This window comes from Cavia porcellus, unplaced genomic scaffold (genome assembly GCF_034190915.1).
Source record: "Cavia porcellus strain 051 isolate PalLab524CR breed Dunkin Hartley unplaced genomic scaffold, mCavPor4.1 scaffold_2, whole genome shotgun sequence".
Classification (NCBI taxonomy): Eukaryota; Metazoa; Chordata; class Mammalia; order Rodentia; family Caviidae; genus Cavia; species Cavia porcellus.
Window position 1 is genome coordinate 115,297,562 of NW_026947485.1, and position 72,089 is coordinate 115,369,650.

Genomic DNA, 72,089 nt, shown 5'->3' on the forward strand with positions numbered 1-72,089 from the left:
CCTTTTATTTCTTCCTCTTTTCTGTTTGCTTGGCTAATATTTCCAGAACCATATTGAACAGGAGTGGTGATAGTGGACATCCTTGTCTTGTTCCTAATTTTAGAGTAAAGGCTTTCAGTTTTTGTTCATTTAGTATAATGTTGGCTATTTGTTTATCATGGATAGCCTTTATAAGATTGTAGTACGTACTGTCTATTACACATTTATGTATGATTTTTATCATGAAAAGGTGTTGGACTCTATCAAAAGCTTTTTCTGTGTCTATTGAAATGATCGTGTGATTTTTATTTTTGGCTATAATGATGTGGTGTATTACATTTATTTATTTGCATATATTGAACCATCCCTGCATTACTGGAATAAATACCACTTGGTCATGGTGTATAATCTTCTTGATGATTTTCTGCCTTCTATTTGCCAATATTTTATTGAGAATCTTTACATCAATGTTCATTAGTGAGACTGGTCCTATAGTTCTCTTTTTGTTGGGTCTTTCTCTCGTTTTGGTATCAGAGTGGTACTTGCCTCCAAGAATGACTTAGGGAGCACTGCTTCTCTTTCATTTTCATTGAAGATTTTAAAGCATGTTAGCCTCAAATATTGTCTAAATTTCTTATAGAATTCAGTCATGAATCCATCAGGATTTGGGATTTTCTTGGTTAGTAACTTTTTAATCATTTTTTTTTATTTCAGTAGCTGATATTGGGTTATTCAAAATTGTTATATCTTCTTTATTGAGCTTTGGTAGTTCATATGTTTCTAGAAATCTGTCCATTTCCTCTGTGTCTTCTACCTTATGAGAGTAGAGATTTTCAAAGTAGTTGTTCACGATCTTTTGAATTTCCATGGGATCTGTACTAATTTCTTTTTTCAGTCCTTATTGTGTAAAGTTGAGTTTTTTCTTTCTTTTCTTGAGAAGGTTGGCGAGGGGTTAATCAATTTCGTTTATTCTCTCCAAAAACCAGCTCTTTGATTCATTACTTCTTTCTATTTTTTTTTTAATTTCAATGACATTAATTTCTGCTCTAATCTTTACAATTTCCTCTCTTCTATGAATTCTGGGTTTGACCTCCTCTTCCTTTTCTTGAAGCTGGCAGTGTAGCATTAGGTTATCTATTTTTGTTCATCCCATTTCCTCGATGTGACTATTGCTACATATTTCCTTCTTAGGACTGCTTTCATTGGTTCCCATAGGTTAGAGTATGTAGTATCTGCATTTGCATTGTAGTGTAGGTATTGTTTTATTTCTTCAATTTCATCTGTAGCCCATTGATTACTCGGAAGGTTGTTATTTAATTTCCATGTATTTATGCATGTTTTGAAGGGGTTTTTGCCATTGATTTCCAATTTTAGTGTGCTATGATCAGATATTATGCATGAAATAATTTCACTCCCTTTGTGTTTAGTTAAGAATGCTTTATGAGTTAATATATGGTCTATTTTGCAGACTGTCTCATGTGCGGCTGAGAAAAATGTATATTCTGATGTGGTTGGGTGGAATACTCTGTAAATATCCACTAAGTCCATTCGCTCCCAGGTATGATTCAGTTCTTTTATGTTTTTGCTGACTCTTTGTCTATTTGATCTATCTCTTTGTGACAGTGGGTTGTTAAGTCCTCCTATTACAACTGTGTTCTTGTGTATTTGGTTTTTCATGTCCATTAGTATTTGTCTTAAATAGTTGGATGTTCCTTTATTTGGTGCAAATATATTTATATTTGTTAGTTCTTTCTCTTACAGTGTTCCACTTACAAGTATATAGTGGCCTTCTTTATCCCTTTTAATCCATTTAGGATTGAAGTTCACTTTGTCAGCAAACAGAATAGCTACCCCTTCTTTTTCAGGATTCCTGTTGGATGGAATACTGTTTTCTGCCCTCTGACTTTTAATCTATGCGTTTCATTTTTGAGTCAGATGGGTTTCTTGTACACAGCATATTGTGAGATCCTGTTTATTTATCCATTCTGTCAACCTATTTCTTTTGATAGGTGAATTGAGCCTATTTACATTTATGGATATCACTAATATGTACTGGCTTGACTTTGCCATTGTTGTGTTCCTATTGTTGGTTTCCTGGTTTTCTCCCTTGTTTAATTTGTTGTCTAGGCTGGTAGTTTCTTTCTGTTGTTGTTCTGGAGATTGTAGTCATTTTTATCTCTATCTAGCATGTCTTGCAGTATGCTTTCTAGGGTTGGTTTGGTGGATATGAATTTCTTCAATTGTTCTTTGTCATAGAAGTATATTGTTTCTCCATTAAATTTTAAAGATGGTTTTTCTGGGTACATCAGTCTGGGTTGAAAGTTGTTTTCTTTTAGGGCTTGAAATACTTCACTCCAAGCTCATCTTAACTTGAAGGTTTGTGCTGAAAAATTTTCCATGATTCTAATAGGCTTTCCTTGATAGGTGAGTTGTGTCTTTTCTCTAACAGCTTTTAGTATTCTTTTGTTGTGCTGTATGTTTGGGATCTTTATTATATGGGTGTAGATTTATGTTGGTTATGCCTGTATGTTGTTCTTTATGCCTCACTTACCTGTATATCAGATTTTCCCCATGTTTAGGAAATTTTCTTCTATTACTTCTGTGAATAGTTTGTGTCACTTGCATCGACTCCTGCATCTTCTCTGGTGCTTATTAGTTTTATATTGTTTCTCTTGGCATTATCTTGAAGCTGCTGGATTGTCACTTCATGCTACTTTGTTTTTTTTTTTTTTTAAGTTCTACCTTTATTGATTGCTAATTGCGATCCTGTCCTCAAGGTCTGAAATTCTATGCTCAGCTTCATTTAAACAGTTTTTCCAGCTTTGAATAGAATTTTTTATTTCTTGGATATTTCCTTGAATTTGTTTCATTGATTCTGCTTGTTTTCTACATTGTTCATTTAAACTTTCAATTTTCCATGCTCTTGTATTTTTTTATCTATTTTTTTTCTAGCTATGTCAAGCAACTCATTTACTAAGGTTGTTATTTCTGTCTTTATGTAAGACATTATGTCTAACTTGGGTTCTTCTAAAGGATTTGTTTCTTTGCTTTCATTTGCTATCTTTTCAGAGACTTCTGGTGCCTTTTAAGGTCCTCTGTTTCAATGTCACCTGTACTTGCTCCTGATGGACTAGATGTTTGTTATTGCATTTTGCCTTTTTATTTTTTCATTTTCACGTTTTGGGTAAATGTTTGGTCTTCCAATCTCAACAGTCTCAACTGTCTGTAGTATGAAGTTTAGGGTCCTCCTGCATGGTTGATGTTTGTCCAATTGCTGTGTACCAAAACGTAGAGGAGAGCCAGTCACCTGAATTCCTCCCACAGGGCCTGTTGGATGAGTCCTATATTCTTCCTGGGGTAACTAGTCTGTAAGTGTTGATGTAGGTCAACTCTTAGTTCCCACTGTTGCTATGTGTTCAGGTTACTGTAGGTCACCAGATCTCCCTGTCTATAGTGTTTGTATCAGCTGAGGCTCTTCTATGTCACTGGGATCTCATAAGCTCTTTTGATTTTCTCCAAGTTGGGGAAGGCCTTATTAGCACACTCCTCAACCTGTATCATGTTCTCTTTGTGGAAGAGAGGATCACTCATTGTTTTGCCAGGTTCGCCAAGATCTTAGAGTTGGAAGGAGCTTCACTTCTGCTCCTATTTACCCATTGCAGACCTCTAGTTTAGAGGCAAACTCAGCACACTGACTGGAGCCTGCTGAGGTCTTCTGTTTGGGTGAAGGGTTCCTGAATCTCCCTTCCAGCCAGCATGATAATCCACTGTAGTCAAAGGTTCTGGTAGAATGGGCTGGATCCAAAGATCAACTGCAGTACTAAGTCCAGAAGGCATGCAGGTTCCCCGAGTAGCAGGCCCGTGGGGAGGTCAGGGGTGTTCCAAGCCTGTGAGTCCAGGGGTGGGCCTGCAGTCGAGGTCTGAGGCAGCTCAGTCATGCTGGGTGTGGAGGGGTGTCCCAGGTGTTCCGGTGGAAGGGCAGGCTTATGGTGGCAGTCCCAGGAGACTCAAGCATGCCAGCCAAGGTGCAGGCCTCTGCATTTTGATCTATAAATAATGTGTTGATCTGTGCACGAAAACAGCCTGGGAAGACATGGGAAAGTCCTAGTGGAAAATGTTCCCTTGTTTTTATTTTAATGTACAGACTTTACTGAGATATGCTTCAGGTACCTAGTGATTTTAAAGCAACACTTCAGTGAATTTTACTACAGTTAGAAAGATCTACTCCATGCTGTATAAATTTAGAATTCTGTCATCACTTAGTAAATAAGCCCTCAGTATCTTGGGGGTCACTTCTCACTTGTTGCTCATCCCAGTCTTTGACAACTGCCCACACTTCCTGAGCCCATGCACTTGACAACAGCAAGAACTTGTATATAGGAACCTGTACTACACTGGACTTTGATGTCTTCCTTTTCTTCCCCAAGCATAATGTTTTAAGGTTTAAGTAAGTTACAGCATTGTTACAATACATAGGCAGGCCTTGCAGGACATAGATTTGGCTTCCTAGAGTTTAATTTTCATTCCACACATTCTGTGGTGCTTGCCTCCTTTATCTTTCTTTTCTTTTCTTTAATGGACTTAATTTAACAAGATGACATTGGTGTGGGACACGTTGCTCTTTTCTTCTCATATCATGCATTTTTTATACCTTTCAAATATCAAAGAAATGCAAACAATAAAGAAAACACTTGAAATCCACATACCATTTCCAATGAAAAATAAACTTGCCTAACTAAAAACAATATTAAATGTTTTCCAAAAACTGATCAAAGCTATAGCATATTAGTTGGTTCATTTCAGAGATCAAGTTGATAACAGTAACAATAAATCTGTTAACTTATTTCTCCACTCAATCACTGATACAATCACATCCTCACCAAATCCAGTACTTACTCTTAATTAGTCTAATAATTTATTGTTGATTTTTTTTCCAAAATTTTCAACACATGTGTGACATGGCATATTTCAAAGTAAATTGAAAAAATTAAAGTTACTATGCAGTATTGTTGCATGGTTAGAAGGAAAATATATGTGAAAAACAGGCACTTTAAACATTTGAAGAAAAGAAAACCATTCTGCGATGATTACATAAACAAAAACTGAAAATATTATAGCAATAAGATAATTCAGCACCTGTCACCCTCTCTATATTATTCAGCCAACTGTAGGAAATGCATACAGATACATGGAATTAGTGGCTGTGTCGCATGTAGTGGAAGAGCACATCTGTGACACATTACTGCATTATTAGCTAATTCTCCCTAAGTTGAATGAGATATGAATTATCCAATAACTCTCTGAGAGAAGGGGGTAGAACCTAAAAGTACTCCTGAATGGAGGAAACATGAAAGGACATGGTTTGAAGGAACACTTGAAAAGCTGTGTTAGATGCTTTCTTGAGAAGCACAATTCAAAAAATGACAGGAAAATCTTTCAAAGCAAGAGTTCAAAGCCAGCACTTAAAAAAGTGTCAAGATGAGTAGATTAATCAAAACCTTATAGGGATAAATCAATCACAAAAGATAAAAATAAAACAGCTTTATTTTTACAGTAAAAAGCACAATGTTTTATGATCTGTTTCCAAATATATAAAAATCCTAAGAAAAGTAATTCAAATCAATAAGCAGCAGTGAAAAGGTAATAACATATTTCACACATAAAATTTAATAAAAATGTTTAATACTTGTTAAAACTTGCTCAGCTTCACAGTTAAATCTATGCACATTGCAGCAAAGAGGCATTCTGACTGAGGACTCAGGAATGGTGATCCCAGGCCAGAGCTGGAATGATTTCTTCTGCAATCTCCTGTACACTCTCAGGGGAATAAGCATCTCCTGTGAAGTCTTTTCCCCCCAAAGGGAATATGTGGTACCTTTGATTTTATTCTCAGGGCATTCCCTGACCAACTCCAGCAGAGCCATTTAAACCACAGGAAGCCCGGGCAGCCGCCCATGGATTCAGTGACCCCGCTCCACGCAGAGCATGGCAACTTCCTGTTCCTCAGGTTAAGGAGCCAAGGAAGCTCCCTGCTCCTCCCTCCTACTTCTCTTCACCTCCCCATCTGCCGTTCTTGCCTCTGTAAGTGTCCTTGTCAGTCATGTCTCTATATTGCGGTTCAGAGCTCTGAAGTGGCACCGTGTGAGCAGCAGGCTCAGTGTCAAGTCTTCATGATGTCAGAAGCATCTGCTGGACCCACATGGGATACAGAGGAGGGGACCCATGATGGCCACCTGCCTGCCAGCTCTGGGCCGTGGTGAGCCACAGCACTGGAGCAGCTGACAGCCTGGGGTGAAAATCTGGCTTCCTGTAGAGAAGCACTGGGCTGGCTGGAAGGCCTTAATGACACTGCTCAGCTGTCCTGAGTCCTGGGCTCTTCATTGGGCTGCTCCTGCCAAACTTGTGGGGCTGAGACACCCATGTTCCAATCCTGCTCCTGTCCTGGATAATCTGGTGCTAATTCCTGGAGCTCCTCGAGGGTCCCATCCCACTGTAGAGTCAGAATAGTAGGCGACCTCCAGCAACTATTTCAGTTCCGGGAAGGCATTTGGACAGCTCAGGTGGCCTCAGACTATGAACTTCCCTGGGCTTGGACCAACCCAGCTAATGCAGACCTGCTCTGTGCCTCCCGCTCTGAGGAACAGCAAAGAGCAACCTGCTGTTGAAAGTTTTGAATCAGGGGTGTGAGGTTCATGAACTTCTTGACACATCCCCTCGGGTCATCAGCAAGTCTGATTTCCTGGGTGTTCATGCTCCTCACCTAAGCACCCTGGGGAGACTGGGGCAGGAGAATCACAAGCTCACATCCAGCCTGAGAAATGTGGCCAGTTAGCAAGAGTTGTGCTATAGCTCAGTAAAAAGCTGTGTCCAATCTTCAGTACTGAAAATGAGGGGTATAAAATCATTTTCCCAGAGAAACCTTAGCCCACCTGCTGGATTGGAGACAGATGGCTAAGGCCACACCCTGTGCTATTGAAGTTGGGCTTTTTTGGCTATCCCAGGTAGTGCTCAGGCCCACTCTGGACCAGCATGAATGGGTGTGGGACCTTGCTGGTGACTCAGGGAGGAAGAGCCCAGCCTCCCCTACTCTGCACTCCTGCCCCCATCAGGTATGCAAGTGCCTTCCTCACACTGCTGACAAGTTCTTCCATCCTTATCTCTAAACGTGCACAAACTATTTTATGGGGACCCATGAAGCTGGAGATTCATCTTCATGGGGATGAGAACACTCCTGCGGACATGCTCGCTGGAGTCTCTAATCAGAGAAGAAACACCCACAGCTCTGGGGTCGGGCCTGGCCACGTCTGGACAGGAGGGCCCAGGCAGGAGAGCGGCAGAGGCAGGAAAAGAAGTGGAGCTGGGCCTTCTCCTTCGCCTGGTGCACAGCGCAGGTGGAGTCATTGATTATAGGGCTGCGCAGCTGCAGTGCATTCCCTTTGTCCACTCTGCTCCACTGTTCATACTCAGTGCTGTCCTGGGCACCTGCTTGCGGTTATTCAGTGCTTTCTTTCCCCTCTCATGCCTACTGCAGGACCATTTATTCCAGACTCTGTAACAGCTCTGGATGTATTACCGAAAAGAAATCCTGCACTTCTTCCTCTGTCTTGAATATATCCACCTAGCCAAAGTCATTCCATATGAAGAAGAGTTAAGCGCCAGGCCACCCTCACATGCAGTGGAGCAGTGGAGCTAGATGAGAACACAGGGACATCAAGACATCCCCACAAGGGTTCATCTCTTCGAGCCCTATGGCAGCCCCAGAAAGTACAGTGCACTAGGCCAGCCCTCCTCATCGGCTCCCTAGGAGGACTGCTGGCCCCTTCCTGGAGACCAACCATCCAAGGGTCAGTCTCAGTATTGCTGGCCTAAGTCAAGCCCACTTTGATTCCCTGAGATGCACTTGGTGTCTGCCCCATAGAAAATGCCATTTTGCATACTGTATAGTTGTCCATAATTGCATATTACCAGGAAATGATTTTATTATCAATTAAGTAATCACCACACAATAAGGGGATAGGAGTTAAGATAAGTGACTTACTATGAAGTCCAGGGAAACTTTGGGTTGTTTTTGAGAATTTATTTGGAATGCTAGAAATTCTAGAGTAGAATTAGAAGGGAGAATTGAAGAAAATGAAAAAGGAGCATTTTTGAGGGCAAGGGACATTTTTAGGAGAAAATGCAAAAGGTGTCTCAGTAAGAGGCAGAGACTTTACACACCATCCTATTCTGTACATGTAGTTTTCAGGTGCCACCCCGCACCAAAATAATTTTTAGAAACGTTGATATTTTTCAACATTAAGTTTTCCTAAGTGCATGTTTGCAGTGTATGCTTGCACTTATAGTCATCCTGTGGCCTGGGCACGTGTATGGAATACACCTTGATTTTTTTCACTCCCCCCTCCAATTCCCTTATCCCCGTTTTCATTCTTGTGGATATTATTAATCTTAGCTCCTTTCACGGCACATAGTGTTCACATTCACTGAGGTTATTAGCTTCCAGTAATCAGCCTGTCTTTATTCTACCTATTCCCCTTTCCATTACACCCTCCCCTCACCCTTGTTCTCTCAGACCCATGTCCTACTGTCAGAGGTCTTCCTCTGCTTCCATCCTTTTCATCCTTTGTTTAGGTTTCCTTGATCCAATGCCAGACCCCAGCAGGATCGTGATCTTGAGTAGGAGGCTTTGTGCACATCACTCTGAGATTCTCTCCCAGAGCTTATGATTCTGTGGGTCTGAGCTGAGCAGGGGTCTACCCTTCTTTCCATCCCACTCTCAGGTGATGCAAACCTAGGGCCCCACTTTGAGGAAAGCTGTTTCTGCTGAATGCTGACTTTGGTGGGAAACTGTTATTTTTTGTAAATCTCCAGGAGAGTCCTTAACAGAAAGAGACCAAAGGAGGGGCTGGGGATTTAGCTCAGCGGCATAAGCGCCTGCCTTGCAAGCAGGCAGTCGTGAGTTTGATCCCTGGTACCGATAAAAAGGAAAAAGACAAAAAAAAAAAAAAAAAAAAAAAAAAAAAAAAAAAAAAGAGACCAAAGGTTCAGCTGAATTTGGGCCACAGGGGCCATGCACTGAAGGTTTGCTGTAGTTGTTTGTTTTACATGAAGCATGAGACAGATTCGGGAAGGAACTAGTGGGAGATGGAAGGAAGCACATACTGAAAGCTCTGTTAAGAAGCATGAAGTTTATGGAGAGGCAAAGTAGTGCAATACCAAGCTGTGTAGAAGACCAGGAGAGAATGCTCTGGAGGGTGAGGGGCACTGTGCACATTGTGACTGCTGGAACAAATTTTGAAAAGCCAGTGTTCTATGTTCACTTACGTTCTAAAGGGTTAGCACGCTGCCTGTCCCATGAACTTGTTGTCTTGTAATTTCTGTGTAGCTGTATCTAACCAGATATTAGAATGTGAGCTTCTGGCATTTTACCATAGTGCATGTATCCATTCACAAGATCAATGTGAGCACTTTAGATGAATTTCTGTGTGGTTTGGAACATGAAAGTTTAACAGTGAGAAAGGGAAAATTTAGGGAGGAAAATATATAGACAAAGAAGATTTTTCAAGGACAATAAAAAAGCTGATCTTGACAATTAATAAAATCCTGTGTTCCTCAGATTGTTTAGGTGCAGAGGACCAAACCAAGGGGCTGGCAGGTGCTGACCATGAGCACTACCAGTGAGCTACACCTTCAGCCCATGTTAGGTACAGTACTTTAAATTGAACCAGTCAATTGAACTAGAACAATTAACCAATGAGAAATACTGACTGTGAGCTGATGAAACTGTTATTCACATAATTTAATCAAAGTCACAATACTACCAAATGAGTCAGTGGGAAACTGGACTTCAGACTCCTAGCTACAAAACACAGGCATTGTCTTCTAAGGATGCATTTTAACACAAACTATGTGTGTGTTATTCTGTTTAGTCAGTTACTGATTATAGACTTCATTTAGATAAAATCACAAGGCACACAGTTCTGGATGGACATCTTCCCCAGCCTCATGCATGGTGTCCCTGCTCTGGTTCAATGGATACCATGGGGGTTTCCTGGCATCTTCTCTGACTTCAAATTTTCTGACAGATGTGAATGTGAGCTGGAGAAAGACAAATGAAAAAAAAAAAAAAAAAAAAAAAAAAAAAAAAAAAAAAAACAGTGTGGACTCTTGGTCAAGTCTCACTGTGCTTGCTCTATTTTCACAGATTAAAGTTCCAGAGAAATGGACAACACCACGTGGGGGAACATGTTCATCCTCACGGGCTTCTCCACTGTCTGGGAGCTTCAGGTGCTGCATGCTGTGCTCTTCCTGGTGATCTACCTGGCCGCCCTGCTGGGCAATCTCCTCATCGTCATCATTACCATGCAGGACCCCCACCTGCACAGCCCCATGTATTTCTTCCTGAGGAATCTGTCCTTCCTGGGCCTGTGCCTCATTTCCATTACGGTTCCCAAGTCCATTGCAAACTCTCTGATGAACTTAAACCTCATCTCCTTTCTTGGGTGTGTGTCCCAGGTTTTCTTCTTCTTCCTCTTAGCCACTACAGAGGTGGCTCTCCTCACAGTCATGTTCTATGACCGCTACATAGCCATCTGCCACCCTCTCAGATACCAGACCATCATGAGCTACCAAGCCTGTGAACAGATGGCAGCATCTTCATGGCTCAGCGGATGTCTCAATGCAGTTCTGCACACAGCTGCTACCTTCTCCGTGCCCATGTGTGGACCTCCTGAGGTCCACCAGTTCTTCTGTGATGTCCCACAGCTGCTCTCCCTTGCCTGTGTCTGTAACATCAGGGAGTTGGTAGTCATTGGGCTCAGCCTCCTATTGGACCTCATCTGCTTTGTGTTCATCAATGTCTCTTACTTCCATATCTTCTCCACTGTTCTGAAGATGCCCTCCAGAGAGGGCCGGGCCAAAGCTTTCTCCACATGCCTGCCTCACCTCCTGGTAGTGACTCTGTTTCTGTCTTCTGGGTTTTTTGCTTACTTACACCCCCTGCCCAAGTCTCCCTCATTCTTGGATTTGCTAGTTTCTGCCTTCTACACAGTGGTGCCTCCCACTGTGAACCCTCTCATCTACAGCCTGAAGAACAAGGACATGCAGAAGGCACTCAGAAGGCTGCAGCTGAGCATGGATCGTCCTGCATGATAGAAGACCTTTCCCCTTGTGCATCGCAATCTTTCCACTCCCTGACACAGGTATCTGAACAGTCAGGCTATTTCATCTAGCAGCAATGTAAGATTTTTATAGAGGTCTCAGGAAAATCTCAGCACACCTTCTAAAGTATAGCTGGAAAGTACATTTCATGTTCAATAGAATGGCCATGTTGATAGAGCAGATATAGGTTCACCTTATTTCTGTGACCCTAATGGGATATTCTCTCTCTCTCCAGGCTATAAACAGACAGATTTCCAACAAATCAGAGACAAACTTAACCTCTCCCAGACAAACCAAACCTGTGGTCATTCTTAGCCCAGGATATCTGAAGTTTCATTTGGGCTGATTTATTATGGTATTTAAGGCACTGGAAAGCAGTGATGGCTCCAATCCTGAGAATGTGCTAAATACCACAGAACTGTAAAGACCCAAAAAGCTAATTTATATTACACAGTGGTACCTTGGTTTATGAACTTATCTCATTCTGTGATTCCTTTTTTTGCCCTCAATAATCATATTTTACTGATGATGAAGGGATCTGACTTACAGCTGCTGCAAGAACTTTAAGGAAAATATCAGAAGAGCTATAAAGGAAACTATTTGTAGATTAATAAAGACTTTAAAGAACCGTGGTTAAAAACCTTGTGATTGACCATTTCACAAGCAAGTTTGCTTACTTCAGTACGTGCAACATTTTAAATAATCGCTGGAATTGTTATCTGTATCATTGTGCTGAATCATATAATGGGTGGTATAGAAAATAACAAAATACTATGATCTTCACACATTTTTTTGAAATTTAATTTATGCTAATATTTATCTTATGCAAATACAGAGTATAGAAATGTAAACTTTTCTTCTTCAGGGACAATTATTTTCCTGCAGTAGAACACATGAAATAAATTATTTTACCACTTACCAGTACAATCATTTAAAGACAGGAAGACCAAAAATTGGATTTTGTTAATTTTTATAATGCAATAATACAAGAAATGTAAAAATGAAAATTTTATCAAATTTATTGAATATTTTTTCTGTGTATGATGTATTTTAAACACTCAACACAGAATGCAACATAAAAACCTGGACAGCAGGATCCAAATTTTTTCTGGATGGTTTTCCTGTCATTATCAAATGTAAATAAACTAAACTTATAATTTGCATTCAAAGATTCAGACGCCCCTACTGTTTAGATTAATTGGTGACTTATCAAGTTACTCTCTTGTTAACTGGCTTTCCAGTATATTCACATTTAAGCAAGTATCACAGAAATACAAAGCTAAAAATGTTAAATATACTTTTTTATTTTGCATTTGCTTGTACTTCCTTAGTGTTGTGCCTGCTATACAGGAAGCAATTGACTCCAGCAATTCTTTTGTCACTAAATATGCAGTTAGACATTTGCAAGTAGTTTAAATTTATAACTGCTATATTAAATCTTCAATAGGTGTAATATTGATTTAACTAATAAACTCAAGTAGAATAAATGCTCATGACCTTATTATGCTTAATGCAGATAACACAAATCATATCCATTTTTAAGTCAATGTTAATAATCTTTTTTTTTCAAAAAGTTACTCAAACCACAGCAATCTGTACAACATTCCATTTGGTTTGTATGTTTTTGAGAATTTGGAAAATATTTAAATTTGTGTGCATGTTCACTGATCTCTAAGAGTAGAGTCTTCTGTGGGGCTTTAAAAATGATCTTATTTTCAATATCCATTAGATCAAGGTTTTTAGATTCCACCATGGGTGAGATCATTTAGTATTTGTCTCCACGTGCCAGCCTATTTGGTAATTGTTTTCTAGGTGTGTCAGCCCAGCTGAAAATAACAGGATATTGCACTTTGTTAGGGCTGGCTAGGATCCTATGGTACATACTTTTTCTTTATCCACTTGTCCACTACTCAAATTGATTCCATACCCTAGGTATTGTGACTAGAGTTTCAATAAACATGGAATTCCAAGAGTCTTCAATATGCTGACTTTAATTCTTTGGCTATATATCCAGTAGTGGAATTTCTAGACCATGCACTATTTTTATTTTTTATTTGTTGAGGATCCTCTATAATGTTTTCCCTGATGACTGCACTAATTTACTTCACAAATAGTGAATAAATGTTCCTCTCTGTTCACAACCTCACCAAGTTACACGTTATCACAGTTACTCCCATTGGGTTGAGATTGCCCTTCATTCTGTGTTTAATTTATATGTTTATAGGTTCCTCATATTTAGTGATGTTCAATGTCTCCACTCAAGTCATTTTTAACAAAAGGAAAGTATTGACAGTTCACATGCACACTTACAAAATATTTTTTTCTATTTTTCAAAGCTTTAAAATCATCAAGCTTTGCAGTTTTTGAGCAGATGCAAGTTTATAGGAAGAAGGCTGCTAGGAGCAGAAGGGTAGGAGAGGAGCTCCTTCTCAGTGGGAAGCTCTGTAACTACAGTTGCAGAGAGTGAGCATGGACAATTTAAAGAGCGAGGAGAACACAGGGAACACAGGGCAGGTGCTCCCTTAAGAAGAGTCACTTTTGTGAAACACAAAGTTCATTAATCCAACAAAAGATACGACAAATTGGAAAAATTGATTATCAAAATACCAGTGATCTAAATATTAAAACAGAAACACTAAGTTTGTTGGGAAATACAATAGATAGAACTCCTGAAAATAATGGTATATGTATAGACTTTATGAACAAAACCCTGCAGGAACTATTGCAAAAACCACCTGCAATCTCATCTAATTAAAAAGATTTTGCACAGCAAGAGAAATCAGCACTACAGTGAAGAGACATTTTTTCACACTGTGGGAAAAATGTTTGCCACCTGTTCTACAGCCAAAGGGTTACTATCTAGAATACAAATAAATCAAACAAGTCAGATTTCCTCAAAATTAAAGACCCAGTGCAAAAAAAGGGAATCAAAGATAAATAGACACTTGCTAGATGAAGAAATACAAAAGACATTAAGTAAATAAAAAATCTTCAACATCCATGATCATTCAAGAGATGAAAAATTGCAACAATACTGAGGTTCCTTCTCTCCCAAGAAACAATGTCATGTAAACTTAATGTCAAGTAAACTTTAATATCAAGTAAACTTCTAATAACAAATACTCGTGGAGCTTTGGGAAGAGAGGAACCCTTGTTAACTGTTGGCTGCGGAATAGAAAGCCAGTGTTAAGATTCCTCACAAATCTAGACTAGAGGTTCCATCTGATACTGCTGTTCTCTTTGGTAACTTCCTGAATTAAGCCACCATATCACAGTGATAAATGAGAGTAATAATAAAGTATATCCCGATTTATTTTTTTTTTTTTATTTTCAGTTTTACTGCACATGAGCTGTATGCAGTCCCACTCCTGGTGGAGGTTGGTACAGGGACATCACACAATTTTCCAGCCACTTGTGTCAGTGCGGCTGTGCCTACACTGCTATGAGGAAAGCAGTACTCCACACATGTAGAGGGGTTCAGGACTATGCAGTCACATGGCGTGGGGAATAGGTGAAAGAAAAAAAAATCACCACTCTTCCTGCTTCCATGAGGCATTAAACAGAAGACCTCGCCTCAATTTCCCAAAGAAAGGAGCCCGTGACGCAATTCCCACTTTGCCTCCTTAAGTCACACCTGAGCGCCCAGCTTCTGGACGCTGCAGCATCTGCCAGGCTTGACTCAGACTCAGTTCCTGGAGGAGCACGAGAGGGGACAGAGGAGTCTGGGCCCTGTGCCCCTTTGATCCTTGCTGGAGGGTGGCTCACTGAGAAGTCTCTGGAGGACTTCAGCAAGTGAGATGTGAGGGTCAGGGTGCCTGGTTTCCTTGCTCTCTTTCATGTAATTCCAACTTCTCCTGTAACCCTGATGTCTCTTTTGCATTGCGTTTCCTATTGCTGTGCATTGATGCTTCTGTGCACTCCCCAAAGCTGGGGTACGGTGACGCCAAGGCCCCTCTACACCTCAGTTTGTCCTGGGGCTCTGGACTCTCTGGTAGTCTAGAATACCTTTGCCCTTTGAGAGCTTATAGCACAGTTGTGTCAAGGGGGACTCACACTATTTGACTAAAAATTTAAAATAGATGCATTTGAGTAGAGCAGATCCTGAGGAAAGGTGTGGATTTACAGAGGGTCTTTTTTTGTTTGTTTGTTTGTTTGTTTGTTTTCAATATAACTGAGATGCAGGCCTAGAGGGATTCCTTCATGGAAGTACAGGACTACAGCCTAACAGCTATTTTACACATCCTGCTGCCCTTAATGCTGGACACTGCAGGCAGTAAGGCGGGGAAAAATGTCTGCCAAAGGGAATTGAACACTTGAGTCAGTTTACAACTAAATACAAAGTTCATATTTAGGGGCTCTGCATCTCTTGTTCCTGCAGTTTCTAAGACCATTTGTCTGCAGAACAGTTAATGAAGAAATCCCTAGGCCTCATGGTGGATCCTGTGATCCAGTGAGCCCTGCCCCTCCTGCCTTGCTGCAGGGCTGTGTTCAGAGCTGTTCTTCCAGGTCAGCTGCTCGTCCTACCCAGTGCCAGTCCCCTAACCGCTCTGTTCACAGAACTCAGTGGTGTCAGATGCAGTTGGGAAGCTGGCATGAGGGGAGGGGCTCTAATGGAGGTGTGTGATGCAGGAAGGTGTTTAAGTGGTGCAAGGTTCCCAGGGAACCTCAGTCAGGGTTTCAGTACCCTCAACAGTGTAAATGCTGCCAGTTGCCTCAGTGGATTTCTGTCACTGAGCCTGAAGAACTGCTGGGTCTGGAAGTTCTCAAATAGAGCAATTTGACTCCTGTCACAGACTTAATGTGGTTTTTAGCTTAAGTCTCCAATCATCCTTACTTACTGAGTGCAGACACCTGTCTCTTTCTGGAGCTCATGGTCACTTCATGGGGCCCCAAGGTCTGTCTGTATTTCACTCTAGCTAGTGGCCAAAGTCCAGCTTGACCTCTCTGAGGTCTGAATTTCTGACCCCACCTCAGTTTAACCCAGTGTTTGTATAAATAGCACAAATTGCATGCTTCATCAAAAATAGAGTCCTGTGCATGCAGTAGATATAACAATCCTGATTCTATTTCTCCTCAGGTGAGAAGTCTATCCAGACACATACTTGGGGAGTCTAACTCCATGGAATCAAACTTTGAGCACTGACTTCATCCTTGTGGGGCTCTTCATGGACACCAAGCATGCGGCTTTGCTCTACACTGTGATCTTCATATTCTTCTTGCTGGCTCTGGCCAGAAGTGCCCTCTTCAGTGTCCTGATCCACTTGGACCTCCACCTCCACAGGCTCATGTACTTCCTCCTCAGCCAGCTGTCACTCATGGACCTCCTATACATGCCCGTCACGGTGCCCGAGATACTTGTGAGCCAGGTCACTGGAGATCACACAATTTCCCCCTCGGGCTGTGGGATCCAGATATTCTTCTACCTGACCCAGGCTGGGGCCAAGTTCTTCCACCTGGGAGCCATGGCCTACGACCAATACGCTGCCATTTGCAGACCTCTCCACTACCCACTACTGATGAGCCCAAGGGTGTGCCTACTGCTGGCGGGCGGGTCCTGGTGTGTAGGGATACTGGATGCCCTGTTGATCACCCCATTACGCTAAGCTTCCCCTACTGTCAGTCCAGGAGAAACTTGAGCTTCTTCTGTGAGGTTCCTGTTCTGCTCAAGCTCTCCTGCTCCAACATCTCCCTCTGCAGCTTGCTCATGTGCCTGTGCTGCGTGCTCATGATCCTGGTCCCCATCCTGGTCATCTTGGGCTCCTACACCCTGATCCTGTGCCTCATCCAAAGGATGAACTCATCCAAGTGTCATAGCAAGGCCTTGGCCATCTGCTCCTCTCACATAATCATGGTGGTGCTGTTCTATGGAGCCACCCTCCATGCCTACATCCTTCCCATCACCTACCACACAGCCTGGCAGGACATGATGGTGTCTTCCTTGTATACCATCATCACACCAGTGCTGAACCCTCTCATCTACAGCCTGTGTATCAAGGATGTCAGAGGGGTCCTGCAGAACATGGTTCATTCAAGAGCAAGCCTCAGGAGCACTGTAAGAGCGAAAGCTGGGGAATGACCAGGCTTCTCTGCTCCCTTCTCTTCTCCTCTTCATTTCTGGCCTCCTCCTGTCCTTTCCTGTCTTCTCATCTGCTCTCAGCATCTGAGTCTCCAGTGGGAGACCATGCACCTTTTCACTTTATCATGCACGTGAAATTTGTCCTTACTGCTTGTTCATTCATTTTATCATGTGTATTTTATTTTGACAGAGTCCCTTGAACTGTGTTTCAGTAGCTGACCTAAATAAATACAGAACACACTGTCTACCTCCACCAAGGCTGGGCTCATTGATCATTGTAATGTGAGGAGTAGGTGTGCTCCTAACCCAGAAGAAGTCTCACGGTGAAGCTTTCAGACCCACGGAGAACACTAGGGAAAGACTGATGTTCCTTCACTGTGTAACACCCTGTGAGTCACTGTCCCCTGTGACAGTTGCAGGGTTCTGTTAACTCTGACATTGGATCTCAGGAAGTACAAAGGGGCACATGTTCTAGAAATACTGAAATTGGTGCTTGTAATAAAGCTTCAGTGTCCTTAATATTCTGCCCATAAAAAAAAATACCTGGATAAAATATCAATACTAAAGTCCAAAAGATAATGGACTTGTTTAATTGACAAGATGTAAATGAAAGTGGCTTCCTCTTACTTTTAATGGGATATAGAAATGATATTCTAAATGATAGTCTACTTGATTTAGACTAAGGATAAAAGCCCTTTTGCAGAAGTTTTAGGAAATCTTAGCTTTCTTGAAGTCTGTTGTTCTGAAACTACATTAACCAATACTATAATTTTTGAGTTGCCCCTAGATTTTATGCCCCCTGCTATGTGATATGAGACCAAGAGAATTTCTGTGGCTTCAGCCACACCAGCTCACTGTTGTGCTTGTGAATAAAGTCACCCGTGGGACCAGTGCCTCTGTCGGGGAGGAAGTAGGGAAGAGCACATTAGCGCCGGTTGATGTGACCTGAGGTGGTGTCTGTCCCAGCTCTGTCCCTTAGGACCCCATGGCTCATCGCTTGATGTATGGACACAGGATGAGGCAGGTGTCCCAGGCCTGCTGCAGCTGCTGTAGACCTGGCTTTCTCCATACAGCTTGTCAACGGCACACTTCTGCTTTCTGCCATGTATAAAGGGTTTTGGGTGAATTTGGGAGTAAATCCCACTGATTTTGTGTAAATAATCCTCTGTAAAGGAAGAAGAACTTGTCAAGCAGTAATTATAGTCACAGTTTTATAAACTTATATAGTTAATTAAAAAGAATGAACAAAACTCTACAAGCATAACAAATGCTACTAGGTACACTGATACCATCATTGCATTAGTGATATGATTAGTATTATCATTGGTGTCATTATAGAAGTCACTTGTCAGATTGCATCTTGTATAGGCTTTTGATTGGCTTCTGTTTTCTTTTCTGAGTGTAAATTTGTCTATTTATCACTCCAGAGAAAGAGATACAAAATAAAATTTAAATCTTTTTTGATATTGTTAGTACATTGGGAAACTTAGTAAAAGGATAAGTTCTTTTTTTTTTCCCTGTACATGGGAATTGAACTCAGGGATCGAAATCATGCTGGCCATGCAGGCCCCGCACCTCTGAGCTGTAACCTCAGTCCCTGGGCCCTGGGGTAGAGTCCTTTTTAAAAGTACTGGATTTAAGTAAGTCATTCTCGAGTTCCTCTTTAATTTAGGAAGGACTATCTGGCTTTTGCAAGTTTGCTTCAGCTCCTACCCTTTCTTCACATCATTTTCAGGATGAAAAAGAGGAACAACTTTGTGTGGAACTCTCTGAAAGGGTCCTTCTCCAGTTAAGGCCTGTGCCTCCTGCATAGGCATAAATAAGAGTGTTGATGTGTTGTTTTCACTCAGAGCAATCACTTGGTGTATATTCAGTTGTTATTCACTTCTGTAAGGTTGATTGCTATAGATATTAACTTACCCATCTTATTACAAGTATCATGGCTTTATTGTTGTAGAGCAACACAAAAATAAAAGCACATTTTTTAAAAAACTGTCTTTAAAAAAGTTTTAAAAAAAAAAACTGTGACTCTAACCACAATTTAAAGAATGTTATTTAATGCATTAAACTAATTCAAGTGTAGTTTATGATCAATTTTACAGTTTTAATAGTTTTTCTGTATGTTTTATATACAGATATTATTTACAATAGGTCATAGTTTATGATAAATTTTTCTTATATGTTTAGTTTACTTGGCAATACATTAGCAGAATAAAGTTAATAATGCATTGTATACATTTGTGAATTAATTTCCGGTGATTCCATAGTGATTTACTTATTAGTGCATATTATAAAGAATGATGGGTTTCATTTGGTGTACATTTCAAAATCAGTAAACCTGTTTGTACCCTAGAAACAACCAGGATTTTTTTCCCTTTCTCTTGTTTAGCTTTTGAGGTAGAATTTATTGACAGAGTATGCAGATATTTCATAAAGTCAATATCAATCTGGGTAACATTTTTTTTTCCTTATTCATCTTTTGTCTCTGGGGTCAGATACCTGATGTGCACAGTTTGCAGATAAATTGGCCCATGGTTTCAGTCTCTGTTCCACTGACTCCCAGGTGGCTGCCCCAGGAAGCAGGGCGGGAGAGAAGGCAGCTGGGCCCATGGCAGCCCAGAAGTGGGGAAGGACAGGGGTCCAGGGAGTGGGGTGCTGGGACAGCGTGCACCCCATTCCAGCTCATACCTTTACCCTGTTCCTGTGCATGAACACAGGCGAATGAGGTATGTGACACACAGATCAATCACCTTATCCATACATTCACCTGTAGCTCACTGTTGCTGTTGTTTATCATTGCATTTTTTATTTACTTGTGTTTTTGCAAGTATCACAGTGACTCACTGGCCCACCAGGCCTCTACTACTCAGTGTTGGGTTCACCTGCTGTATCTGCTGTATTGTGTGACCCAGTCACACCCAGGGACCCCACTCCTGAACACTGCCTCACTAAGCATGAAACCCCAGCATGGCGGGTGTCTCTGGGAGGCCTTTCCTGCATGTGGAAGTGAGCTCTGTCGCTCCCTAGTGTCCTGAAGTGCCCATTTATTATCAGAGAGTGCGATCACTTGCATCTTCTCTCTCTTATTTCTTGGTCAATTTTATCAGAGATATAGCACATTATCCATTGCCTCGAAGACATGTAATTTGGGTTTCTGGTCCTTTCTGGTCTGTATTTTATTTCTCCTACTCTTATCAGTTTTAATTTCCTGAATTTGTTGTTAAAAGAATGTTGAAGACAGACGTGGTGGAATGCACCTAGAATCCCAGCACTGAGGAAGTCTGAGACAGGCAGATTGCAGCTTGGAGATTTCCCAGGACAACTTAGAAAGACCCTGTATAAAACAGAAAAGAAAAGACAGGAGCCCAGTGGTGGAGAACTGATGAGTTCAACTCCCAGTACCAAAACAAATAAGAAAAAAGAGTTAACTTCACTAATACTTGAATTGTAAAATATTCTAATAAATTCACTATTTCCCTAACTTCCCTGTCAATTATTGCCTTAGAAGACGCCACAGAGTTAACAAGTAGATTTCTCTGTTTCAGGATGAAAGCCATTCAGAGTGTGTGCTCTCACTTGCTTTGGTGGGTTGAAATCGTCCCCAGCCTGAGTTCTATTTCCTACCAGTCATGCAGGACAAGGCTTCCTCCAGTCCCCTTACTGTAGCTTTTCTCTGTAGTGGCATTGTCCCGGGCCTGCTGCTTTCCAGGGAAGGAGTGGCTGCTGTGACTTAAGGTGCAACAGAAAGGGGGTTTTCTGCTCTCTGGTGCTCTGCAGGGAAACAGTGGGAGCTGGCAAGGCGCCCCCCTCCAGGGTCTAGCCCCTACATCCTGCTTGTTCTCCGGAGGCAGCCCTGGATATTTAGCTTGGCTCCCTGACCAGATGAAAATGCTGTGATGCTCACTCCCTGTGACGCTCTTGACCTGTTCACTGCTCTTTCCCCCGGCGCTGTGTCTCTGACCAGTCTCTGCCTGTACTCACAGTCTTGTGTTGTGCTTCTGCTCTTCATGCCATTTGGAGGCCAAGTTCCCCTGCCCAGTGTTTCCTCCAGGGCCGCTCTTAATAAATGCCAGGATTTCTGGATTTTGCTTGCTTTCTGGCTCACTCAATCTTCATTCTGTTATTTCCTGTTGGTTCCTCCTCTCTTCTGATTCCTGAACTAGATTCCTGCAGCAGCTTGTGAGGGCCAGCAGTGCCAGGGCTACTATCTGTGAACTTCAGCAATGCAGCTTTCAAAGTGTAACTTTGTCTTGCCCTTATGTTATGCTTCATTGTTAAATTCTCATGGAATCAATTCTTGGGTTTAAAGTTTTCTATAATGTGCATATTAGTAGTTAATGTATAAAAGGGAATATTTATGATCAAATTTAATACTGAAGTACAGTTGGTAATGAAGAGTGGAGGAGATGGAGAGCTAAAAATTCTGACATGAACATAAATCTAACCACACAATTAATCAACGGTGATGTGTTTGACAGAGTGATCGAGTTCATTTCAGAATTTGATTATGTACCTGAAAAATTAAAATACCTAAAATATTGCATATATATAGTGTATCTACATGTGTATATGCTTAAATGTGCATTTTCTTCATATTGTATGGTATATTATCTCTGGAAACGATTATAAAATAAAAAGGCTAAAGTTATATAATATTGACTTATATTTTATAAATTAGATATTATTGGTAATAGGGATATTTGAGATTGCTTTATTATTTAAAAAAAACAAAATTTCACAGCAAAATAGTAAGAGAATAGCAATACTCAATGCACTGTGCATCATTATCTTCAAAGTGTTTAGTCAGAGTACACAATCTACAAAGAAACGATCCTCTCTTACAAGGAAGAAGCAGATAATCATACAAAGCCTTCAAGATTGTGAATTGTACCAGAAAAATTTTAAAAATCACTCGAGAAGAAAGCCAGAACCGTGAAGCAAGTATGTATTATCTTCCACAGTTCTCTTAGTTTGTTTCTTCTTTAAAGTCCAGAAAGACACAAAATTTGGTCCAACTCAGTAATAAAGTAGTAAGCTCAGGGTGATGTCAGCATGCCAGGTCTCAGGGCACACTTAACTCATCCACACCAGTCCTTCAGCCTGGATGGGCCTGAGGGACAAAGCAGAAGGTGAGCTCACCGATAGGCTGAGACCGCTGCAGGAATAGAAGTTAATTGCTGCTCTTCAATCATTGATCTGCTGCAGAAACTTTGCATTAGATCTTGACAATATTTCCTACCTTTTTTCTCCATCATTTATTTTCCTGGGGCAAAGAAAATATGCTTTCTTCTTAAACCTTTCATATAACATTTATTTATTAAGAAATAAGCACTTGGTTTGCAGTTATTTATGGACAAACTGATACAAATTTCTTCTTTATATTTAGATGTTCTTTTGATGTACCTGTTTCCTAAGATAGAACTTTTACAGAGAGAAAGTGACAGTTACATTTCAAGAAGGGATGGTGCTGAGAGTTATAGCAATGTGAGAAATACTGATCTCAGTTATATTTATTTTTCTATGGGGAAGCTTACAGAGCTTGATGTGGACTCAGATTGCAGCCTACAGTGGAAAGCTGGTGTTTCCAAGAGAACAGGGGAAGTGCCATGCTAGGTGTCTGGCCTTTGGGCAAAACATCAATCCTCCCTCCATTTAGTTTTGTAGTGTTAGGCAAAGGCCCTGAGGACCTGAATATGAAATCTGTGAGGAAAAATAAGCTAAGTAAGTCACTGACAGGCTCTTATACAAGAAGAAATGTGGGAAAGCATAAGAACGCTGCCTGGGAAGATCTCAAACTCCAGCAGTGGTCAGGGACCCCTTGCAGCAGCATTTATGAGCTTCCTGGTCAAACGTGCACTAAACTTTGTGCTTGAAACTCGAGGAGTTGGACAGAGAGGAAAAAGCATCAGGCAGCTCAGTCCATGTGTGGGATAGAGATGGTGCTCTCGGCTTTGTCCAGGGTCCAGGTGGCTGTTGTGTGTGGATGATGACCGTGACTTCCACTGGATAAGGAGTAGCAGAGATGATCCCAACACCCCCCTTGCCCCACCTGCCTCCTGTACCCACTCTGTTCCCTCAGCCCTCAGCACCTGAGCTCTCTCACCTGTGCTGCTCATTGCTTCAGTTCTTGAAGCACTCTGCATGGATATGGATTGGAACCGCAAGTGTGCTTTGGAGTTTGTTGGGGAGTTTTAATATTTCCACAAAACACAGGCTCCATCTTCAAGCAGAGGTAGGATTTGATAGAAAGGAAATTATACAATCTGTCTGTCTGTCTGTCTATCATCTGTCCCATCCATCTTCTATACTATATCTCAGGTTTTTTGGATACTTAGAGCATCAGTGAATCTTCTATGGCAACAACACCTCAGAACATTAGTGAGTGAAATATTCAAGTTAGTTTTAGAATCATTACAGGGTTGTAAAATACAGCTCAAAGCTGTAAATTTTTGAAGCAATCACACATTTTAAATGCTACTAAAGTTTTTTTCAGAAACATGATATATTTCTCCTTTCCCATTTGTAAAGATTTGTGGCATGTATTATTTCAATGTTAGAAATAGAAAGTTGAAGATATTTAGTATATTCAAGGAAAAACATAGGGAAGAAGCCTTTGTGGATTACTTTTTCAGAAAGACCAGTATATCTTATTTTATTTCTGACCTATTTATAGCTATTTAAAATTCTATTTTGAGTCTTATTCCTATAGTATTTTCCCCAAACAAATTAAGTGACTTCTGCAGCCAAGGGGAATGTGGCGTTGGTGTGTTTTATCATCTATCCTGGGCTCAGGAGATGAGCACCAAGCAGAGGAGCAGCTGGTGGCAGGGACAGTTCAGCAGTGCTCAGTTTTCCTCCCTGTTCTCCACTTTCTGAGAAAAGTGGATTCGGCAGTCAGTAACAGTGAGAGTGATGGCAATATCACCCAGTCTTGTGTAGTAAACATCAGAGACCCCCTAATTTTCATTATTTTCATTCTGTTACTTTCATTCCAGGATTTAACACAAGTGGTAAGAGCTTTATGGCTATGAGTTTGGAGGAAAATCTGCCTACTAGACAAAAAAGGAATTCTCCATGAAGCTCTATCCAATCAGTCATACACTTATGCACATCACATCCATGTGTTTATATACATGGGGTCATAAAACATGTTTTTAAAATAAAATAAATTTATATTTATATAAAATAAGCAAATATATTAAAACAGAAAAATTATCAGGTTTGAATCAGTTTTTAGAGATGAATGGAATACTCAATTTACTTATATGCAGATCTTTCCCTCAGTCCTTTGAGAACCAAAGTATGGAATATAGAGAGAGTGGAGAAATGCAGAACTGGAGCATTTTTTCTCACAGAATGGTAGGAGTGACTGCCCTCTGTCTGGGTGCCTTTGCAGAACGTTCAGTGCAGATGTTAACCAAAAGCAAATGTACTCACTTCTTTTTGTCTGGCTGTCTTCCTCACTTTGCCTCACCTCATCCTGAAGTCAAATATTATTTGCTTTTTAAGGTAGAGTGGATAGAAGCTGGGGGTTTGGGGACAGCTTGAGCTCTAGCTGATGTCTGGCCCTCTTCAGGAACCCTCATTTGATGTCCTTCAAGTTTCCCAGTTCAGTCCTGTGTGAGGATCCCACTCTGCATGTGGGAATGTGAGCATCATTCCATGCAGCCACAGGTTCACTCAGAATGGCCTGATCTCATGAGTAGAGTGGATTCAACTGTTTAGTGTTTATTTAATGCAAATATATTTCATTTATTTTAAACACGTTGTATATGGAACATACATCTGCTCATTTTAATACCTAATTAAATCTTAAAAATGATTGAATTTGTTTCATACCTTAACAATGAAAATTCAAGGATTAAGGAATTTTATTTCTCTTATTTGCAATGATTTGCTGTTTATGTTAGCAGAGTCAGTGATTTTTTAAATATTCTGTACTTGTTGATAAACCCAAGTGTCATCAAGTGAAGCTCATGACCTCGAAGTGTGGAACTTAACTGTAAATTACTAAGTAAGTGGTACAGTAATGTATGTCTGTCCACATGGCCTAACAGCCTTTGGGACTTCCTATAGTTAGTGGAATCATGCTTATGTATGTATGCTCACTAAACAGTCTTTTGAGATGGTCACATTACATTAAGCCCAAACTTTTCTTCACAGTCAAAGTGAAATCCATGGATAACATCATCTGGAAGTCCAGCCACAATGGATTGGTAGATTTCATCCTGGTGGGACTCTTCCATCAATCCACACACCCAACTCTGGTGTGATTGGTCATCTTTGTTATTTTCCTGATGGCTTTGTCTGGAAATGCACTCAGTGATCTTTCTGATTCACTCTGACACTTGCCTCCACACCTCCATGTGCTTTTTCATCAGCCAGTTGTCTCTCATGGACATGATATACATTCCCACCACTGTGTCCAAGATGCTCATGGACCAGGTTCTGGGTGAGAACAAGATGTCTGTCCCTGAATGTGGAACGAAGATGTTCCTCTATTTGACACTAGGTGGTTTTGAATTTTTGTTCCTAGGTGCCATGGCCTATGACCGCTATGCAGTCATCTGCCATTCCCTGTATTACCCTGTCCTGATGAACCACAGAGCATGTCTCCTCCTGACAACAGGTTGCTGGTTCCTGGGGTCAGTGGATGGCTTCATGCTGACTTCTGTGACCATGACTTTCCCATTCTGTGGGTCCCAGGAGTTCCATCACTTCTTTTGTGAAGTCCCTGCTGTGACAAAACTCTCCTGCTCAGATACCTCACTCTACAAGACACTCATGTACCTGTGCTGTGTCCTTATGATCCTAAACCCTGTGATAGTCATCTCGAGCTCCTACACCTCTATCCTCCTCACAATTCTTAGGATGAACTTGGAAGAGGGCTGGAAGAAGGCGCTGGCAACCTGTTCCTCCCACATGACTGTGGTCCTTTGTTGGGCGCAGGCGCTCAACATACCATACCCCACCCGGGACTAAGGACCACACCAGCTTCCGCAATGCGCTACGTCCCTCTCTAAATTAGCCACCCCATGCTCACTTCGTATTCACCCCGTGCTGACTCTGTGGCAACCTCTGATTGACCACAGCTGGGTATATTAGCCAGAGCCAGCGTCTCATTCCAAACCTGCCCCCTCGTGGCAGCCTGATTGGCTACAGTCAGATATATAAGCCAGAACCCGTAACAATAAAGGCGGCAGTTATCTGTTACCCACAAGAGCATCCTCTGGCTCATTGGGGGGCTGCGCCGGTCAACTGGTGGCCCATACGTGGAACGAGACCCTCTCTCCGACGGAACAGAGATGTTAACAGGTAAAACCGTCAAGCGCCGATAGCAGGGGCTACGCGGTGGGTGGGGGCTGACAGGTTAAACTGCTCAACGTTGGTAGCGGGGGCTATGCAACAGGCAGCAGGTGTTGCCGGGCCGGATGGCGGGGGCTATTGGGCAACCTTGGGCTGACACGTCGCAAGGGATTGAGGAACTCGTAAAGAGAGTTCCAGGAGCCATAAAAAGGCAGGGTTAGGAACTCATAAAAAGAGTTCTGGAGGCCATAAAGAGGCCGCTTTTGGGGGCGCCGTAAAGGGGCATGGGAACTAAACTGTCCCACAAAAAAAAAAAAAAGGAAAAAAAAAAAAAAAGAAACAAAAAGAAACTCTTGAAATTCCCCTTAACATGGGTAACACTGCTACTCAGCCGCTATCAGTCGCTTTAAGCGACTTACTGAGAGAAAAGGGATTAAAAATGAAACAAAAACAAATTAAAACTTCCTCGACCAGGGTGATAAGATAGCACCTTGGTTTGGTCCCAAGCCAACTTGGTTTCCAAACCCCTAGCAAGGTGCTGGGCTTTAAGGCTTATTTTCGGCTTAAATGATTCTACCTTCAAATTTAGTTTGGAGAGGGGAGGAGGAACATCTGTTTTGCTTTTTAAAATAGTTCAGTTGTGGAGTAGCTACTATCAATAAAAATCTCTTAAATAGCCAAAGACAACCTGGTAGCCATTTGTAGCTCTAGGGAGAAAGGGACACCTTAGTGGTGTGTGTTCTAACCCCAATCTGTGGGTAAACGTGTTTTCTCAGGTGTATTCCTTAGATCACCCTGGTTCCCGCCAACAGGACCCTGAGCTCTAGCTACGATGGCTCAGGGAGTAATCCCACTCTGAAGTTTTCTTCACAAGAAACACATGGGTTATGTTAAGAGCAAGCTTGGGGATCGACTGGGGGCAATTTCTGACTTCACCTTCCCTCAGAATCCTAAAATCTCCTGTTACAGAGAAATACCTGTCCAGGCAGAAAGTGCCTGAAGCCAACTGCTTGTCCTTCCCTGCTTAAGACTAAAGACTATTTAAATTCCACAGGAAAATCTGATTTCTTCTGAATTAACGCTTTAATCTTAGAAAGCTGCTGTAGGACTCGACAATAGCATGGAACCTGCAGTTTGTCCTTGCAACTGAGTTGGAAATGAAGATTCATTGCCTCAGTCACTGCAGCTGTTGCTAGAGTCACCTGTGAGAGCTCCTGTGATGAGGTGGATGCTTGGAAGCTTTTTGTGGTTAGGATAGTGAATAAACCTCATCTGGTTGGATGGATGGTGGCCTAATTAGAGACAGATGAAAATTATTGTATGGTTTCTTTGGGTTTGTTAGGAGGGACAACCATATTTGTCTTGGAAAAGGGAATGAAGCATTCTTGTGGCAGGCTTATCCCCAGTCCGTGTTTTTCACAGCAATGTTTCAGGGGTGAGGAGCAACAATTCCTTCACACCCTCCACCTACAAGTCTCAAAAGGTTTTCAATATTACAAAAACCCCAGTCTGCCTGCAAGCTCCCTACCTTTTTCTGTTGTTTGAAACCACCACAAATATGATTTTCTAAATTGCTCCACCGCAACCTGTTATGTGTCACAATGTTGGAATAACAGTACACTTTCAGCTGTCGTTATGCAGGTACCCCAGTTCGTACCAATTCCAGTTATGGCAGACCCAGACGAGTTTCCTGTGATCCAGCTTGTGCGCAATGGAGGGAGATTTTGGAATCACAGCCGCGATAGTGAGCTACACTTGCCGCATTTGGCAGTCTACTTCTGCTCTGTCAGATTTGCAGACAAAGGAATAGGGACAAAGTAATTATCAAACAAGCATTGCTGGCCATAGAATCTGGTCAAAGTCCAGCAGCATGGCTGGCCATGCTGTGAAGCAGATGTGGAGCAAAGCATCACAGGGGATGTCGTCCTTGGCCAGGAGACACCCTGGTCCCCATGTCAGTGAGCATGCGGGTTGGGCTCATAAAACAGATTTCCCGCCCCCTCTAAAAGAGCACCAACGAGTAGTGAGGCACTATCATGATGGCCGCATGGCACCTCACGAGGGGTGCCGACCCCTGGAGACCTTGCGTCAGTTATAAAGAAAGGGGGAGATGTTGGGCGCAGGCGCTCAACATACCATACCCCACCCGGGACTAAGGACCACACCAGCTTCCGCAATGCGCTACGTCCCTCTCCAAATTAGCCACCCCGTGCTCACTTCGTATTCGCCTCGTGCTGACTCTGTGGCAACCCCTGATTGACCACAGCTGGGTATATTAGCCAGAGCCCGCATCTCATTCCAACCCTGCCCCCTCGTGGCAGCCTGATTGGCTACAGTCAGATATATAAGCCAGAACCCGTAACAATAAAGGCGGCAGTTATCTGTTACCCACAAGAGCATCCTCTGTCTCATTGGGGGGCTGCGCCGGTCAGTCCTTCTCTTCTATGGTGTTGCCGTCTACACCTACATGCTCTCCAGTTCCTACCACACTCCCCAGAAGAACATGGTGGACTCTGTGTTTTACACAATCCTCACTCCTGTGTTGAACACCTTAATCTACAGTTTTAGGAACAAGGATGTCACAGAAGCTCTCAAGTAAATGTGCAGTGTGAGACAGGGACCGTGAATACTCATGGGTTCATTTCCTTCTCCCTGTGCATGAAACACCCAGGCTCTTATGTGACATTTCCTCAGACTCTCATATCCCAAGATCTCATCCAACACTTGTCCCTTTTTGAGGAATTATTGTAGTATTTCTGAATGTTCTCCATCTTTGCCTGCTTTGTCCATTTAACACCCTTATTCAATTATGTTGTGCTGATACTGTGTTTTCCAAGATTAGTAACTGCTCCTTAACTATAGGAGAATAGTCATATCATCAGGAAATACAGGATGGAATATTTATAGGAAATAGTCATTAAGTTTTCAATACACAAAGGAAACAGGAAGAGGGTGTTTCCATCATGGAAAACATTAATTCCTGAAGTTCCATGTCCAGCTCCTAGGGTGGGTTGTGGTGAGATGTGAGCTCTAAAGGGCTTGGGCAGCCCTGGCCTCATATACTGCCACAAACTCAGTTACATGGCTTGCCTCAGCAGATCTTATTCATTCCTGCTGGCTCCAATGTCCTGGGCTTCTCAATGGACTTTATTTTCACTTTCACAACGTCACTTAGCACCCTCTAAAGTGTGCACTGTATGTTCTTCCAGACCTTCTTCTGATTCCTGAGTGGACACCTCTGTGATTCCACAGCTCTTGCATTTGGACACCTGTAAAACCAGCAAGACACATTGATGCCAAATGACTCAGTTTTGCTGTTTACTCATGATTTTCACCAGAGAGCTGAATAAAAGCAACCCGTCATGCCCCTTCATGAAATCTGGGCCACCTTGACATTTTATTTGTCTTATTATTTAATACTGCAAATTAATTTCAGTATCCAATCAAATCTCCAGACATGACAAAATTTAGACAAACTTTCTTCCAGAGCATGAAACACATGGCCTTGAGTCCAACTAACAATGGAAATCCTTATTCCCACTGAAGACTCCTGAGCTGGCCTTCACTGTGCACCTTTCTATCAGCATTATGGTTTTCAGATCTCTGATGAGAATCTCCTGTTAAACTCAACTCACAGCATTCTGTCTAGAAGGCATCCCCAAATTTTTCCAAACTCCTCCTGAGAATCAGACAATAGGTCTCTGTACTGCATGATCAGATACGGTACAGCAATGACCCCTCTTCTCTGGTACCAATATCTGCCTTACTGACTTTCTTAACAGGAGGAAATATCCAAGCATCACAAATTAAATGAGCTAAGATTAATCTGGTTCATGGTTTCAGTCCACATTCAGCCGACTCCAAGACAAAAACAGGATGGCAGATCAGCAGGGCAGAAAAGAGGGCTCGCCCTGTGGATGCAGGGACAGGAAAAGTAGGAGCCAGGGAAGAGGATAAGAACGCACCCTTTCAAGTCATGATCCCTGTGACCTGCCGTGTCTCTGCTCCAGAAAGGAAAAACTTAAAGATCATTTCCATCAAAAACATAGTAACAATTCAGCAAATTTTAAAGAAATAATGCCATGTTAACTTTGATCTGCATTTATTTTATTCTTACATATAGAAACACTGAATCTATATCATTTTTTAAATTTTATTTAAAAGGAAAAAGAAAAAACAAAACAAAACAAAGCGGTGTAATGGTACAAGTAATACAGAACTACAAAAAAAAAAAAAAGTAAGAAATCACCAGTTAATAGATTACACATTATCATCTTAGAGATAGTTGCCCAAGTCACAGTATCAAAGCATACAAAGTGGACATTCACACAGTGAGACTGCAAACAGTTGTGTTCAATGATCCAACCTAAAACATTAATATGGGCAGCTATTTAACACCCGTAAACACACATGCAGTTTTATCCTTTAGAGCACTTTTTTCCCTCTCTTTTTTGCAACAAAATTTACACATTTTGGGTTTTCTTACTCCTTAGTTCTTATTACTTTTTTTGGAAGAGAATAAAGTCAAATATGGTAAAACAAAGCTGTCAGTCAAAACCAAGGATAGACATAGTACATGATGTAAAAACAGAGTACAGGACTTCCAAAGGAGATAATAGTCAAACCATAATGGGCATCTTAGTGAACTTTATTGCCTTCAAAGTAGTTGCCTATTCCCTCAAACTTGATACTATCATACAGAACGGAACAGAGTCTAATCAGCCAAAATAAGATAGTGGGAGTATTACAGGAATTCAAATCAAGTTAATAGGAAATCAAAAAAACTTACTATAATATATCCTGCTAATTTTTTAAAATTTTTCCCCTTAGTTAAAAAAACCATAAAAAATAACTAAATAATTCTTTTCAATGAATAAGGGAGACACTGAGAAAAAAGAGGACATAACAACATAACAATACAGGTCAAAGCATGACTGTTTCAGCAACCTAGTGCTTCACCACCAAATCACTCAACTTAATAGTAGTTACCATAGTGTCTGTCTTTTTCCTTGAAATATCTGAATATAACTTCATATACTATAGCTTCAAATATTTCCATATCAAGAAGCCCAGAATAAAGCCATTCAAATTAATAAGTAAAAACTTTATAAGGCTTCAAAGCCACATAAAGGGGAATCATGATTACCACATACTTTTATATATTTGAATCATTACTTACATTAGGGAAACGATTTGTTATTCACATATGAGAGATTGATTTATTTCACTTATGAGTATGGTCTCAAGCTGCACCCATTTATTGATAAATATCTCAATGTGATCTTTCTTTATAGCTGGGTAATATTCCATTGTATAGAAATACCACACTTTTTTATCCATTCCTCAGTTGATGGACACTTAGGTTGTTTCCAAGATCTGGCGATTACAAATTGTGCTGCTATAAACATGGGTGCACATATATCACTGTGGTATGATGCTTTCAGTTCTTCTGGGAATATGCCTAGAAGTGGAATAGCTGGAACAAATGGGACTTCCAGTCCCAGCTGTTTGAGAAATCTCCATACTGACCTCCACAAAGGTTGTACAAATCTACACTTCCACCAACATTGTAGGAGAGTTCCTTTTTCCCCACAGCCTCTCCAGCATTTGTTGTTGTTGGTTTTCTTGATTCTGGCTGTTCTTTCAGGAGTGAGGTGGAATCTCAGTGTGGTTTTAATTTGCATTTCTCTAATGACCAATGATGATGAACATTTTTTCATGTATTTATTTGCCATTTGTATTTCTTCATCTGAGAACTGCGTATTCATCTCAGATGCCCATCTTTGGGTTGGATCTTTGAATTTTGGGGGTCTGAGTTTTTTTTTTTTAATTGTTTATATGTTTTAGATAGAAGTCCTTTGTCTAAGGGGGAGTTCACTAAGATTTTTTCTCAGTTTGTGGGTTTACGTGATATCATTTTAATTACAAATTCAGATGGACAACTGAAACATTTTTTATTTAAGCACCAGTTGTAAGCAACACTGCAATCTGATCCAGGCAAGAGAACTAAGTGGAAGCATGGAAACTGAGAAACTTAGTTGAGATAATGTCTCATAGAGATTTGATTTTTTTTTAAATTAAGGTGTCTGCAGAATGTGAATAAATATCAATTCATGTTCAGAGCCAGGAGACTCTGCAGAGAACAATCTGACCACCTCCAAGTTATGGGTCTCTAACTGCTGATGTGCCATGCTGGTATATTAGGTGCTGTCAGCTTCCTCAGCAGAGCTGTTGCTCCATTTCCCTGCCACTGAGTGATCGGCCTCTACGTTCTTCTTCTATGCTGCTGTCCTCAATGATATAAACCTATTGGCTTTACTTATTTACAAAACTTAGTGGCTACAAAAGTTTATTCCTATCATTTATTTATTTACTGTGTTCTACTATACAATTATTACTTTATGTAAATAGAAAATTTGTCTCCTGTTTATATTTCTGCATCATTGATAAATGTGTGGTAGAGGACAGACACAGAATAAATACCTAAGGACAGCAGATTATTGGTAGCTTCACACACTGCACAGATTATTTTTATATATTAAGGACTCCAGCATGGTGCATGCAGGGCTTCAGGGCAGTGTCACCTACTCGGGGCTGGGTCTCGAGCATCCTCCCAGGTGTGAGGCTCTGTCCATGACTGTCCCTGTGCGGACACAGGGCCAATGTGCTCAGAACAGGTAGTTCTGTGCTTCCTCCACGGGCAGCACTGACCAGTTCCTCTATGGTGTGGGGTCACAGTGAGCCAGACAGGAATGTGTAAGCTCAGGGGAAAGAACGGTGATATTCCCCAAGTCTCTTAAAGGTGGAAAACTCCCTGGTGACTCCTGGGCCCTGCCACACTGTCTGAGGGGAAAGGGGTTAAATCAGAGCAAGTTTTCCAGAGAAGGATCAGAGTGCTTCTGTCTTCTCAGAGAAACTGAGGCACGAGTAAGACTTCCTTTTCTGAAAAAGGTGTTAGTAAAGCTTGGTTCTGGATAGGCAGGAAAGATCCCTGAGGAAAACCAGCACTAAGGTGCAGTTCAAGATCAGGTCAGAAGCTGTTACACGGTCTGTAGGGCTCCTGCTCACCATTTCTCTCCTCCTACTTGGCCCCCCACTGACAGAATTCTCTGTTCTCTTTAATGGGAGTCACTCTTCTGAAATAGTTCTTGTTATTCACTCTGGTTTTTCTCCAATTTTAAAGTGTTTTCTGTTAAATAATGGGCCAGTCCGTACCTGTCCTGTCACTGTTCTTGTGTGTGTGTCACTGCCACACAGAATCATCTGCAGACCACAGGTGAGCTCGTGAGGTGCAGGTCCTGGTGCCAGCCCTGTGTCTGTGTTGTTCCTGTGCCTTACACAGCTGACTCAGTGCCCTCAGAAGGCTCTGTGCATGCCATAGTGGCCTATTCTTACTCTAAGACTCAAAACAGTTAAATATAACTCTGGTTTTAAAGAAGTACAGAAAGTCTCTGTCATTCAGGCTGGGAGAGAGGTATGGACAGAATATTCCATGGAAATAAAATGATATATATTGTATACAGTGCTATGTAGGTCAGATGGACTTTGAACTTACCAGGCTGGTCTTGAACTCACAGAAATCCTGCTGCAGCCCCCAAGTGCTAGGATTACAGGTGTGCACCAGGATGCGTGAATAAGATAAGCTTTCCTTGTGCCATAGCCTTGAAAAATTTAAAAGATTTGCCATCACAGACTGCTCCATGGCAGCAATGGCACTAAACTGAAAGTCAATTGTAAAAAATGTTTGAATGTTTTAATGGAAATCTCAAAACTGATGGACCCAAAGTATGTGCAATATAATCTGTAGCTCTAGCAGGAAATATTAAAGGAAACTTGTGCAATGGACAATATTTAATTCTAAACACATATCAACTATTATTTAAAGGTAGGCACCAGGGGCTGGTGATTTAGCTCAACAGCATAAGCAACTGCCTTGCAACTGTACAGTCATGAGTTAGATCCCTGGTACCAAAAGAAACAAAGAAAGAAAACAAAACAACCCCCCCAAAAAAGACAATAAAACAAAGTTAAGCTCCAAGTAAAACTAAAATAATAAATTTTCAGAATTTTTCATAACTGTTCTATCATTGTTTATCAGTCACTGATGCAATCATTGCATTTAAGGCCTAAATACCCAAGGGCCAAGAGGTTGGAAGAGAAGGCAAAAACAATACAATAATGGAGGTGAAAAACTAAAAACTAGCATTATTGACTTTTAGATTCAAATGCACAGAAAGCTTAACTGACATTAGGTAAAACTCAACAGAAGGGTAAATCATGGGGGAATTGGCTTTTGAATTCGTGGCCTGAAGTTACAAACAAGAAAGCTGAAAATTAAAATTCCATTTGTCCTGGCTGTTCCTCTTTTCGTATTTCCCCTAAAATAATTAAAAATATGGTATTACATAAATATGCATGTTTACAGCAGAACAAGTAACACAAGCCAAATCTTTGCAGGGGTCTATTTTTCCACCAACAGATGAATGGATAATGAAAATGATATTTCACACCATGGTGCACTACTCTGCCATAAAGAAGGATAGAGTCGGGTCATTTGTAGGAAAATTGGTTCATCTTAAGGCCATAATGCTAAGTGAAAGAGATTAGGCTTTCCAGGTTAAATATCACATCATTTCTCTTATATGAGAAACCCAAAGGATAACTATATAGAAAAATAAAAGACAGTAGGAAATAGGCAGACAGTTCTGTGGAACCCAGAGATGAAGGGAAGGGAGCACAGGGAAGGAAATGGAAACAAATGAAATGTGTACCTATACCAACTCCCTGCAAGGAAAGCAATTATTCTTCTCTGCAAAGAGACACCAATGAAGAAATGTGGAAAGTTAAAAATAAGAAACAGGGCTTGATAAACATCGGCATGAAAAAGTTTTAGTCCTTGGGTCTGGGTGGCTTCTCCTTCCCAACTGGAACCTTGCTAGGAACCGGCAGCAGAGGGTGCTAAGGAGAAGGGGCTTCTCCTATGGAGGCAGTGGTGTTGCCCCAGGTGAAGGTGGGAATTCCTGCACCTGGTGGTGGGAAGCACCAGGCATGGAATGGGTTGGCATCGTGATATGGAACTTTCCAGCCTCAGGCTATGACAATGAATGTGTTTTCTTTATGAAGTACCAGGTCTCAAGTATTTTTACCCTTGCTGCGCAAATGTGATAGAACGTTGTGCACGAAGGCTATGGTGCCAGTTTAATCCCTTTGCTGATTGAATTGGATTATTTCTACTTGTTTTTTGCTTGCTGCAAATAGTACTTGCATAAGCACATTTACTTATTTATGTACGTTTGCCTCACTCTTTATTTGTATTTCTATCGCCAAATTACTAAGGGACTAAGCTTTTAACTCAGTGGCAAAACACTTGTTTAGCAATAGTGAGGACTTTGATCTTATTCCCCATATTGCCAAAAGGAAACAATAAAAAAAAGAAAGAAAAAGAAACAGAAAATAAGTAAACTGATTTTCAAAATGTTTGATAGTTCTTCCAAAAGTTACATAGACACCAGAAATTAATTTCATTCCTGGAGAGCCAAACTAAAATTTTATGAAAATGTATTATACACAAACTACATACACATATCCAGAGATTTATATTTTTTAAGACAGAGTCCTGCTGTATCATTCAGGCTGACCTCTAGCTCCAGGTGATCCTCCTGCCTCAGCCATCTCCATACATATTTACAATCACTGTTTTCATTACAGAAATGATCCCCAAAAAATTGCTCATCAGTGTGTATGAATGAAAGAACAAAATTAGGTATTTTACATTACATAATGGAATGTTGTAAAATAATGTGATGATTGAAATCTGATAGCTACAAGATAGCTAATGTTGAAAACATGCTAAGAAAAAGAAACCAGGCACATAATACTAGATATAGAGTCTAATTTCCTTAATAAATACCTGAAGTACTCAAACCCATGTAGGTGGAATAAAGAATAATATTTATGTGTGACTGGTAATACAGGGTAGTTGATGGTTGTTAACAGGAAAGCATTTGTTTGGAATGGAATGAAAAGGTTGTAAAATCATATTGATTAATGGAACCTTGAGAATATTCTAAAATTACATTCAATTTTGATCAATATAGCACTGCAATTGTATGTCACTGAAACTGCTGCTGTCACTTAAGAAAGTAATCAGAACCCTGGCAGATGTACCCACATTGCAGCTTGGATTTTGTAGTATGCACTTAGTGCGTGGTCTCGTTCTCTCCTTTCACTGCAACAACAAGAGTCCAGGAATCCGCAACACTCTGCCTCTGCCGTCACCGGCAGTGCAGTGTGCAGTGTGCTTTCTGCCTAGGTGCATATATGACTTTCCTCTTTCATGACACTAAAGCCCACCAGTCATCTATGCACCTTCTAAGCCCACATTTCATCTGTGCCCTCTTAACTCTCCATCAGCTCCTATGTACTGCCCTTTGGATTTCAGTTTTCTTACTTATACATTGTCATGGCCGAGTTTTCCAGTGTCAACTCTAGCCACACACTATTATTTAATCTTTTTAAAATGATTTGACTTTTAATTAGTTCTGCTGTATTACAATTTTACATATTTCTATGCCCATTAAATATGAAATATAGCTCATAAAATTATTTCTTGTAAAGAATTTTTAAAACAACAAAAAATAGATAGGATTCAAAACAAGATGGTTGGAAATTAACAATGTTTATCATATTGATTGGTGCTATTTTCAAAATACTTGTTCAGAGTACCAGATATAGGTATGTAAAACCTATTAAACAATATAAGTAGTAACTGTTACTTTCTATGAAATATTGGAATTTGTTGTACAATTGTCTTTGCCATCGTGTGTGCATGTGTGTGTGTGTGTGTGTGTGTGTGTGTGTGTATTTTTTAACCTTCCTTCTTTTTTCCTCTCTCTCATCCCAGTTGATCTTTCCTTCTGAACAGTATTTTATCCTTTCACATGATCTGTTATACATTTGGGATCTTATTTACTCTCATTTTCTTACACTAGGGGAACAATATGATATTTACACATGCAAGTCTGATTTATTGCTTATTAGTATGGTCTCATCCATTTACCTGTAGAAGCCTGAAGTTTATCTGTCTTTATAGCTCAGTAATATTCTGTATATAAAAATACCACATTTTTTTCTATTTTTCAGTTGATGGGCATTTGGGTTTTTTCCAAAAATTAGCTGTTATAAATTGTGCTGCTATAAACATGCATTCACATATGTTGCTGTGGCATGACGTTTTTAATTCTTCTGGAAAGATAGCAACAAAAGGAATAGCTAAGTTAAATGGAGCCACTAATCATAGGTTTTTGGGGATCTCCGTACTGATTTCTATAGTGGTGAAACTAATTTACTCTCCCACCAACAGTGGACAAGGGTTCCTTTTTCCCCACAATCCATCTAGCCTCTCATAGAAGGGAAGAAATTACAAAGATCAGAGCATAGTTTAATTCAAGACTAAGAAAATAATATAAATAATTAATGAAGCAGAGTTGGTTCTTTGAAAGAATAAAAAAATTGATACCTCCTAGACAACTTTATCAAGAAAAGGAAAGAAAAACTCAAATTCATGCAATCAGGAATGAAAAGTGTGATATTTCTACAGATCCAGTAGAAACTGAGAAGATCTTCAACACCTATTTTGAAAATTTTTATGTACATAGACTGAAAAACACAGAGGAAGTGGGCAGATTCTTACAAACATAAGGATTACCAAAGTTAGATCAAGAAGACATAAAACTTCTGGATAACCCAATATCAGTTGATGAAATTGAAAACTTAAAGTTCATCCATAAAGAAAAGATTGCATCCTGATGAATTTACAGTTGAATTCCACAGGAAATCTAGAGAAGTCTTAGCACCAATATTCCTCAAACCGTTTAATGAAATGGAAAGGAAAGCAAGTCTGCCTAACTCTTCTAGTCAAGTATCATTCTGATACCAAAACCAGAGAAAGACTCAACCAAAAGGAGAACTGTAGATCAATCACTAGAATGAACATAAAATACCAGAAAATATAATATAGCAAATCATCAAGAAGATTATACACCATGATCAAGTGGGATTCATCCCAGGGAAGTAGGGATGATATGATTGCACATACGCAAATCAATAAGACCTAGAGACAAAAATCCCATTATCATCTCAGTAGATTCAGAAAAAAAAAAAAAACCCAAAAAACTTTTCACACATGCAACATTCATTCATGATAAAAACTCTGCAGAAAATAGGTATAGGTGGTCTCTACCTCCATCTGATAAAAGCTATCTGTGTCAGACCAACAGCCAATATCATACTAAATGGACAAAACCTGACAGCTTTCACTTTAAAATCAGAAACAAGACAAGGATGTTCACTATCACCACTCCTATTCAATATAGTTCTGAAAATGTTAGCCAAAGAATTAGACAAGAGAGAGAAATAAAAGGAACAAGGATGGAAAGGAAGAAGTTAAATTATAACTATTTGTGGATGACATGATAATCTACATAGAAGATCCCAAAATCTCCATCAAAAGACTACTAGAGTTAATCAGCAATTATGACAGCATGGCTGGATACAAAGTCAGCACTCAGAAATCAATAAATAGCATTCCTGTACATAAATTAAAAACTCATTGAGAGAGAAATTAGACAAATAATAACTTTCACAGTAGCATCCAAAAAATGAAACACTTAGGGATCAATGCAACAAAGGATGTAAAACATCTACACACTGAAAACAATACTACTCTAAAAAATGAGATTGATGAAGACATCAGAAAATGGGAAAATATCCCTTGCTCTTCAATAAGAAGAACACACAGTGAAAATGGTCACATTTGCACAACTGTTATACAGGTTTAATGCAATTCTGATAAAAAAAAGAATTAACATTCCTTAAAGATCTAGAGAAAACATTCCCAAAATTCATTCGGAAATAAAAGAGAACTAGAATAACAAAGATAATCCTTGACAACAGAGTCAAGGCAGAAGGCATTAAAAATCCCTCTTAAAATATACTACAAAGCTACTGTGATACAATCAGCATGGTACTGGCACAAAAATACACTTGAGGATCAAATAAGCAGATTAGAAGATGCAGACACAACTGCAAAGATACTCGTCCACCTTATCTTTGAGAAAAGGGGATATATATGTTCACTGGAAGAAAGACAGCCTCTTTAATAATGGCGTAGAAAAAATGGCTTTCCACATGCTGAAGACTAAAGTTAGTCACATGTCTATCACTGTGCTCTAAACTAGACGCAAAATGAATCAAAGATATAAATACTAAAACAGAAACACTAACTCTACTAGAAGAAAACGTAGGTAGGAATATAGAACATAGGGTTAGGCAAAGACGTCACAAACAAAAGGCAAACCACTCAGTAAGTACATTAAAGCATCAACAACTGATAGGTCATTTTATTAAAAAAGTTTTTGAACTTCAACAGAAACAACTAAGAGAGTGAAAATAAATCTCACAAAATGGAAAAGAATTTTAACCAACTTAGTTCTTCAGACCAAGGACTTATATCTAGAATATAAAAGAATTAAAAAAACATCTGGACCCCAAATTCAAAGACCCGATCCAAAAATGGGCATCTGAGATGAACATGCCCTTCTCAGATGAAGAAATACAAATGACAAATAAATACATGAAGATATGTTTGAAATAACTAATCATTTGATAAATGCAAATTAAAATAATACTGAGCTACAATTTCAGTCAATAAAGAATGGCTACAATTAAGAAATCAAACAATAACCAATATCAGAGGAGCTGTTGGGAAAAAGGGAAACTTTCTACTATTGGAGGGAGTATAAACTGGTAAAACCACTGTGGAAATCAGTGTGGAGGTTTCTCAAAAAATAGTATTGGTGATCCTATATAATCTGAGTATTCCCCTTCTTAGTATTCTCCTGGAAGAATCAAAAATATCATGCCACAGTGATATATGTGCATCCATGTTTATAGTGACACATTTTGTGATAGCTAAATCTTGGAGACAACACAAACATCCATCAACCACAGAATGGATTAAAAAGTTGTGGTATTTTTATACAGTGAAATATCACTCAGCCATAAAGAAGGATATATTGAGGGTTTTATAGGTAAATGGTTGCAACTTGGAACCATACTCATGAGTGAAATAAATTAAACTCACCTGTGTATTGTCTCCATAGTGTAAAATCAATACTGAAAGAGTGATAAGATACAAAATATACAAAAGGCATCAAGAAGATGACAGAGACAAAAAGTATTCAATGCACAGAATAATTAGGAAGGGGAAAGGAGAAAATTAAAAAGATTAAATATACCTATGTGTGTGTGTGTGTGTGTGTGTGTGTGTGTGTGTGTGTATGATAGATAAAAATTCAACTAATTTGTTAGTTAATTGAAAGTTAATTGAAAAGTTAATTGAAAAAAAGTCTGTTCTTAGATTGTTTCATTTTTTGACCATTTTTATGCCTAATCTTGTAATCTGAACTTCTAAGATAACAATATACAACATTTAACTAATGTTAACATCCAACTGTTTTTTGAGATTCTGCATCATTTCTTTTTTGTTTTACCTTTAAAATAAAAAAATTAAAAATAAACACATGCTTAGCATCATTATTACAAAAAATTCCTTACACTTCAGTATTTTTATATTTTTGTTTAAATATTTCTAATATATATAAAAAGATACATGATTGTAAAGTAATGAAGTAGAGAAAAGAGAAACAGTACTAGATTAACAGAAAGAATACTCTTATTCATTACTATCAATAATAATAATAATAACAAGAACATAGTTATTTTGAAGTGTCATTCAGTTTAGTAAAAATAATATTGAAGGAGATAAAAATATAGAAAATTGCCACTATGGGAATAGTTTGTGAGCTCATTGTAAAAAAATTGTTATGAATAAATCTGAAATATTTCTTAGACTAGTTTAATGAAACATTCTGAAATATTTGACAATGTACAAAATTTTATACATTGAACAATAAAGTTGCTTATCATAATACAAAAATGAATGTTTCTGTACATCTGTGTAAATTAATATTGTACAGAGACTGAAGACTTTAAATAAATATCTAAGAAGTCATTTAAAAGTAATCTCTAAAGCGAGACAACATTGCATATATAAACTGCATCAAAAACTTTTAAAATATTCCCCTCCCCCCAATAAACAGGTAACCAGTTCGTCCCTACCCTCTTTGTGTTACCCTGGCAAAATGCGAAAGTCTGAGAAATTCATTGTCTGAAGAAGTTCATTTCTCATGGAGGTGGTTGGAAATCCAGGCCAAGTGCCCAGAAGCTTGGAGTCCCATGCCAGCTAGGTCTCTGCTTTCCTGGTGGTAGCCCGTGTGCTCTCCAGAGAACTGAAATTCCCCATCATCTGAGGGCAGAAATTACAAAAGGGCCCCTCTCATCCTGGAGCTCTTTTAAGGAGGTTCTCATTCCATGGCTGAAGGCCACCTCCCTGTGCCTTAATGACCAAGCACCCAAAGGTCACATCTGTTGGTTTCACTGCATCAGAGTTGTTTCAGCAGGAAACATAAATAGGGCACCAACACATAAACCATTGGAAATAGTCATTGAACTGTATGCAAATAGGATATCAGGACTCCTGTAAGCAAGCAAAAAACTAAAGTATGGTGGAAGAGGTACTCATGTGGCTCATGAGTAAGTACTTGGGTTCTAGTCATCTAATGGTGCACACCAATCCCTCCCAACATTCTTGGAAGCCTGAAGTAATATGGAAATCTTTTTACATCTCATTTTCCTTGCTCAGTACTGAGAACCAAAGCTGAAACTTTGTTGAGGATCACCCTTTCTTTAGGGGTTGGGACACAGTCTCAACAAGTAACTAAGTCCCTTGGCTGGACCGGAGGTGAGCCCCTCCTGCAGTGGTGACTTCTGGGAAGTGTAAATGTAGAAGGTGCTTCTTCTGAGGGGTGAGCACAGAGCTGATCTCCTGGCTGTATTTGGTCAGATACTCAAAGGGGTGGGTTCTGAAGGGTTTGGAAGCAGAATTCCCTCTTTTTCTCCCTGGCTTCCAATCAGTATACATATCTAATCTGTTTTTCATAATTATCATCAAATATTCAGGCAAACAATCCATTACTAATATTACAGTTGTAATATCCAAAATCAAGTGTGTCCCCGAAATGGAATGTTTATGAACTGGCTTTGTAAATTTTAGCATATTATTTCTGCAAGGTCTTATTGGCCCATTGAATTTAACTAAAGTAAGTCTCTCTGTCTAATACCTTTCTCTCAATCATCTATTGCCTCAAAGCAATCTATACATATATTATTCTTCTACATCACCTTGCTATAAGCTGTATATCAACCTGTAAGCCACATTTTACAAATCCTTCTTGATGAAAACATCATAAAATACAAGAAATCCCTGGAACACTATTGGTAGCTTCAACCCTAGTATAAAACAACATAAAGTTGGAAAAAGGAGGAATTAGCCTTGAAAGAGCAAAAATATTATCAGATGAAAGAAAAGCTCAATCATCACATTAGGAAAACAAAGTTAAATTCCGCTTGTACAAAAGCTGGGTGTGAAATGTGTGCACACATGTGTAGCCTGAAGAGTTGTGTAGGCTGGTATAAGAGTGTCAGAAAAAATAGGGGTCTTTTCCTGAGCACAGACTTCGTAGTACTAGTGCAGTACTACTGCCATGCATGAGGTTTACAGTCATCTTGCCAAGTAAGTAACTGTATGCAACAAAGCATTCTCCTTTTTATAATTTCCTCCCCTTTCACCCACTTGTCTCTCTTCACCTCTAAATCCTACTTCCCCATTTTCATTCTTGTAATTATTACTCTTAGCTCATATGTAACATTTAATGTTCACATTCACTGTGGGTGTTTGCTGTCTGTGCAGAGCACACCTTATTCTTCCTATTGCCCCAAAGTATTTGAAGAAAACAATAAGACAACTGTTAGCAGAGTCAGAAAAGGAAGAGAATCAGGGGCCACAAACAGCCAAGCTTTCGAAAGCAGAAGACCTGACCAAAGCCCCAGAGTCCCACATTCTGAAAGCAAGTTCATGGCAGCCGGCCTGACACCACCTGATCTGCCAGTGTGAAAGAAACTGGTGAGTCCTCACAGAGCTATCCTAACAGGTAAGGAAGGCAGAGCACTGGGAAGCGTTTAATTAGGAAACGGAACTGCAACTGCCTGCCTTGTTCTATGCTTATGCAGTTAAAGAGCTTGAAAATATGAAACATTAAAAAGGAGAGTAAAAATGGACTTTTCATGTATGCACATACACGCTGATAAAAGAAAAATAAGAATTCTGTATTATTCATCAATAAATGAAATTAATTTCTTGCTAATATTAAATGTTGAGTCATATTTTCAGGTTGAAAAATATCTTTTATGAAACCCTAGGACAAAATGAATGACAGCAGAGTTCTCTAATTGAAGACAAGGGATTGAATGCCTTGGAGGATTCACAGAATTAAACCACAGGTGACTCAGTACAATTGTGTGGTGGAGATTTATCCTGAAAATTTAAATGTTGTCAGCTGCCCAGCAGGGAGAGCATCTTGTTGAACACCTACAGAAGGTAAGATGCAGGGAGACATGCATTCTGAAATAATTTTGCCATTGAGTTCAGTGCTAAGTGATGGAACCACATTTTATTTACAAATTATATATTAGGAATTCTTCTACTCCATACATAGTGATGTGATTTTTCATGTTTATTTGTATTCCATCCCTTTCTAACTTGGGTGAAAATAGATTTATGGGTTTGCTCTATTTCTTGAAGCTCTAGTGCTAAATGGAATAATGTGTGTGAAGCTCTACAGGCGTGTACTACATTAGTAAGAGGGAGGCATGATATGTCAGTACAGGAGCCATCTGGAGCTGCTCCTGTGGACTAGCTCTATCTCCTCATGCTGTTATCTTGTGGGAGCTGGTGACCTCCCCTGTGTAAAAATTCTCTCATTTAACAGCACTTAAGCACTGTACACCTAGCTTACCAGTGAAGAAAAAAATAATTCAGAAAGAAAAGCAGAATGCGTCTAGAAACAGTGACTGCTAACTAACACTGGAGTATGTTGCAAGTTTCACAAAAGAAAAGGTGACCAGTTTGGTGTTCAGACATTAATTTCAATAAAGTATCACTGATATCCATACTTATCTGAGAGATTTGAAGGATTACCTTTATATAAGACAGCACTGTGAGAGGTGAACAATTTTAAAAATCTGAGGGTTATCATCACACTGGACTGTGAACATAGTGTTGGAGTTAGAACCAGCGTACAAGCTCAGGTTTGCTGCTCTCAAGGTTTTTGACATTTTCTGTTCACCTGGACTAGTAAAGGTGGAGGCTGTAATTTGCCAGTGAGTGCAGTGAGTGTATCATTTGCTATCTGCAGAATAAAGTGTGTGTGTGTGTGTGTGTGTGTGTGTGAAATGGGAGGAGGGGTGATTTCAGAGTAAAAGTTATACAGAAAATCAGTATCATTTCCTGTAAGAGAAACCTCCTGAGACTCCTAAGCTGGTCATGGTTTTCTTCTTGACCCATGATGTCTGGTGGCACAGTCCAGCATTCCCAGCCTGTGGGATACTGAGGCAAGAGAAATGGAACTTTGAGTTCGGTTTTGAGTCTGTACTGGAATCAGCGAGAGAAGAGAAAAGAGAAGTTAGATATGTGAAGACTTTTTACTCAGAGCTGTTTTTCAGCCTCTCTGAAAGGCATGAGTAACCTCTACCGTGGACATATGTTGCAGGTTCTGTTTTTACACGTGTATTTGGTGAACATGACAGTGTCAGCATGATTTGCTTTGCACACCATTTTCATCTATAACTCCATGCTAGCTTGTTTGTTTACTATTTGGAGGTGGGAACTTCTGTTTCAGTGGTTGTCACACATCTAGGCAAATGCTTGTGCTCAGTGAACACTGCCAAACTATGCTGCTCTTCTTGCCTCAGTTTCCTCTCCTGTACTCTCAGCCCTCCACCTCTCAGCTCCAGCATTTTTTGTCTGAATAAACACTATCCCTCAGCATCCCTCCACAGGAACTCTCTTAATCAGCATCCTGCTTTTCTTCTCTGTAGCATCATGTTAACTTGTATTACTAGACTGCATTTGGAATCCACAATGTTATTAATCACGTACGAAGTGGAACTTCGTAAGAATACATGATATGCATAAACTTGTAGTCAAATTAATGCACACTCTATAACAGAGTGATGCTCATGGTTTTAGGTACAATGCCACTGCATCAATTTCTATATCTACAGCTAAAGACATTCCAGGTGAGTGGTGTGCTGTGGATGCATCCAGGGGCTTTGCACATGCTAAAAAATCACTCTACTACTAAACTACACTCTCGTCATAAATGCATGATTTTATTAAGAAAAACCTGCCTTTTTTGTTGTCACATGAGTTGGATGTGCAGAAGCCTGAATAGCATGATCAGAAAACCCAATCTTTACGAAATGGAATATGGAATATTATTCAATTTATCCTCCTGTGATAAGAATATAAAAGCACTTGAGATATTATAGGTTTGGTTTTCACAAAAAGTGAAGTAGTATAATGAAATATAAATTTATCCTTCTATGGGTGTGCACTTAGAAAAAATACAAAACACAGAAAAGCAGAGTCTTAGGAAGAACTGTAGGTTGAATCTTAACTCTACTGCCCTATAGATGTTCCCTTTTCAATAGAGCACTGGGAACTCTATACTGTTTTCAGCTTAAACTGATGGAGATGGTATTGACACTAACAGAGACCAGGAGACAGGACTAGCTGCACCAGCCTGCGCTGTTTCTCAGGGACGTCCTGTTACAAACTAGTGTGCCTCATAAAATCACCTCTGTGCACAGAACTGAGAAGCCTTCAGTGCTGGAGTTTGATCTCACATGGGTCGGAGGAGGCACAGAAAGCAGTGGAGAGCAAGCAGTGTGATGGGAAAGTAAGGAAAATTAAAGGAGGAGCTGTCACTTGATGATAGGCATGAGGACATCATAATGATAAGCAATTCTAGTGTTTCCTTAAAGACTTTCTCTAAATGGGGACATTAAATTAAAAAAAAAAACAGGAAAGTCAAACAAATGCACCTGAATTGGCAGTTTAAAAATTGAAAGACCTGCAGTGTGCCTGAAAGATTTTATTCCCCAGAATGACTGTAGCTGTGAGTACAAAACTGATAGTAGACTGATGTGTATTGGTCTATTTGGAAAAAAGGTAAGCAAGAAGAAATGTGAAATACAGGTCAAAGAAGCTGTTGGCCCATGAATTTCTGGGCCATGTTTCCACAGGTTTCTTAGCATCACTGATTTTCCAACAAAATTATAGGCTAGATAGATAATTTAAAGCCAATTTAAAATAATTAAGAAGTTCTTGTTACCTTTCTAGAATGCACTAAATGACATTAAAACATGAATTTGCATAAGGAAAAATATAGGAAATTTTTAATAACCGAGTTGATGTATGCTAATTTTCCAATTTTTAAAAACAATATGCCTATTTTAAAATGTGGGGAAATTTCACACAAGTATAGTAACACTACTACATTTGAAATATAAGCATATTGCCAATAAAACCTAAACCTCGTAAAGACTTCAGGACTTCCAAAGAAGATAATAGTTAAACCAGAATGGGCATCATAGTGAATGTTATTGCCTTCAAAGTAGTTGCCTATACCCTCAAACTTGATACTATCATACAGAACGGATAATGTGTAAGCTATTAACTGGTGACTTATTACTGATTTTTTTTCTAGTTATTTATTACTTGTACCCTTACACCACTTTTTTTGGTTTTGTTTTTTCTTTTTCCTTTTAAATAAAATTTAAAAAAGAAATATAAGCATATTGCTTATTAGAGAGACTGTAATGGAATCAAATTAATAATTTTCTGTTGGAAAATTCATTTCATTAGAAAGCATGAAAAATTATGAGCAATTTTCAGTAAGGATATTTCGAGATTTTTCTGTGGAACACATAATGAAAGAATTATACAACAGTGAATGATAGAAATAAGGTGAAAATATAATTAGCATTTGTAACTAGAGAATGCATAATAATTATCTTATGTTGTCACTTTCTTTTGCTGCAGAACATCAGAAATTCCTGTTTCTGTCTCACTGTAATATACCACCAGGTAATCAGTCTCTCCCTGTCCCCATTACCCTAAGACCCAAGGTATCAACATTCTTTTCTTGACTTGCATGAACTTAGCCGCTGTACAATCCACATATGAGTGAGCTTGCATTGTATCTGTCCTTTAATGAGTGGGCAATTTCATTTAAATGACTTCCAATTTTACCCAGATTGCTGATAGATAATGATAATGAATAATTCTAATACCATGAAAAGGAGAGCTTTCTAATAATCTTGCAATGAAGAAATAACAAAAGCTTAAGGAAATGGATAAAAGTAATGATTTGATCACCACATTACATATAACATCAATTTATCATGATGCTGTTTGAATATATAAAATTATCATGCATCATTTGAAATTTCTTAATATATAAGGAAAAAGTATAACTAGAAATATAAGAATTCTCAGAAAGAGTGAAAGTATAAAACATATGCTGAAAAAATTAAGTAACACAGTGCCAGAGATACAGCTCAGAGGTATAAGCACCTGCCTGACAAGTGCAAAGTCCTAAGTTCAATTCCTTATTCAAAAACAAACAAACAAAAAAAGAACAAGAAAGCAGGTAAGAGGTTGTACTTATAGAGTAGGAACTGCTATTATTTGTAAGTTAGGAACCTGTAAAATATATTTATAGAGCATTCAGAAATAATTAAAATTTGAAATGCAGTGAATTCCAGTTGGAATGTTGGGGGTGCTCACATGCTGCTGCCACTGCCCAAATAAATAATTTGGACAACAAAACATATTGAAGAGCTGGAACCAGACACATAATGAGGGGAGCCAATGATATGTCCCAGGAAGTCAGAGGCAGAAAAAGGAAACAAAATAGAGGATGAAAAAGATGCTACTTTTTAACCAATTAAGTATTCCTTTTCTGTTCTTGGTGTTGAGAATAACATCTATGACCTTGCAGATTATAAGAACATCATCTACACTGAGCTACATCCACCACTCCTCAAAATAGAGCTATAAATTTTCTTTAGAAGGGAAATTGTTGTTTTGGTAAACTATAGTACTCTAGAGAAAAAGTACAGAAAACAGATCTTATCTCCAGTGGTATTTAACTTTAAAACAAAATCTTATACAAAGTTCATACATTATCTTCCCTTACGATTTACTTAGTCTTCATAATTCTTTAACGAACAGATATCATACACTTCCAAAATTAAAGAACAGAAATAAGGCTCAACACAATACAAACTTCCTTAGAATCTTACAGGTGAGCAATCTGAGGGATTGAAACTGTGTGGTTAGAATCCCCTGCAGCCAGGCTCTTCTGTGAAATCCCTCACACTGAGCTGTCTTCTGCACACACTCAGGCTTAGTGACACGGTGAGAGGATGCACGTCGGTGAGGCACTCTTTCCGTGAAGATGCTCAGTTGGTAGTGTATGTGCTTCTGGTGCTTCCTTCTCTATTTCTCTGTTTATCCAACATGTTTCAAGATCTTATTCTAGACAATCTACCCTCTACTTTTTTTTCTGACACAATTTTATTGACATTATGTGACATAGCAAGTTCTATGGGAAATGTAGAAGAGGCATGGAATTGACAATTCTGAAGTGTTTTTATACTTTTAGTGTAGTTACGATAAAAGTCTTCATTAGCAAGTCTTATGCATTACATCAGAAAGGATCTCCAGAATGCCCATATGTTTAGGGTTTGGGCCTGTGAAATGTGAGGAGAGGCAGCACTGGCAGTGATCTCCTCAATAAGTGCTTCAGTGGCATCTTTACTAGGTGTCACAGTTGGAGGACAGAAGTCACCAGGCACAGGCTTCCAGATGCACCTCTTGTTTGGCTACTTCATTCACAGAGACTTTCCTTCCTGGTCTCCAGGAACTGTGTAGCTTTACTGACCCAGGCCCTTCTCATTGGATCAACCTGACTATGGACTGAAAACCGTGGAAAATGAGTCAAAATAAACATTTTCTACTGTAACCTTATTTTTCACACACTAGCAATGAAGATGTTATAATACTTAAGTGGGTTACTATGAAACATCGAGTTCCTATTACATATTTTCCTTTAACCTCATACGGAGTTAAATATAAACTTTAATCTCTTTTATTCAGAAACAAAAACTTTCGAAGTCTCAGTCATTATTTTCCTATGGATACATAATTTTATTGGAATGTGTACGTAGGAGGTAAATCTTTGACATTTACATAGTATTACTGTGCCATTTCTTAAAAGATTTATGTCCATAGTAAAATATTCTCCATGGCCTGGGAAAATCAGACCTTCAACTCTGAATTCATCCTTCTGGGAATCTTCAATCACAGCCCCACCCACACCTTCCTCTTCACACTGGTCCTCGCCATCTTCACCGTGGCCTGCGTGGGGAACACAGCTATGGTTCTGCTCATCTACCTGGATGCCCAGCTGCACACACCCATGTACTTCCTCCTCAGCCAGCTCTCCCTCATGGACCTCATGCTCATCTGCACCACTGTGCCCAAGATGGCAGTCAACTTCCTGTCTGGCAGTAAGTCCATCTCTCTGGCAGGCTGTGGGACCCAGATCTTCTTCTATTTGTCCTTGCTTGGAGCTGAATGTTTCCTTCTAGCTGTGATGGCCTATGACCGCTATGCTGCCATTTGCCAGCCTCTAAGATATCCAGTCCTCATGAGCCAGAAAATCTGTGGCCTCATGGCAGCCTCCTCCTGGATTCTTGGCTCCACTGATGGTGTATTAGAAGTGGTAGTTGCACTGACCTTCTTCTACTGCGGGTCCCGAGAAATACCCCACTTTTTCTGTGATGTTCCTGCCTTGCTCACTCTCTCATGCACGGACACCAAGACATTTGAAAGGATGATATTTCTCTGCTGTGTAATTATGCTTGTCTTCCCTGTAACAATCATCATTGCTTCTTACACTCGTGTTATTCTGGCTGTCATCCGCATGGGATCCGGGGAGAGTCGCCACAAAGCTTTTGCCACCTGCTCCTCCCACTTAATGGTGGTGGGCATGTACTATGGAGCAGCGATGTTCATCTACATGAGGCCCACATCTGAGAGGTCCGCAACCAGGGACAAAATGGTGTCTGCCTTCTATACCATCCTCACACCCATGCTGAATCCCCTGATCTACAGCCTGCGCAATAGAGAGGTCAGCAGAGCCTTTGTGAAGGTGTTAGGGAAGGGAAAGTCTGCAGAATAAATGGCCTAATTATCATTGCTATAGAATCTGCTTACTGATCATATTTGAGTATTTGACAAATATAATTCAAAACTCAAAATATGCTGATATTCATCATAAAAGAGACATAGTTTACACAAAAAGACATCATTAATAATACTTTTTGCTATAATTATCAATTATCTATGATTTTAGCCACAGAGATTGTACAAATGTATACCTAAAAAAAACTTAAACATTAGGTGTTTGCCTCTCCTAATACCTCATTCTCTGGTGTGTTTTTAATGTACAGCAATTTAACATTTGCCAGCCAACAATATTGCTTAGTATTACTTTACACGTGAAAATAGTCAACTCTTAGGGAAAAAAAATGAGCTAATTATATGGAATGTTATATTACTGCTTATAAGGTCATTACTATTGCTTATGAATTTGAAATATTCCTGTAAGAGACATCTGGCTTCTTGATGACCTTGTTCATTTATTTGCATGTATTTCCTTTTGTAATGCATATTGATTTTTTACACAGGTATAGTTAACATGTGAACATAAATCTAAATCTAGATTTTGCATCCATAAATATTCTCATCATTATTTGTGTCATATATGCAAATTATTTGAAATGTGTTCCTTTTTTGTTTTTTTTAATTTTATTACAAGGGAAAAAGAGAAAACAAAACAAAACAAAATAAAGAGATGTAAGGGTACAAGTAATACAAAACTACAAAAAAAAAAAAACAGTAAGAAATCACCAGTTAATAGATTACACATTATCATCTTAGAGATAGTTGCTCAAGTCACAGTATCAAAGCATACAAAGTGGACATTCACACAGTGAGACTGCAAACAGTTGTGTTCAATGATCCAACCAAAAACATTAATATGGGCATCTATTTAACACCCCTAAACACACTTGCAGTTGTATCTTTTACAGCACTTTTTCTTGTATTTTTTACATCAAAATTTACACATTTTGGGTTTTATTACTCCTTAGTTCTTATTACTTTTTTTTGGAAGGGAATGAAGTCAACTATGGCAAAACAAAGCTCTCAGGCAAAACCAAGAATAGACATAGCACATGATGTAAAACAGAGTAAAAGGTTATCAACAATGTTTACCATACTGCCTCTTGCTTCCTTAAAAATAATTGTCTATCTCAGTAGGTGTTATGAAGTTGAACAGAACTGCAGAGAACAAGAACAATAAAACCTAAACCTTCTAAACATTATAAGATTTCCAAAGAAGATAATAGTCAAATCAGAATGGGCATCATAGTGAGTCTTATTGCCTTCAAAGTAGTTGCCTTTACCCTCAAACTTGATACTATCATACAGAACGGAACAGATTCTAATCAATCAAAACAAGATAGTGGGAGTATTACAGGACTTCAAATCAAGTTAATAGGAAATCAAAAAAGTTACTATAATATATCCTGCTACTTTTTTATTTTTCCCATTAATTAAAAATCATAAAAAATAACTAAATATTTTTTAATGAATAAGGGAGAGTTTGAAATAAAAGAGGACATAACAACATATTAGTACAGGTCAATGCATGACACTTTCAGCAACCTAGTGCTTTACCACCAAATAACCTGACTTAATAGTAGTTACCATAGTGTCTTTTTCCTTGAAATATTTGAATATAACTTCATATACTATAGCTTCAAATATATCAAGTCAGTGTAAAACCATTCAAGTGGATGAAAGCATTGTAGGGTATTTAGAACCAGCTAACAGAGAACGAACAATGCTTTCCATATTATCTCTTTGCCTATAACAATTTTTGTTTATACTATCATGTATAATAAATTCCAACAAGATATATCATGATGAAACCAATGGAGACAGAAGAGCCATAATTTGGTGGGGCTTCAAAACAAGATGATAGTAAATCAGCACAAGCTATTTTGATGACTTATTTTCTTCAAAATAGCTGTTCATTTCATCACAGGCAATAATATCAAGCAGCCCAGAATAAATCCATTCAAGTTAATAAGTGAAAACTTTATAAGCCTTCAAGGCCACATAATGAGGAATCATGATTACCACATACTATTATATATGTGAATCATTACTTACATTAGGGCAACTATTTGGTATTCACACATGCGATATTGATTTATTTCACTTATGAGTATGGTCTCAAGCTGCGCCCATTTGTTGATAAATATCTCAATGTGATCCTTCTTTATAGCTGAGTAATATTCCATTGTATAGAAATACCACAACTTTTTTATCCATTCCTCAGTTGAAGGACACTTGGGTTGTTTCCAAGATCTGGCGATTACAAATTGTGCTGTTATAAACATAGGTGCACATATATCTCTGTGGTATGATGCTTTCAGTTCTTCTGAGAATATGCCTAGAAGTGGAATAGCTGGAACAAATGGGACTTCCAATCCCAGCTGTTTGAGAAATCTCCATACTGACCTCCACAAAGGTTGCACCAATCTACACTCCCACCAAAAGTGTAGGAGAGTTCTTTTCTCCGCACAGCCTCTCCAGAATTTGTTGTCGTTGATTTTCTTGATTCTGGCCATTCTTTCTGGAGTGAGATGGAATCTCAGTGTGGTTTTAATTTGCATTTCTCTAATGACCAATGATGCTGAACATTTTTTCATGTATTTGTTTGCCATTTGTATTTCTTCATCTGAGAATCGCGTATTGAACTGAATTTCTACAAAATAGTTTAAAACAACTAGATGAATAAAAGGTGTTCAGAGGTAGGTATATATTTACTCAAGTTAACAAAAGCATTATGAACATCACTTTATTAAACTCAGACATTGGTTTTTACTGTATTTGCTAGTCTAGAGAATCACAGAGGTGACCCTCTTGTTTTATGATCTTGTAGAACTAAAAAATGGAGAATACAAAAGTTCCCAGAGCCTTTTGAGCGCTTTCTTTCCCTTTCATTTTCACAATATTTACTGAAAATTTTGGATCTTACTCTTTCGGTATCTTTTTACAGTAGGGAGATAAGGCTATATTTACACATGTGAGTCAGATTTATTTCACTTATGACTATGGTCTCAAGTTGTATCCATTATAAAATTCCCAAGTTCATTCTTCTACACAGCTGAATAGTACTCCATTATATACAAATGTCACAATTTTTTTTATCCATTCCACAGTTAATGTGATTTGTGTTGTTTCCAAGATCTGGTTATTACAACTTGTGCTGTTATAAACATGGGTGCATATACATTGCTACGGCATGATTTTTCAATTCTTCTGTGAAAATAGCATAAAGGGAATAGCTGGATTTAATGGAACCTGCAGTGCTAGTTTTTTGAGGAATCTTCACACTTTCTCCTGTGGTTTTACCAGTTTGCATTCCCACCAACAGTAGAAAAGTGTCCTTTATCGCCATTGCCCCACCATGTGTTACTGGTTATTTCTTGGTGATAGCCATTCTTTCTGGAGTGAGATGGAATGTTAGTGCACTTTTAATTTGTATTTCTCAGCATATATATATATATATATATATATATATATATATATATATGCTAGATAACTACACTACTAATCTCTAGTTCATCAAAAACAAGTTTTGCTTTCATTCTTTTACTATTTGATAATTTTTAATGTCTGAATCTTGTAACATGAACAACTACTTGAAGATAATATGTAAATAATAGCTAATGTTAATTTCCTATTACTCTATTTTGAAATTCTGTATTATAGTTCTTATTTTTATTGTTTTGTTTTTAAAATTTTAAAAAAAGAGATATCTGAGCTATCATTGCTTCAAGATTTCTTCTTCACATTTTGAGAGCAAATTTTATAGCAAATAGAAGAATTATAAACCAACTAGAGGAGCATAGTGAATCTTTAAATTTTGTGTTACCACTTTATAAAGAAATGCAAAAGATTTTAAGACATTTGTAATTAAGGAAATCTAGTCAGTTTTTGGAATATCACAGATGTAATAACAGAAATTCAGCAGCAAACATGTGTGACAGTTGCCCTGAAGTGTTTCACAGATCTGGTCTGTAAAGTATTTGATTTACCTGAGAGGAAGAATATTAAACTGTTCCCCCACGATCTGCATTCTTTAATGCTACTTCTATGAGCAAGGTTCAGAGTTTTCCAAGGAAGTAGTGACTTTTCCGAAGCTGACATTCTCCCTTGTTGACATTAAACCATCCAAAGTGAGAGATTTCCTGATTTGGCTGGATATAAACAGTGCCAAGGGCTCAAGGAAAACTGAAGAATTCATGAAAGTCAGAGAAACTTTTTTTCCAGCATTCAGTTTAAAAAAAATAGTCCAGCACCAACTGCTGGTATATAGAAGAAAGCCCAGAGCTGCATGTAGAAAGGCAGCCCTAGCCAAGACCTGAGTAGCAAACTCTGAGATCCTGCACAGAGGACCAAGCTCAAGCAACTCAGGGCTTTCACTCATTCAAATGCTGACAACATTAACACTCACAATTAGAAAGCTAAAGTTGTGGTAGTTGTTGATGCAGAAAAATTAAACTGACATTATAGGAGTTTAAGTGGGACAGTATATACTCAGAGTATAGAACTTTTCCTCATAAAATACAAGTTAATTGCAATTGATCTCATGTGTATGCCATAACAAAGGTATAAAAAGCTCATAAACAAAATTTAGGGAAATATAAAATTTGAGTAAACATGGACTTCACAGTTCTCCAACTAAGCAATTCATTTTAAAATGTTCACTAACTTCAGTTATAGTCCATTCAGCACACACACACAAATTAAAGTATCTATAGGTTTACAGTTTTGCCCTCAGTGGACTCTCATTAATATTTCAGTCTCTTGTGTATGATATCAATGCTAGTAAAAGAAGAAAATAAATGAGAGATTTTGAATTCTTCAGTGCCTGGAAGGGCAGTGTTTATTATGAACCATGCACACTATTCCTCTGTCTAAAATGAGCACTTTTATTTTCGCCATGTAAACTTACACTTATCTTCATAATGATTTAAGATTCCATATATAGTTTAATAATAGGTTGTAAACGTTAATAAAATGAGTAATATTGGACTTCATACGAACAAATCTTGGTCAAATTTAAAACTCATGTATTAAAAAAGTATAAATTATACAGCGATGTTCATCTACATGAGGCCCACATCTGAGAGATCCGCAACCAGGGACAAAATGGTTTCTGCCTTCTATACCATCCTCACACCCATGCTGAATCCCCTGATCTACAGCCTGCGCAATAGAGAGGTCAGCAGAGCCTTTGTGAAGGTGTTAGGGAAGGGAAAGTCTGCAGAATAAATGGCCTAATTATCATTGCTATAGAATCTGCTTAATGATCATATTTGAGTATCTGACAAATATAATTCAAAACTCAAAATATGCTGATATTCATCATAAAAGAGACATAGTTTACACAAAAAGACATCATTAATAATACTTTTTGCTTTTTTGCTATAATTATCAATTATCTATGATTTTAGCCACAGAGATTGTACAAATGTATACCTAAAAAAACTTAAACATTAGGTATTTGCCTCTCATAACACCTTATTCTCTGGTGTGTTTTTAATGCACAGCAATTTAACATTTGCCAGCCAACAATATTGCTTAGTATTACTTTACACATGAAAATAGTCAACTCTTAGGGGAAAAAAAATGAGCTAATTATATGGAATGTTATATTACTGCTTATAAGGTCATTATTACTGTTTATGAATTTGAACTTTTCCTGTAATGTTTTCCCTGATGACTGCACTAATTTACTTCACAAATAGTGAATAAATGTTCCTCTCTGTTCACAACTCACCAAGTTATATGTTATCACAGTTACTCCCATTGGGTTGAGATTGCCCTTCATTCTGTGTTTAATTTATATGTTTATAGGTTTCTCATATTTAGTGATGTTCAATGTCTCCACTCAAGTCATTTTTAACAAAAGGAAAGTATTGACTGTTCACATGCACACTTACAAATATTTTTTTCTATTTTTTCAAAGCTTTAAAATCATCAAGCTTTGCAGTTTTTGAGCAGATGCAAGTTTATAAGAAGAAGGCTGCTAGGAGCAGAAGGGTAGGAGAGGAGCTCCTTCTCAGTGGGAAGCTCTGTAACTACAGTTGCAGAGAGTGAGCATGGACACTTTACAGAGTGAGGAGAACACAGCGAACACAGGGGCAGGTGCTCCCATAGGAAGAGTCACTTTTGTCCAAAACAAAGTTCATTAATCCAACAAAAGATACGACAAACTGGAAAAATTGATTATCAAAATATCAGTGATCTAAATATTAAAACAGAAACACTAAGTTTGTTGGAAAAAACAATAGATAGAACTCCTGAAAATAATGGTATAGGTATAGACTTTATGAACAAAACCCTGCAGGAACTATTGCAAAAACCACCTGCAATCTCATCTAATTAAAAAGATTTTGCACAGCAAGAGAAATCACCACTACAATGAAGAGATATTTTTTGACACTGTGGGAAAAATGTTTGTCACCTGTTCTACAGTCAGAGGGTTACTATCTAGAATACAAAGAAATCAAACAAGTCAGATTTCCTCAAAATTAAAGACCCAGTGCAAAATAGGGCATCAAAGATAAATAGACACTTGTTAGATGAAGAAATAGAAAAGATGTTAAGTAAATCAAAAAATCTTCAACATCCATGGTCATTCAAGAGATGAAAAATTGCAATAATACTGAGGTTCCTTCTCTCCCAAGAAACAATGTCAAGTAAACTTAATGTCAAGTAAACTTTAATGTCAAGTAAACTTCTAATAACAAATACTCGTGGAGCTTTGGGAAGAGAGGAACCCTTGTTAACTGTTGGCTGCGGAATAGAAAGCCAGTGTTAAGATTCCTCACAAATCTAGACTAGAGGTTCCATCTGATACTGCTGTTCTCTTTGGTAACTTCCTGAATTAAGCCACCATATCACAGTGATAAATGAGAGTAATAATAAAGTATATCCCGATTTATTTTTTTTTTATTTTCATTTTTACTGCACATGAGCTGTATGCAGTCCCACTCCTGGTGGAGGTTGGTACAGGGACATCACACAATTTTCCAGCCACTTGTGTCAGTGCGGCTGTGCCTACGCTGCTATGAGGAAAGCAGTACTCCACACATGTAGAGGGGTTCAGGACTATGCAGTCACATGGCGTGGGGAATAGGTGAAAGAAAAAAAAATCACCACTCTTCCTGCTTCCATGAGGCATTAAACAGAAGACCTCGCCTCAATTTCCCAAAGAAAGGAGCCCGTGACGCAATTCCCACTTTGCCTCCTTAAGTCACACCTGAGCGCCCAGCTTCTGGACGCTGCAGCATCTGCCAGGCTTGACTCAGACTCAGTTCCTGGAGGAGCATGAGAGGGGACAGAGGAGTCTGGGCCCTGTGCCCCTTTGATCCTTGCTGGAGGGTGGCTCACTGAGAAGTCTCTGGAGGACTTCAGCAGGTGAGATGTGAGGGTCAGCGTGCCCTGTTTCCTTGCTCTCTTTCCTGTAATTTGAACTTCTCCTGTAACCCTGATGTCTCTTTTGCATTGCGTTTCCTATTGCTGTGCATTGCTGCTTCTGTGCACTGTTCAAAGCAGGGATACAGTGATGCCAAGGCCCCTCCACACCTCAGTTTGTCCTGGGGCTCCTGACTCTCTGGTAGTCTAGAATACCTCTGTCCTTTGAGAGCTTATAGCACAGTTGTGTCAAGGGGACTCAGGCTATTTGACTAAAAATTTAAAATAGATGCATTTGAGTAGAGCAGTTCCTGAGGAAAGCTGTGGATTTATAGAGGGTTTTTGTTTTGTTTTGTTTTGTTTTGTTTTCAAAATAACTGAGATGCAGGACTTTAGAGGAATTCCTTCAAAGAAGTACAGGCCTGCAGCCTAACAGCTATTTAACACATCCTACTGCCCTTAATGCTGGACACTGCAGGCAGTACGGCAGGGAAAAATCATGTCTGCAAAAGGGAAATGAACACTTGAGTCAGTTTACAACTAAATACAAAGTTCATATTTAGGGGCTCTGCATCTCTTGTTCCTGCAGTTTCTAAGACCATTTGTCTGCAGAACAGTTAATGAAGAAATCCCTAGGCCTCATGGTGGATCCTGTGATCCAGTGAGCCCTGCCCCTCCTGCCTTGCTGCAGGGCTGTGTTCAGAGCTGTTCTTCCAGGTCAGCTGCTCGTCCTACCCAGTGCCAGTCCCCTAACCGCTCTGTTCACAGAACTCAGTGGTGTCAGATGCAGTTGGGAAGCTGGCATGAGGTGAGGGGCTCTAATGGAGGTTTGTGATGCAGGAAGCTGTTTAAGTGGTGCAAGGTTCCAGGGAACCTCAGGCAGGGTTTCAGTACCCTCAACAGTGATAATGCTGCCAGTTGCCTCAGTGGATTTCTGTCACTGAGCCTGAAGAACTGCTGGGTCTGAAAGTACTCAAATAGAGCAATTTGACTCCTGTCACAGACTTAATGTGTTTTTTAACTTAAGTCTCCAATCATCCTTACTTACTGAGTGCAGACACCTGTCTCTTTCTGGAGTTCATGGTCACTTCATGGGGCCCCAAGGTCTGTCTGTATTTCACTCTAGCTAGTGGCCAAAGTCCAGTTTGACCTCTCTGAGGTCTGAATTTCTGACCCCACCTCAGTTTAACCCAGCGTTTATATAAATAGCACAAATTGCATGCTTCACCAAAAATAGAGTCCTGTGCATGCAGTAGATATAACAATGCTGATTCTGTTTCTCCTCAGGTGAGAAGTCTATCCAAACACATACTTGGGGAGTCTAACTCCATGGAATCAAACTTTGAGCACTAACTTCATCCTTGTGGGGCTCTTCATGGACACCAAGCATGCGGCTTTGCTCTACACTGTGATCTTCATATTCTTCTTGCTGGCTCTGGCCAGAAGTGCCCTCCTCAGTGTCCTGATCCACTTGGACCTCCACCTCCACATGCTCATGTACTTCCTCCTCAGCCAGCTGTCACTCATGGACCTCCTATACATGCCCCTCACGGTGCCCGAGATGCTTGTGAGCCAGGTCACTGGAGATCACACAATTTCCCCCTCGGGCTGTGGGATCCAGATATTCTTCTACCTGACCCAGGCTGGGGCCAATTTCTTCCACCTGGGAGCCATGGCCTACGACCAATACGCTGCCATTTGCAGACCTCTATACTACCCACTACTGATGAGCCCAAGGGTGTGCCGACTGCTAGCGGGCCGGTCCTGGTGTGTAGGGATACTGGATGCCCTGTTGATCACCCCATTACCATAAGCTTCCCCTCCTGTCAGTCCAGGAGAAACTTGAGCTTCTTCTGTGAGGTTCCTGTTCTGCTCAAGCTCTCCTGCTCCAACATCTCCCTCTGCAGCTTGCTCATATGCCTGTGCTGCATGCTCATGATCCTGGTCCCCATCCTGGTCATCTTGCGCTCCTACACCCTGATCCTGTGCCTCATCCAAAGGATGAACTCAGGCAAGTGTCACAGCAATGCCTTGGCTACCTGCTCCTCTCACATAATCATGGCGGTGCTGTTCTATGGAGCAACCCTCCATGCCTACATCCTTCCCATCACCTACCACACAGCCTGGCAGGACATGATGGTGTCTGCCTTGTATACCATCATCACACCAGTGCTGAACCCTCTCATCTACAGCCTGCGTATCAAGGATGTCACAGGGGTCCTGCAGAGCATGGCCCATTCAAGAGCAAGCCTCAAGAGCACTGTAAGAATGAAAGCTGTGGAATGACCAGGCTTCTCTGCTCCCTTCTCTTCTTCTCCTCTTTATTTCTGGCCTCCTCCTGTCCTTTCCTGTCTTCTCATCTGCTCTCAGCATCTGAGTCCCAGTGGGAGTTCATGCACATTTTCCCTTTCTCATGCACGTGGAATTTCTCCTCACTGCTTGTTAATCCATTTTATCACCTATATTTTATTTTGACAGAGTCCCTTGAACTGTGTTTCAGTAGCTGGCCTAAATAAATACAGAACACACTGTCTACCTCCACCAAGGCTGGGCTCATTGATCATTGTAATGTGAGGAGTAGGTGTGCTCCTAACCCAGAAGAAGTCTCGCAGTGAAGATTTCAGACCCACGGAGAACACTAGGGAAAGACTGATGTTCCTTCACTGTGTAACACCCTGTGAGTCACTGTCCCCTGTGACAGTTGCAGGGTCTGTTGACTCTGACATTGGATCTCAGGAAGTACAAAGGCGCACATGTTCTAGAAATACTGAAAGTGGAGCTTGTAATAAAGCTTCAGTGTCCTTAATATTCTGCCCATAAAAAAATACCTGGATAAAATATCAATACTAAGTCCAAAAGATAATGGACTTGTTTAATTGGCAAGATGTACATGAAAGTGGCTTCCTCTTAATTTCAATAGGATATAGAAATGATATTCTAAATGATAGTCTACTTGATTTAGACTAAGGATAATAGCCCTTTTGCAGAAGCTTTAGAAAATCTTAGCTTTCTTGAGGTCTGTTGTTCTGATATTACATTAACCAATACTATGATTTTTGAGTTTCCCCTCTATTTGATGCCTCCTGCTATGTGATATGAGACCAAGAGAATTTCTGTGGCTTCAGCCACACAAGCTCACTGTTGTGCTGGTGAATAAAGTCACCCATGGGACCAGTGCCTCTGTCGGGGAGGAAGTAAGGGAAGAGCACATTAGCGCCGGTTGATGTGACCTGAGGTGGTGTCTGTCCCAGCTCTGTCCCTTAGGACCCCATGGCACATTGTACTGGGCTTGCTTGATGCATGGACACAGGATGAGGCAGGTGTCCCAGGCCTGCTGCAGCTGCTGTAGATTTGGATTTGTCCATACAGCATGTCAACGGCACACTTCTGCTCCCTGCCATGTATAAAGGGTTTTGGGTGAATTTGGGAGTAAATCCCACTGATTTTGTGTAAATAATCCTCTGTGAAGGAAGAGGAGCTTGTCGAGCAGTAATTATAGTCACAGTTTTATAAACTTATATAGTTAATTAAAAAGAAGGAACAAAACTGTACAAGCATAACAAATACTACTAGGTACACTGATACCATCATTGTATTAGTGATATGATTAGTCTTATCATTGGTGTCGTTATAGAAGTCACTTGTCAGATTGCAGCTTATATAGGCTTTTGATTGGCTTCTGCTTTCTTTTCTGAGTGTGCATTTGTCTATTTATTACTCCAGAGAAAGAGATGCAAAATAAAATTTAAATCTTTTTTGATATTGTTAGTACATTGGGAAACTTAGTAAAAGGATAAGTTCTTTTTTTTTTCCCCATGTACATGGGAATTGAACTCAGGGATCGAAATCATGCTGGCCATGCAAGCCCGGCACCTCTGAGCTGTAACCTCAGTCCCTGGGCCCTGGGGTAGAGTCCTTTTTAAATGTACTAGATTTAAGTAAGTCATTCTTGAATTCCTCTTTAATTTAGGAAGGACTGTCTGGCTTTTGCAAGTTTGCTTCAGCTCCTACCTTTCTTCACATCATTTTCAGGATGAAAAAGAGGAACAACTTTGTGTGGAGCTCTCTGAAAGGGTCCTTCTCCAGTTAAGGCCTCTGCCTCCTGCATAGGCATAAATAAGACTGTTGCATAGGCATAAATAAGAGCAATCATTTGGTGTATATTCAGTTGTTATTCACTTCTGTAAGGTTGATTGCTACAGATATTAACTTACCCATCTTACTACAAGTATCATGGCTTTATTATTGTAGAGCAACACAAAAATAAAAGCACAATTTTTTAAAAACTGTCTTTAAAAAAGTTTTTTTTTTTAAAGAACGGTGACTCTAACCACAATTAAAAATGTTATTTAATGCAATAAACTAATTCAAGTGTAGTTTATGTTCAATTTTACAGTTTTAATAGTTTTTCTATATGTTTTATATACAGATATTGTTTACAATAGGTCATAGTTTATGATAAATTTTTCTTATATGTTTAGTTTACTTGGCAATACATTTGCAGAATAAAGTTAATGCATTGTATACATGTGTGAATTAATTTCTGGTGTTTCCATAGTGATTTACTTATTAATGCATATTATAAAGAATGATGGGTTTCATTTGGTGTACATTTCAAAATCAGTAAACCAGTTTGTACCCTACAAACAACCAGGTTATTTTTTTCCCTTTGTCTTATTTAGCTTTCAAGGTAGAATTTATTGACAGAGTAGGCAGATATTTCATAAAGTCAATATCAATTTGGGTAACATTTTTTTCCCTTAGTCATCTTTTGTCTCTGGAGTCAGATACCTGATGTGCACAGTTTGCAGATAAATTGGGCCATGGTTACAGTCTCTGTTCCACTGACTCCCAGGTGGCTGCCCCAGGAAGCAGGGCTGGAGAGAAGGCAGTTGAGCCCATGGCAGCCCAGAAGTGGGGAAGGACAGGGGACCTGAGAGTGGGGGGCTGGGACAGCGTGCTCCCAATTCCAGCTCATACCTTTATCCCTTTCCTATGCATGAACACAGGCGAATGAGGTATCTGACACACAGATCAATCACCTTATCCATACATTCACCTGTAGCTCACTGTTGCTGTTGTTTATCATTGCATTTTTTTTATTTACTTGTGTTTTTGCAAGTATCACAGCGACTCACTGCCCCACCAGGCCTCTGCTACTCAGTGTTGGGTTCACCTGCTGTATTGTGTGACCCAGTCACACCCAGGGACCCCACTCCAGAACATCGCCTCACTAAGCATGAAACCCCAGCATGGCGGGTGTCTCTGGGAGGCCTTTCCTGCATGTGGAAGTGAGCCCTGTCGCTCCCTAGTGTCCTGCAGTGCCCATTTATTATCAGAGAGTGCGATCACTTGCATCTTCTCTCTCTTATTTCTTGGTCAATTTTATCAGAGATATAGTACATTATCCATTGCCTCGAAGACATGTAATTTGGGTTTCTGGTCTGTATTTTATTTCTCCTACTCTTATCAGTTTTAATTTCCTGAATTTGTTTTTAAAAGAATGTTGAAGACAGACGTGGTGGAATGCACCTAGAATCCCAGCACTGAAGAAGGCTGAGACAGGCAGATTGCAGCTTGGAGATTTCCCAGGACAACTTAGAAAGACCCTGTATAAAACAGAAAAGTAAAAAGACAGGAGCCCAGTGGTGGAGAACTGATGAGTTCAACTCCCAGTACCAAAAGAAAAAAGAAAAAAAGAGTTAACCTCACTAATACTTGAATTGTAAAATATTCTAATAAATTCACGGTTTCCTTAACTTCCCTGTCAATTATTGCCTTAGAAGACGCCACAGAGTTAACAAGTAGATTTCTCTGTTTCAGGATGAAAGCCATTCAGAGTGTGTGCTCTCACTTGCTGCTTTGGTGGGTTGAAATCGTCCCCAGCCTGGAGTTCTATTTTTTACCAGTCATGCAGGACAAGGTTTCCTCCAGTCCCCTAACTGTAGCTTTTCTCTGTCATGGCATTGTCCTGGGCCTGCTGCTTCCCAGGGAAGGAGTGGCTGCTGTGACTTAAGATGCAACAGATAGGGGGTTTTCTGCTCTCTGGTGCCCAGAGGGAAACAGAGGGAGCTGGCCCAGGCGCCCCACTCCAAGGTCCAGCCCCTAAATCTTAGTTGTTCTGCGGAGGCAACCCTGGATATTTAGCTTGGCTCCCTGACCAGATGAAAATGCTGTGATGCTCACTCCCTGTGACGCTCTTGACCTGTTCACTGCTCTTTCCCCCGGCGCTGTGTCTCTGACCAGTCTCTGTCTGCACTCACAGTCTTGTGTTGTGCTTCTGCTCTTCGTGCCATTTGGAGGCCAAGTTCCCCTGCCCAGTGTTTCCTCCAGGGCCGCTCTTAATAAATGCCAGGATTTCTGGATTTTGCTTGGTTACTGGCTCACTCAGTCCTCAATCTGTTATTTCCTGTTGGTTCCTCCTCTCTTCTGATTCTTGAACTGGACTCCTGCAGCAGCTTGTGAGGGCCAGCAGTCCCAGGGCTACTATCTGTGAACTTCAGCAATGCAGCTTTCAAAGAGTGACCTAGTCTTGCACTTATGTTATGCTTGATTGTTAAATTCTCATGGAATCGATTTCTGGGTTTAAAGTTTTCTATTATGTGCATATTAGTCGTTAATGTAAAAAAGGGAATATTTATGATCAAATTTAACACTGAAGTACAGTTGGTAATGAAGAGTGGAGGAGATGGAGGGCTAAAAATTCTGACATGAACATAAATCTAACCACACTACTAATCAATGGTGATGTGTTTGACAAAGTGATCGAGTTCATTTCAGAATTTGATGATGTACCTGAAAAGTAAAATACCTAAAATATTGCATATATATATATATATATATATATATATATATATATATATAATGTATCTATGTGTGTAAAAGCTTAAATGTACATTTTCTTCATATTGTATGGTATATTATCTCAGGAAACGATTATAAAATAAAAAGGCTAAAGTTGTATAATATTGACTTATATTTTATAGATTAGATATTATTGGTAATAAGGATATTTGAGATTGTTTTATTATTAAAAAAAAACAAAATTTCATAGCAAAATAGTAAGAGAATAACAGTACTCAATGTACTGTGCATCATTATCTTCAAAGTGGTTACTCAGAGTACACAACGTACAAAGAAAAGGTCCTCTCTTACAAAGAAGAAGCAGATAATAGTACAAAGCCTTCAAGACTGTGAATTGTACCAGACAAATTTTAAAAATCACTCCAGAAGAAAACCAGAACCGTGAAGCAAGTATGTATTATCTTCCACAGTTCTCTTAGTTTGTTTCTTCTTTAAAGTCCAGAAAGACACAAAATTTGGTCCAACTCAGTAATAAAGTAGTAAGCTCAGGGTGATGTCAGCATGCCAGGTCTCAGGGCACACTTAACTCATCCACACCAGTCCTTCAGCCTGGATGGGCCTGAGGGACAAAGCAGAAGGTGAGCTCACCGATAGGCTGAGACCACTGCAGGAATAGAAGTTAATTGCTGCTCTTCAATCATTGATCTGCTGCGGAAACTTTGCATTAGATCTTGACAATATTTCCTACCTTTTTTCTCCATCATTTATTTTCCTGGGGCAAAGAAAATGTGCTTTCTTCTTAAACCTTTCATATAACATTTATCTATTAAGAAATAAGCATTTGGTTTGCAGTTATTTATGGACAAACTGATACAAATTTCTTCTTTATATTTAGATGTTCTTTTGATGTACCTGTTTCCTGAGATAAAACTTTTACAGAGAGAAAGTGACCATTACATTTCAAGAAGGGATGGTGCTGAGAGTTATAGCAATGTGATAAATACTCTCAGTTATATTTATTTTTCTATGAGAAAGCTTACAGAGCTTGATGTGGACTCAGATTGCAGCCTACAGTGGAAAGCTGGTGTTTCCAAGAGAGCAGGGGAAGTGCCATGCTAGGTGTCTGGCCTTTGGGCTACACATCAATCCTCCCTCCATTTAGTTTTTCAGTGTTAGGCAAAGGCCCTGAGGACCTGAATATGAAATCTGTGAGGAAGAATAAGCTAAGTAAGTCATTGACAGGCTCTTGAGCAAGAAGAAATGTGGGAAAGCATAAGAACGCTGCCTGGGAAGATATCAAACTCCAGCAGTGGTCAGGGACCCCTTGCAACAGCATTTAGGAGATTCCTGGTCAAACGTGCACTAAATTGTGTGCTTGAAACTCGAGGAGTTGGACAGAGAGGAAAAAGCATCAGGCAGCTCGGTCCCTGTGTGGGATAGAGATGGTGCTCTCGGATTTGTCCAGGGTCCAGGTGGCTGTTGTGTGTGGATGATGACCATGACTTCCACTGGACAAGGAGCAGCAGAGATGATCCCAACACTCCCCTTGCCCCACCTGCCTCCTGTACCCACTCTGTTCCCTCAGCCCTCAGCACCTGACCTCACTCACCTGTGCTGCTCATTGCTTCAGTTCTTGAAGCACTCCGCATGGATATGGGTTGGAACAGCAGGTATGCTTTGGAGTTTGTTGGGGAGTTCTAATATTTCAGCAAAACTCAGGCTCCATCTTCAAGCAGAGGTAAGATTTGATAGAAAAGAAATTATACGATCTCTCTGTCTGTCTGTCTGTCTATCATCTGTCCCATCCATATTCTATACTGTATTTCAGGTTTTTAGATACTTAGAGCATCAGTGAATCTTCTATGGCAATAACACCTCAGAACATTAGTGAGTGGAATATTCAAGTTAGTTTTAGAATCATTACAGGGTTGTAAAATATAGCTCAAAGCTGTAAATTTTTGAAGCAATCACACATCTTAAATGCTACTAAAGTTTTTTCAGAAAGATGATATATTTCTCCTTTCCCATTTGTAAAGATTTGTGGCATATATAATTTCAATGTTAGAAATAGAAATTTGAAGATATTTAGTATATTCAAGGAAAAACAAAGGGAAGAAGCATTTGTGCATTATTTTTTCAGAAAGACCAGTATATCTTTCGAGTATTGGTCTTTCTGACTTATTTATAGCTATTTAAAATTCTATTTTGAGTCTTATTTCTATAGTATTTTCCCCAAACAAACTAAGTGACTTCTGGAGCCAAGGGGAATGTGGTGTTTGTGTTTTATCGTCTATCCTGGGCTCAGGAGATGAGCACCAAGCAGAGGAGCAGCTGGTGGCAGGGACAGTTCAGCAGTGCTCAGTTTTCCTCCCTGTTCTCCACTTTCTGAGAAAAGCGGATTTGGCAGTCAGTAACACTGAGAGTGATGGAAATATCACCCAGTCTTGTGTAGTAAACACCAGTGACCCCCTAATTTCCATTACTTTCATTCTGTTACTTTAATTCCAGGATTTAACACAAGTGGTAAGAGCTTTATGGCTATGAGTTTGGAGGAAAATCTGCCTACTAGACAAAAAAGGAATTCTCCATGAAGCTCTATCCAATCAGTCTTACACTTATGCACATCACATCCATGTGTTTATATACATGGGCTCATAAAACATGTTTTTAAAATAAAATAAATTTATACATTTATATAAAATAAGCAAATATATTAAAACAGAAAAATTTTCAGGTCTGAATCAGTTTTTAGAGATGAATGGAATACTCAAGTTACTTATATGCAGATCTTTCCCTCAGTCCTTTGAGAACCAAACTATGGAACATTGAGAGGGTGGGGAAATGCAGAATTGGAGCAATTTATCTCACAGAATGGTAGGAGTGACCACCCTCTGTCTGGGTGCCTTTGCAGAATGTTCAGTGCAGATGTTAATCAAAAGCACATGTACTCACTTCTTTTTGTCTGGCTGTCCTCACTTTGCCTCACCTCATGCTGAGGTCAAATATTATCTGTTTCTTAAGGTAGAGTAGATAGAAGCTGGGGGCTTGGGGACAGCTTGAGCTCTGGCTGATGTCTGGCCCTCTTTAGGGACCCTTATTTGATGTCCTTCAAGTTTCCCAGTTCAGTCCTGTGTGAGGATCCCACTCTGCATGTGGGAACTTAAGCATCATTCCATGCAGCCACAGGTTCACTCAGAATGGCCTGATCTCATGAGTAGAGTGAATTCAACTGTTTAGTGTTTATTTAACGCAAATATATTTCATTTATTTTAAACATGTTATATATAGAACATATATCTGCTCATTTTAATACCTAATTAAATCTTAAAATTGATTGAATTTGTTTCATACCTTAACAATGAAAATTCAAGGATTAAGTTATTTGATTTCTCTTATTTGCAATGATTTGCTGTTTATGTTAGCAGAGTCAGTGATTTTGTAAATATTATGTACTTGTTGATAAACCCAAGTGTCTTCAAGTGAAACTCATGATATCAAAGTGTGGAACTGTAAATTAGTAAGTAAGTGATACAGGTAATGTATGTCTGTCCACATGGCCCACCAGCCTTTGGGACTTCCTATGGTTAGTGGAATCATGCTTATTATGTATGTATGCTCACTAAACAGTCTTTTGTATCTTTTAGAGCTCTTCTTTTCCCTCTCTTTTTTACAACAAAATTTACACATTTGGGGTTTTATTACTCCTTAGTTCTTATTACTTTTTTTGGAAGAGAATAAAGTCAAATATGGCAAAACAAAGCTGTCAGTCAAAACCAAGGATAGGCATAGTACATGATGTAAAAACAGAGTACAAGGTTATCAACAACGTACCATAATTCCTCTTGCTTCCTTAAAAAGAATTGTCTATCTCATTAGGTATTATAAAGTTGAACAAAACAGTAGAGAACAAGACCAATAAAACTTAAACATTGTAAACATTAGAGGACTTCCAAAGGAGATAATAGTCAAACCAGAATGGGCATCTTAGTGAATCTTATTGCCTTCAAAGTAGTTGCCTAAACCCTCAAACTTGATACTATCATACAGAGCAGAACAGAGTCTAATCAGTCAAAACAAGATAGTGGGAGTATTACAGGACTTCAAATCAAGTTAATGGGAAATCAAAAAAAGTTACTATAATATATCCTGCTAATTTTTTAAATCCTTCCCCTTAATTAAAAAAACCATAAAAAATAACTAAATAATTTTTTAATGAATAAGGGAGAGATTGAGATAAATGAGGACATAACAACATAACAAGAGAGGACAAAGCATGACTGTTTCAGTAAACTAGTGCTTCACCACCAAATAACGAGACTTAATAGTAGTTACCATAGTGTCTGTCTTTTTCCATGAAATATTTGAATATAACTTCATATACTATAGCTTCAAATATTTCCATATCAAGAAGCCCAGAATAAATCCATTCCAATTAATAAGTGAAAACTTTATAAGGCTTCAATGTCACATAATGGGGAATCATGATTAACACATACTTTTATACATTTGAACCATTATTTACATTAGGGAAACTATTCGGTATTCACATATGCAAGATTGATTTATTTCACTTGTGAGTATTATCTCAAGGTGCACCCATTTATTGGTAAATATCTCAATGTGATCATTCTTTATAGTTGAGTAATACTCTGTTGTATAGAAATACCACAATTTTTTTATCCATTCCTCAGTTGATGGACACTTGGGTTGTTTCCAAGATTGGGCGATTACAAATTGTGCTGCTATAAACATAGGTGCACACATATCACTATGGTATGATGCTTTCAGTTCTTCTGGGAATATGCCTAGAAGTGGAATAGCTGGAACAAATGGGACTTCCAGTCCCAGCTGTTTGAGAAATCTCCATACTGACCTCCACAAAGGTTGTACCAATCTACACTCCCACCAACATTGTAGGAGAGTTCCTTTTTCCCCACAGCCTCTCCAGCATTTGTTGTTGTTTGTTTTTTTGATTCTGGCCATTCTTTCAGGAGTGAGATGGACTCTCAGTGTGGTTTTAATTTGCATTTCTCTAATGACCAATGATGATGAACATTTTTTCATGTATTTATTTGCCATTGTATTTCTTCACCTGAGACTGTGTATTCATCTCAGATGCCCATCTTTGGATTGGATCTTTGAATTTTGGGGGTCTGAGTTGTTTTAATTGTTTATATGTTTTAGACAGAAGTCTTTGTCTAAGGGGCAGTTCACTAAGATTTTTTCCCAGTTTGTGTGTTCACGTGATATCATTTTAATTACAAATCCAGATGGACAACTGAAACATTTTTTATTTAAGCACCAGTTGTAAGCAACACTGCAATCTGACCCAGGCAATGAGAACTAAGTAGAAGCATGGAAACTGAGAAACTTAGTTGGGATAATGTCTCATAGAGATTTGATTTTTTTTTAAATTAAGGTGTCTGCAGAATGTGAATAAATATCAATTCATGTTCAGAGCCAGGAGACTCTGCAGAGAACAATCTGACCACCTCCAAGTTATGGGTCTCTAACTGCTGATGTGCCATGCTGGTATATTAGGTGCTGTCAGCTTCCTCAGCAGAGCTGTTGCTCCATTTCCCTGCCACTGAGTGATCGGCCTCTACGTTCTTCTTCCACGCTGCTGTCCTCAATGATAGAAACCTATTGGCTTTACTTATTTACAAAACTTAGTGGCTACAAAAGTTTATTCCTATCATTTATGTATTTACTGTGTTCTACTATACAATTATTACTTTATGTAAATAGAAAATTTGTCTCCTGTTTATATTTCTGCATCATAGATAAATGTGTGGTAGAGGACAGACACAGAATAAATACCTAAGGACAGCAGGTTATTGGTAGCTTCACACACTGCACAGATTATTTTTATATATTAAGGACTCCAACATGGTGCATGCAGGGCTTCAGGGCAGTGTCACCTACTCGGGGCTGGGTCTCGAGCATCCTCCCAGGTGTGAGGCTCTGTCCATGACTGTCCCTGTGCGGACAGAGGACCAATGTGCTCAGAACAGGTAGTTCTGTGCTTCCTCCAAGGGCAGCACTGACCAGTTCCTCTATGGTGTGGGGTCACAGTGAGCCAGACAGGAATGTGTAAGCTCAGGGGAAAGAACGGTGACATTCCCCAAGTCTCTTAAAGGTGGAAAACTCCCTGGTGACTCCTGCGCCCTGCCACACTGTCTGAGGGAAAAGGGGTTAAATCAGAGCAAGTTTTCCAGAGAAGGATCAGAGTGCTTCTGTCTTCTCAGAGAAACTGAGGCATGAGTAAGACTTCCTTTTCTGAAAAAGGTGTTAATAAACCTTGGTTCTGGATAGGCAGGAAAAATTCCTGAGGAAAACCAGCACTAAAGTGCAGTTCAAGGTCAGGTCAGAAGCTGTTACAAGGTCTGTAGGGCTTCTGCTCACCATTTCTCTCCTCCTACTTGGCCCCCCACTGACAGCATTCTCTGTTCTCCTTAATGGCAGTCACTCTTCTGAAAGAAGTCACTGTTCTTCACTCTGTTTTTTCTCCAATTTTAAAGTGTTTTCTGTTAAATAATGGGCTAGTCCTTACCTGTCCTGTCACTGTTCTTGTGCGTGTGTCACTGCCACTCAGAATCATCTGGAGACCACAGGTGAGCTCGTGGGGTGCAGGTCCTGGTGCTGGGCCTGCGTCTGTGTTGTTCCTGTGCCTTACACAGCTGACCCAGTGCCCTCAGAAGGCTCTGTGCATGCCATAGTGGCCTATTCTTACTCTAAGACTCAAAACATTTAAATATAACTCTGGTTTTAAAGAAATACAGAAAGTCTCTGTCATTCAGGCTGGGAGAGAGGTATGGACAGAATATTCCATGGAAATAAAATGATATATATTGTATAAAGTGCTATGTAGGTCAGACGGACTTTGAACTTACCAGGCTGGTCTTGAACTCACAGAAATCCTGCTGCAACCCCCAAGTGCTAGGATTACAGGTGTGCACCAGGATGTGTGAATAAGATAAGCTTTCCTTGTGCCATAGCCTTGAAAAATTTAAAAGATTTGCCATCACAGACTGCTCCATGGCAGCAATGGCACTAAACTGAAAGTCAATTGTAAAAAATGTTTGAATGTTTAATGGAAATCTCAAAACTGAT

General features: G+C 39.5%; 4 protein-coding genes and 1 pseudogene across 4 annotated transcripts; all 5 read left to right on the forward strand.

Moving 5' to 3' along the window:
• The first annotated feature begins 10,197 nt into the window (after positions 1–10,197).
• On the forward strand, positions 10,198–11,127 carry LOC100715848 (olfactory receptor 14A16-like). Its single transcript, XM_003479525.1, has one exon. It carries the CDS (start codon positions 10,198–10,200, stop codon positions 11,125–11,127), a length of 930 nt encoding a protein of 309 aa, XP_003479573.1.
• A 2,478-nt stretch (positions 11,128–13,605) lies between these two features.
• LOC100715562 (olfactory receptor 2T3-like) lies at positions 13,606–17,212 on the forward strand. The gene is given in 5 exon segments (XM_013143269.1): positions 13,606–13,650; positions 14,765–14,928; positions 15,538–15,752; positions 16,222–16,728; positions 16,731–17,212. Coding segments are annotated over 5 exon segments (1,413 nt in total).
• An 8,177-nt stretch (positions 17,213–25,389) lies between these two features.
• LOC100735059 (olfactory receptor 2T29-like) lies at positions 25,390–29,117 on the forward strand (annotated as a pseudogene).
• A 20,734-nt stretch (positions 29,118–49,851) lies between these two features.
• Positions 49,852–50,790, forward strand: LOC111755641 (olfactory receptor 2M3-like). Its single transcript, XM_023563375.2, has one exon. It carries the CDS (start codon positions 49,852–49,854, stop codon positions 50,788–50,790), a length of 939 nt encoding a protein of 312 aa, XP_023419143.2.
• Positions 50,791–55,850: 5,060 nt separating this feature from the next.
• On the forward strand, positions 55,851–60,458 carry LOC100733262 (olfactory receptor 2T3-like). Its single transcript, XM_013148584.1, is given in 4 exon segments — positions 55,851–55,994; positions 58,762–58,999; positions 59,468–59,974; positions 59,977–60,458. Coding segments are annotated over 4 exon segments (1,371 nt in total).
• Positions 60,459–72,089: the final 11,631 nt, after the last annotated feature.

Coding starts and splice junctions, on each gene's coding strand:
- LOC111755641 (XM_023563375.2), top strand. CDS start 49,852: ATGGCCTGGGAAAATCAGACCTTCAACTCTGAATTCATCCTTCTGGGA.
- LOC100715848 (XM_003479525.1), top strand. CDS start 10,198: ATGGACAACACCACGTGGGGGAACATGTTCATCCTCACGGGCTTCTCC.